The sequence below is a fragment of the Hibiscus syriacus genome, unplaced genomic scaffold, assembly GCF_006381635.1.
Source record: "Hibiscus syriacus cultivar Baekdansim isolate YM2019G1 unplaced genomic scaffold, ASM638163v2 tig00111013_pilon, whole genome shotgun sequence".
Taxonomy (NCBI): Eukaryota; Viridiplantae; Streptophyta; class Magnoliopsida; order Malvales; family Malvaceae; genus Hibiscus; species Hibiscus syriacus.
The window spans coordinates 513,913-567,079 of record NW_024062953.1 but is presented as its reverse complement, the minus strand read 5'-3'; the positions used below and the strand labels follow the sequence as shown (position 1 = coordinate 567,079).

Below are 53,167 nucleotides of genomic sequence, written 5' to 3'. Positions count from 1 at the left end.
ATGTGGTCCATAAATTTCATGTCGTTATCATAGAAAGCCCATAAAGATTTTTCTTTCACATTTTAAGCCTAATGAGATAAAAACTCAAAACCAAGCAGGGATGGACTGAGAAGGTGTGATTGTACCCATAAAAATTTTAAATCCACATATAATTTAAGTATTTTCTATTGATAATATAATTTATGTCGTTAAATTTTTTAAAATTATAATATAACTTCCTAATTTCATAATTCTAATATAAAATCATACGCTTGTGTTTGATCCCTAACCAAGTGGTCCAAGTCAAAGGTATTTTTTTTTCTTCATTTTGCTTTTAAAAGAGAAAATGATAAGAAAGTGGGGACCCAGTCGGACAAAAAATCCAATCATTTCACCATTATACAGCCTACGGTCAATGCATGAAACACTGAAGAAGAAGAAGAAAAGAAAATGGTATAATTTTTTTTAGTCTATTTATTATCGGACCAAATTGAGAGAAAGATAGTGAAACTATGCACGCTGTCGAAGTTTGTAAAATAAGTAATTCCGCTATAGCAGAGGAACTAAAACCATAATAAACCCAAAATAAAGGGAGGGTGGGTTCAATAGAATTCGCACGTGCAGTGACACCGTTGTCTGCCGACAGTCACTGTTCATTGATCAGCTTCTTCCTTCGTGGGACGTAAACGATTGAGACTGTCCATTGCCTATCTAACATCTAAAAAATGCGATCAAGAAGAGTGAAAGAAGAACCGCGCAGCTGTCTGTTTTTAATCATCCTTGCTACTTTCATATTATCGTTTTCCAGTATTACTATCTTCTCGCCAATACGCCATGCTTGTCGTAAGCCTTCAAGAATTCCCCATAGCTCAGTCTCGACCACGTAACATATTCCCAGAAATTTTGAGAAACCAACCACCCAGAAGAGATTTTTTAAAGTGATATTATATGATATTTTTCCTTTAACAAAATTAAATATTACTGAGAAAAGAATTAGAATGTTCTTTTAAATTACAATTATAATTATAATTAATACAATATGTATGATTATAATCAAAATCAATCGGTATAACAAAACAACAGAATTGCAACTACAACCAATCCAAACATCTTTATAACTACAATTAAAACAAAACGTTACAATGTTGACGAACAAATAAATTGACAATCAAGATATATCCGAACTCATATCAAAATAAATTTAAATAAAATTCATATATAATGAAATTTAAATTAAAATATATCTAGAATGGGAACTCACACACACCCATGATAAAACTCAATCTAGGACGTCAAATCCCATGTGTCATTGATAATTAGAACGTTTTTAAGTTTAGTAATTAATTTAAAATTAGAACGATGGTTTAAGGATGTTCAATAGAACCTCATGAATGCATAAAGGAGACTAATAAAATAATCGGACAAACAAATCGAGAGAAATATATAAGCCAAGTTAAAATAACAGCAATTTTGTAGGAGATAAATAGGTGAAATGTACAAATGGTCCCGTGATTATAACGGTTGTTTTGTTGAGTTTCCAATTATTAAAACTAACAAATTGTTTCTCAATTATAAGGTGATGTTTTGTTGAATCATTAAACTATTACCAGCTATAAAATGATCACTTGACTATTCATATGTTCTAAACTCGTCATTTTTTCTTTTAAAAAAATCGACAATCATTTGAGTTGGATATTAACATGTTGAATGAGATATGATAAAATTGTATCTCATAATCATTTGAATTGTATTTTGTGGATCGACTATTTATTTACATCACGTCGTCGAACCAGTGCTTGAAATATTATGTTATCGAGCCAGTGCTTAAAAGTAACGGCGGTGTCAGTAGACACTATTAAAATATAATTTTATTATATCTCAATCAGTAGATTAATGTCCAACTCAGATCCGTCAATTTTTTAATAAAAAAAAAAACAAATTTAAAACATATGAATAGTGAACTAACCATTTTATAACTTTTAATAGTTAATAAACTTAACAAAATTTCATCTTATAATCATAGGATATTTTATAACTTTTAATCATCGGTTACTAAAAAACAAAGATACTATTTATATACTTGATGGGTGATAAAAGAAATGATTATAGTGCAAGGAAAACGACAATCAAACAATGTTAGCATAATTAATATGTTGTTTAACCTTTAATCAAGTGGATTCGTAAGTTTTCATTGACTACTTTTGTCGTCTTTTCTTTGATTTATCTTTTGGTAAGTGCAAACACAACACCAACAGATGTTAAGGTTTTCTTGTCTAATCAGTTAATTATTATTTAATTAATTGATGAAACCACATACAATCGAATTTTTAAATATTAAGTATATTTTAATCATTATATAGCCAGACCAAGAGGGAAAATAGTAAACGCGAACGTGTAAAACAAAAGCAAAAAGGGAGCACTTTTCCCCCCTTTTAAATTGTAGCTTTCAACGATTTTAGATAATAAGCTTTGCTATATTCCATTTGCTATAATTTTTTTGTAATGTATGTAAAAGATAATCTTCTAGACATTATTAATGAGAACTATTTATTTTTCAAAAATAATCTTTTAAGTGCTTGACTTATAAAGGAGGATAGCAATTGCTGGACTATGAATTCTCGACACCCATGGCCTAAGAGCAAATCACAACACAACATTTTTGCAAAATCTAAAAATAATTAATTAAAGTAATAAGAAAAGTGTGCTTATGATTATGCTATATTTCATCATTAATTTTATGCCAAGAGTCAAGACTAGGCTTGGGTGTTTGTTAATTACTATGATTAGCATTAGTATCCAATTAAATATATATTTTAAAAAATATCATTTTCATCCTTTGGATCAAATTGAGCAAAAGGGATTAAGATAGTGGGGGTCAAAAGAAATGATAACAAGCTAATGCATATGCATGGATGGATGGGTTGCATTGCTTCATGGTTTAAATTACAATGTTATGATTACGGAGAAAGCTAATGGTTTTGCATAGAAAACTTGGGTCCCTTTTATACTTCTGGGTTAAAATATAACTTTACTAATACCTTAATTTTCAAATTATACTTATTAAGGGATTAAAGTTACAATTATACCATTTAGAGAGGACACGGCCCCTATCATTCTATCAACAACCATGGGTAACGTGCTAAAAATAGTCCTCATAAATTTTAATGACGTTACCTTTTAATTTTCCATATATATAACATCAATTTAATACGAATATATAATTTTCTTAAATAATCTATGTTTTAAATATATTTCACGTTAAATCTAAATGATTAGAATATTTTCATATATATAGTTAAGATTTTACAGTTTGATGTACTATCATATATCATCTTATAATTTATTGTTGACTATAGTAAGAAATGTTTTTACGTATGTGACTTTTCTATTTAAGATTTTTCACGTAAATTTGTTTGTTTTTAGTGTTTGCGATCATTTACTCGTTGTTATCCATAATATCACCTCATACTTTTAATTCAATAATTCAATTGATTTGATTAATTCGAATCTTAAATAATTCCTAACCTAGCTAGCTACCTAGCCTTAATCTAACTAGCCAATTGAAAGTGGTACCCATCCTAGTTTTGCTTATATGTTAATTAATGCACGTTTAGCCGGTTCATATAGCTAGGTTTCAAATGCATGCAAACTTATAAACAAGAGGGATAAAGTTCTTTATATACAAGAGGGATAAAGTTAATTAATGCACGTTTAGTCGGTTCATATAGCTACGTTTAACTTCTCTCGCTCTCTATATACGTCCATCCCTGAAAGTATATTTATTTCTCATTCGATTCTTATACTTCCAAGAAATGTGTAATGTTATACACACACACACGTGTGTGTCAAAATTTATCATTGCGCATTGTATTATTATGTGTAAGTTGTGAGTTTAGTTATCATTATCTGATTTGAATGTTTTTAGTTTTTGTACTTTTTAAATTACAAAATTCTAATTTTGATATAAATATTATTAGGGATAAATAATTAAACTACAAGGATTAAAAATGATCGAAATGAAGATCATAAATTAGACCTACAACTTATACATGCATACTCCAATAACTCATACTAAAATTTAAATTTAACAATTTTAATGGTTATTGTTAGATACCATATTACATATTTGGTGAAAATTCAGGGGTTAAATATGATATTAACCCTTATATTATATTGTAAATTCAAACCTTGCCAGCTTAATGCAAGAAATGAAAGACAATGATAGTAGCTGGATCTGATCATGTGTGCTTTGTTTTAACAAATTTGACACAATTTAAGAAACCCTAAACTATTTAAGCACAAATGTTCAATTGTTTATTTATTTATTTAATGAAGCAAGAACACAATAGACACTTCGAAATTGTGATTTCTCAATCCCAATTAACTCCATTTAGAAACCAAAGATCAACGATGTAATTAAAACTTCACGTGTGGGACCAATTACGAGAAAATTAATAAAAAAATCTACAAGAGAAACCGAATTTCTTAACAATTAATTTAAAAAATGTTATATTACTCTTATTTGATTCGAATTACTTTTAATATTTTATATGATGTTAAATTTTGTCAATAAAATACTATTATGTATGAAATATTACGTAGGAGAGTTGACGGAGTCTTACATATGAAATTTGTTTTTTGTTATACATTTAGAGAATATTTTCTTTCATGTTTTGTTGATGCTTTCCAAGAATCGAGTGCAGGTTGTATCAGCCATCGATCAATCTCATCTTTCAATCATAGATTTAGTTACACAGATACTTTGTTATCAATAGTTTGTTCAATAGTTAATTATTGCTTTAATATTCATTGGTGGAAGGTTTTTATCAATAGTCTGTTATGGTAAAATATAGTTAATTATTGCTTTAATTCGATAGACTCACTTGGTTTGATAGTATTATGAAAATGATTAAATTGATAAAAAAAAATTAAATATAAATAATTTTTTTTGAATTAGGATCAAATTGATATATTATATAAGTATATAAGTTTTGAGGATTGATTTTTTTTATTTTATCATACCGCGATAAACTTTTGTTTCAAATTTAACGGTGGAGTAACATATGCATAACAATATTTTAAACGATGGAGCAATATATTTGTAACGTAATATTTTTAAAATTTTATGTATTTAAATTTTTATATGTCTCAATTGATAGATTTGAGGTTTCTCGATTCCCAACCACATAAAAATTGCTGGAATTATTATTATTTTGCATTATATATTCATATGCTTATGGAAGGACATATGTGGTGACACCAAGAATGGGGTCCCATAATTTATAGTCTTTGCCTTTGCTCTCACATCGTCCAGCTATGCAATGGGTCATGGAGTTTGACTTCTCTGTCTATTTTATTTTTTTTTTAAAAATCTATTATAAAATTCACATTTATCAATGTTCATACAGGTATGGGGGTTCGAATCACAATCTCATTCTTTAAAAAATCGAATCAAAAAATTCTATAGAACTATGCATTTTATTTTGAATAATTATTTTAATAATAATTCTGTCTGCTAAACCATATATGTTTGTATGTAACTACACAGAGTAAGTTTCTTGACATATTTTGTATTGTGATTTTTTGAAAAGAAAATGTAATTTGTACCAAAAAAATCTTAAAATATTGAATAAATTAGTAAGAATCTGTCCCGAAAAGTGTTCAAAATAATGTGAGATTATTGAAAAATTTCAATTTTTATCAATTCAAAAATTAGAGAAAAAAAATCAAATGTTAGTTTACTGTGTGTGTATAGATTATATCTTATCAATATTTGTTAATTTTGAAGATTTTACTTGTAACATAAACTAATCATTTAAAAATTAAGTTTAAATCACTTATTTTTTTTATTAATATTTATGATAATTTCAGCTAAATACATGAAATTTATATTTTGATCATGCTAATTTAAATTATTTCATAAATACATATATATTCATATAGGCTTTGTGTGATTTTAAGTGTCTAGTTTTTCGTATTAATAAATATAGAAAAATGTTATTATTATTATGTTTTTTTATTAATAAATATAGAAAAATGTTATTATTATGTGTTTTAGTTTACGGTTGTGAATATAAACTTTTATTGTTTTTAATAAAACTAACGACTTCTATCTTGCAAAAAAATAATTATAAAAAAACCATAACATAATATTTTAAAAGATCAAATAAAAATTTATAACAAATTTCAAAATACCTATTGATAATTTTTCTAAATTTTGAAAGGATTGTGATCCTCTAATACCTGTTATGTTGCTCCTCTAAGAATTATTCACAACTTTGGAAGAAAATAATACTCCCTCTATCCCATTTTTATTGTCCACCGTTGATTTTTTACGTAGTTTTGGAGAGAGAAAATTGTGGAAGTGTTATAAAAAAAATAAAATGATAATTTTATCTTTAAAAAGTTAAACTTTATTTTATTGGGAAACTAAAAAAAGGGTAGAAAGGGAAATGTATTTAGTAAAAATAGTTAATTTTTTCAAATAGACAATTTAAGCAGGAAAATTTAGAAATACAAAAAAGACATTTTTACGAAACATAGGGAGTATATTTTATCTCGAATATGTATGTGAGTGGCCTAAGGCCGATGTCTTTGACATTAACATACATCACAAATGTATATATGTATGTATATTAATGAGTGTTCTAAAGTTAGTGTATTTGACATTTAACCTACACCACAAAATGATATGTATGTGCATAACATAAATACATTATATGAGGGCATGCGAGAGTAAACAATAGAGGGCAGTTGGCATGCATCTATCAAAGGAATAAGCTTCTCTAACGGAACATTTATTGTACTACTACCCTTTCTCTTTTCTTAAATTTATTTTTTTTTTTATAATAATCAATATCAACAATTTATTCCCCCAATTTACTTCTGCAAGGTGTTCGGTTTGCTTTTTTTTGTGTGTAGTATGTGCATTGGGAGAACATTTTTAAAACGATTAAACCCTTATCAAATATATTTATAAATAACGATATAAAATTGTAATATAAAATTATAAATATTGCAAAATTGTTATATGGATGAATACACATGATTAAGATTAATAATAATAAATAAAGAGATTTTTATGGGGAAAATTGAATTATCCTCAAATTTAAAAGAATCTCAACTATTAAAATCAATTAATCTAATAATCTAAAAATATATAATGAAAAATTAAAATTCAAACCGAGTTATCACTAATTTAGTGAATCGTTACAAAATAATTATTACAAAAATTTTACCCAGAAACAAAATTTGTGAAAGAGTTTTTATTGTTAACTTTGAATTTTAATGGTCCTATAGTAAAGGACCAAACCCAGTGGCAATAACACTTTCTTGTATTTGAAATGATATTTCATCCCCAAAGTACCCAAAGTTTTCTTCATAATACCAAGGAATACCGCTGGGATTAAAATGCCAGCCATCGAACCGGTCCACGTATACGAGCTCGTTCCCCGACTCCGACGATTCGTAGCTCGTCCCCAGACTTGGTAGCACTACTATCTCGCTAAGCTCGTCTGGCGTCGACATGTCATCCTCGTTCGACGACGATGAAGACGGTGAAGGTGAAGTGGCGTCGGTGTTACTGTCGCTGCCAGTATTACTCAAGAACTCCATTGCAGCAGCTTTAGCGGCGGCGGCTTGGATGTCACGTGGCGAGTTTGAAACCGGTCGGGGCAGCGAGTGGGCGAGTTCGGGGAAGTTGAGGATCCCCGAGTTGCCTTTGATGCTCAAAGCCGCCACATCATGGGCACGTGCCGCCATCTCTGGAGTGGCAAAAGTACCTAACCAGATTCGATTCTTCTTTCGGGGCTCCCGGATTTCGGATACCCATTTCCCCCACGCTCGCATTCGGACCCCGCGGTAAACCTGGTGCTTGCTACTATCCCTCGCACGCTTCTCCCTCTTCGGGTCGGGTCGCAGTTCAGTACCCAATCTTTTGTCGCTGCCGTAGGATGATGTTGAAGGTGAAGAAGACGACGAGTTGTTGCTAACCGTACACGACTCAGTTTCCGAGTTTGGTGAGTCACCCATTGATGCTGTATATGTAAAGCGAGCAACTTTCCGATGGGTCTTTGCCAACTTGTTATTTTTCTCAGCAAAACTAGAAGAGTGGCAGAGAGCTTTGATTATGTGAAGAAAGATGGGGTATTTAAGTGCTGACTGGAGTGATACACGCATACTTATAAACAACACCAACATGGCTTTGGTCCTTTTTTAAAGGTCACATTTCATAAAAGGTCCCTGTATCATGTATTTTTAGTTGATTCAGTCTTTTCACGATTACTTTTTATATAACCACCATTACATGATTCATTGACTGATTAATTTGAATAGGATATAGAAAGTTTCATCACAAGGACAATTCTCTCAATTTAATTTTCCCTTTTTATAATATCAAAATTCAAAGTCTAACATCATTCAAGAGATTTAATATTTCATCATGTTAGATAATTATTACTTAATCTCTAAACTTAACAATTCTTCTCAACTTTATCCCTAATTTATTTTGATTCTTGTCTTCAAACTTAATTAAAAATATTATTTCTTATCATTTTGATGATAAAACACTCTGAGAGTGTGATCCAAGTTCTAGACTACTGTGAACCAAGAAAATAGTAAAGGAGTTGAAAATACTTTAGAGATTAAATGTTATTTTATCTTTAAAAAGAATCAAATTATAATGGAATGACTAATACTAAAAAAACATATATAGGGACCTTTTATGTAATTTAACATTTTTAGACCCCTACCATCAGCAGCAAATATTAATGACGATGCTATCACGTTTACCTATATTAATATTTTTTACACAAAATACTAAAATTAATATTTTTTTTAAAATTAATGACTGTTAGTTAGGGAAGTACCTAGAAGCTTAGGGGGTGTCAAAGAGTACAAAGGAAGGGTCCTCCTATGGTGGGAAGTAGGGGTTTTGGTTCACAAAATTAAAAACAGCTGGCAGAGCCGCCGGCCTCAGGAAGCTGCGCCGCGGCCGTGGTTGCCACTTACCATATTGAATGGCTCATTTACTCATTCGTTCACCATTATCATGTTTCTTCTTGGTTTAGGGTTTTAGTCTGATTTTATAAGTTTGATTTAGATAAATCAAAATAAAAGTAATATAAAAATTGAATTGAATAGTAAATTAAGAATATTTAAATTTTAGTGATTAAAGTATAAATAAAAATAAAGTTTAATAACAACGTTTATAATTTATTTTAAATTATTTTACAATACTAAAACTACCTATAATGAACCTTGATTCCACTAACATATTCCAAATCCTAAATGAAGTTGAGGAATTCCCTCAGGTAACCGAAGACCTCCCGAAAAAACCTCGTGCATCTTCATTAGGAGTAGTTGTCATAATCAACGACCTCAAGTCAAAAAAGAAAACTAAATTAGACAAATCAAAGTTAAAAGTTTGTAATGCTAGTGGAAGTTCATTGATTACCCCTCCCAAATGATTATTGCTTTCTGGAATGTTAGAGGACTAAACTGTCCTCTAAAGCAAGACAACATTTTAAGAAGAGCTTCACTTAATAAAGTGGATGTTTTATGCTTGCTTGAAACTAGAGTGAAAGAGGATAAAAGCGCAACAATTCTTAATAGAAAATTTGTTGGTTGGACTGCTCACACTAACTACGATTATGCTTCCAATGGAAGAATTTGGATCTTTTGGAAAAAAGACATCATCTTCTCGGTAATCCAAACCTCTGATCAGTGTATCTCTATCCAGGGCCAGTACCAAAATGTTCCTTTCATCATCACTGATGTTTATGGAAGCAATGATGGCATTGCTAGAAGGCTCCTTTGGCATCAGTTTAAGGATCTTGAAACTAAAATTAGCAATCAACCCTGGATCCTCGGTGGAGATTTTAATATTACTCTCCACCCGAATGAAAGTTCCGATTGTGACATCCTGGGTCCTATTATTTCTTCAGATATGAGAGATTTCCAGGACGCTCTCTTTGATATGGAGCTCTCTGACCACCCTTTCTTTGGCCCTACTCACACTTGGAGCAACAAACAACATAATACATTCCTTGCTAGGTAGCTTGACCGTGTCTTGATCAATTCAAATTGGGCAAATTTATTTCAGACTTCGCATGTTGAGTTCCAAGCTCCAGGAATTTCAGACCATTGCTTTGCAAAAGTTTGGCTTAATAAGGTAACTGAAGTAAACATACCTAAGCCTTTTAAGTTTTTTAATTATTGGACCCATCACCCAAACTTTCTGGAAGAGGTTAAACAAACCTAGTCCAAACCAACCTACGGGAATCCAATGCAGTCTCTCTTCACTAAACTCAAAATGGTGAAAACTTGTCTAAAGGCTCTTAACAATTCTTCCTATAGTGACCTTCATGCCAGGGTTAAATATAAACGATTTGAACTTGAACTCTAGTAACTTAAGACTCTTTGTGGAGACGATGACATTGAAAAAGAGCTTCTCCTCCAGAATGAACTGAAAAATCTTGAGGAAGCTGAAACTCTTTTCTACAGGCAAAATCTAGAGTCCAATGGCTGAAGGAGGGTGATAAATGCACTAAATTCTTTTACTCCACTGTTACCCTTAAAAGCAAAAGAAACACAATTCGTACCCTCATTGATGAGAAAGGTAACAAGCTGGAAACCTTTGATCAAATTTCAACTGAGATCACTAACTTCTTCACTAGTTTACTTGGGAAAGTTGATCCAGCAGTAAAGGGCACGGATCCCAAACTGTTAAAGGACCTCTGTCAGTTTACTTTACCTCTTGAGAATACTGATGCCCTTGTTAAGGATGTCACTAAAGAGGAGATTAAAGAGGCTTTCTTTAGTCAAAGAAACGATAAATCTCCTGGTCCAGACGGTTTCTCTCCATTCTTTTTCAAAAAAACCTGGACTATTATTGAAAGCGACATTATTGCTGCTATTTCTCAATTCTTCAAAGATTCATACCTTCTGCTTGCTTTTAACGCTATTGTCCTTGCTTTGATTCCTAAGATCCCTAACCCTAGTAAAGTTAAGGACTTTAGACCAATCTCTTGCTGTTATGTTTTCTACAAAGCTATCTCTAAGATTCTGGTAAAAAGATTAACTTGTATCCTGCCTGAACTAGTAACTCTTAACCAAACAGCTTTTGTAAAAGGTAGAAGCATCACAGAAAATACATTACTTGCACAAGAGCTGGTAAGAGGTTACAATAGAAAGAATATATCTCCTAGATGCTCTTTGAAAATTGATCTCCACAAGGCTTTTGATTCCCTCAACTGGAGCTTCATCTCTACCATCTTGCAGGCTATAGGACTCCCTATGACTTTCATTTCTTGGATTGAAACTTGCTATACCACAGCAAGCTACTCAGTCTCCATTAACGGGAGCTTATCTGGATTCTTTAAGGGAGCTCGAGGCTTAAGGCAAGGAGATCCCCTCTCTCCCCTCCTCTTTGTTCTCTCCATGAATGTCCTCTTTTTCCTCCTAAATTTGGCTGCTGCCAAGGATATTTTCGGATACCACCCTAAGTGCAAAAGATTTAACTTGACCCACTTATCTTTCGCAGACGATTTACTCATCTTTTGTAAGGGTTCATATGACTCAGTCATCAGTGTCACTAGTGTCCTGGACACTTTTTATGAGATGTCAGGAGTCCAAATTAACGCCTATAAAAGTGAATTCTATGCAGCTGGAATGTCCTCGGGTACGATTGAGACTATCAAGCAAGCTACTGGCTTTAATCTTGGCTATTTGCCAGTGCGTTATCTAGGAATTCCGCTGCTCACAAGGAAAATCTCTGAAAAAGACTGTGCGATCCTCATCGATAATATCAAATCTAGATTGCACCATTGGTCTAGTAAACTGCTCCGCTACGCTGGGAGACTGGAGTTCATCCGAACTGTGCTAGCTTCAATTACCAATTTTTGGTGTAGACAACTCTTCCTGCCTAATTCAATCTTGAAAAAAATTGAGCATCTTTGTTCCCGCTTCTTTTGGAAAGGTTCTGACAAATCAGCAACAGGAGCACGTGTGAGTTGGAGTAAAATTTGCTCCTTGAAATCGAAAGGTGGTCTTGGGATCAAAGACATTAAGACCTGGAATAAAGCTTGCATGTTAGCCTTAATCAAACAAATTCTTGCTGGTGAAGGCTCACTTTGGGTAGTTTGGCTTCATAATTATGTTTTTAAGAACAAAGATTTTTGGTCTATTGAAGCTAAGCTTAACACAAGCTGGTGTCTCAGAAGACTTCTTAAATTGAGACCAGAGGTGCAAAATTTCCTTCATCCGGGTCCTATCAATGCAAGCTCGATATGGGACTCTATTCGGTCTAAAAATCAGAAGGTCCCTTGGCAAAAACTCGTTTGGTTTTCCCTGCACATTCCAAAACATAGTATGATAACCTAGATGGCTCTACTTGACAGACTACCCACCAAGGATCGTTTTCACCGAATCGGTCTTACTAATGACTGCTCTTGTCTTTTATGTAACTTTGATGTGGAAACTAGGGATCACCTTTTCTTATTATGCCCTACTGCTATTTTTCTATGGGAACGCATTTTCTCTTTTTCTAGTTTGCATTTTACATGATACCTTTGGGAAGAATTCTTGGAAATAGCGAGCTCAAACTGGAAAGGAAAATCATTGTTATCTACTGTAATGAGGATTGCTTTGAATGCATTGGTTTACTTGCTCTGGGAAGAAAGGAACAAAAGACTGTACCAAGGTCGAACTAGACCTGTAAATGAACTTCTAAAGAATATCAAATCTATTGTTTGTCTTCAACTTAATGGCAGGAAATACAATAGAGTAGATAATGCGAATCTTACCCTCTACAAACATTGGAGTATCGATTACCACTGATTTTTGTATTGTAAATGTTTTGTATTGAACCCTGATTGTATTTGTAGCTTTTGCTATTTGGATAATAAAATTTTGACTTATCCAAAAAAAAAAAAAACTACCTATAATCTAATCTAAATATATTTTAATATACTCTCTAAATAATAACAATCAAACTAAGAATCAATCCGTTTTGTTTTTAATCTTGAATTTCACTATACAATATAATATATAGAATCTGAAAGAACCTTAATGTTGGGTTATTCTAACGTTGTATTAATTATAAAATCGCTTTTGATTTTTTTTATTTTAAATTTATCACCTAATATTTACTGTCCAATGTGTATGCTGACAATAATGATATTATTCTTGTTCCTCACCAACCCTAAACTAATTGACTATTTTACCCTACATCTAGCTTTTCAACCTTTCTCTTCTTTCATTTTTTTTCCATAGATTTTTTAAGGCAAAATATGTGGAATAATGCGTTAAAAAATAAAATTTGTTCAAATAATACAGTCGAATGATTATTTGCCCATTTAGGACGAATGCTATAGCTTTCCATAAGTCGTCATGTCTTTCAAACGACCTGCGTTGGTCGTCATGTGCTCTGAACGACGATTATTTAAATTCCCCCAAGTAACAACGATTACATATATCGGTAATTATACTTTTAGCCGAAGACGCACTAGGCGACCTGTGGAGGTTGTTCGGAGCAGCCGACGACCTCGTGGATCACTATAGCAATCACCCCAAATTAGAAAATAATTCATAGACTGCTTTATTCCATGAATTTTTTTTCCGTTGCATTATTCCATCGATTTTGCCGGCAAAATCGTTACACTAAAATAAAATTTGTTTAATTTTATATGCTAAACAGTGATTAGTACAACATTTAATCAGATTGAAACTCAATCTCTTATAATATATTAATAACGTATCCCATAATTAATTCTTTTAACTCTATTTATTTTATTTGACGTTCTTAATCATGATGGTGAGCTCAGCCTCTCATACATATGACTTAATCATAAATTGATAATTTATCTATTTATCGTGTACTTAAACACTTATTGCGCATTATGGTTTTATAATGGGAGGAAACCAAGAGTTATTTATTTAATAAATTCTTTCTAATTTAGTCCATCCATATTTTTAGTTTTGGAAAGTAGCCCAATTTTAGTGTAAGATTCCCCACCATGGTCACATTCTTTAAAACTTAATAAATTCCAACTAGAGTGGAGAATCCTTGAAATGATAATACATTTGATAGATCATAGGTTATACAGAATTTCAAGAAAGTACTTCATATTGCTATTGTGATCATTTTTTAATCCTATATGTATCATTAAAACAAAATATATTTTTATGGTATTCTTCGACTTTCTATATATCTTATATTTGGATTAAGTATATTAGAGGTCACTCAATTATGTTAAAATAATCATTTTGGTCATTGGACTTTCGAGAGTTATAAAATGATCAATAAATTCATCGAACTGTTTCAAAATGCTCATTGTGATGTTATAATCAATCGTAAAAGTTTGATAAATGTAATGACTATTTTATAATATTTTGATAAAAAAATTAATGACCATTTTGTAACAATATGATAAATTTAATGATCATTATGTAACTTTTAAAAGTCCAATTACTAAAATGATCATTCGGGTATAGTTTAATGGCCTCTAATGTGCTTTACCCTTTACTCTTTCAAGATTGAAGATATGAATGGTTAATGGGTTTGAGATTTGTTTGGGCTTGTCTCTAGTGGCATCTCTCACTTTTACCTTTGCTTGGGCTCCCTAATGTTTGCTTTGTTTCCATGCATCTTCATTCATAAAACTCTCTATTCATTTTATCTAAGTTCAGTGTATGTAGATTTTTATATATAAGAATGACTATGGATCATGTCACACTATATTTGTATATAAGAATGATTATGGATAAAGTCACACTATATTTTTAACAAACACGAATCTGATCCGAGTATTAAATTGCTTCACTTATCACCCGACCTAACCCAGACTCCAATTGACTTGAGACTCAATCAAATTTTTGAGAGGTAAACTCGCACCCACATCCAATTCAACCCGATATATATATATATATATATATATATATAAATTAAAATATGAACCTAATTATAAATATAAAAAAATGAATTTTATTATAATTATTTATAAATATTTGAAGAATAATTATATAATTATCTTGAGTTTGGTTGAACTAACTATTTTTCACACTAAACTCAAATTCAACCTAATCTCATCGTTAAAGAAAACCCGACCTAACCCAATTTAAACCGAATTTTCAAAAAAATAAAAATAAAAACCAAACCATATAGGGTCAAAATTGAGATTTTAAAGTTTAAAAATATAATTACAAATTTTAAAATTAAATTACTTAACTAAATTTATAACTTATATATAAAGTCTACCTCATAAAATAAATAGTTTTTTATTTGTTACGGAAATCATCAATTTGTTCGTTTTTCTAATATACAAGGACATGTATGCTCATTTTTAAAGTATACGGACTAAAATGAACTCCATGATGTAATACAAGGACTTGTCTTGTAGTTTTACATTTGACTTATGAAGCATAAGATGAAATCAGTCTTTACACTGGATCAATCTTAGCATGGAATAATCCTTTCAGGCTTCCTTGTTTTCTTCTTGCTTCCTCTTCCCAAGCTCTACAAGTAGAGTCAAAAGGGCCTCACACATTTCGGTGGCATCGGGCTCATCGGGATTCTTCTTCTTTGAAGAGTACACCATCCAGGCATGGTCGAGCTTCTGCTCCGGTCTGACTACGACGGAACCTGGAACTTCGGCATCACGGCACGTCACTAGTCCATCACTCCTCTCCCCGTATCTCAACAGCAAGTGGAGAGCACATACAGCCATGGCAGCAGAAACTGGAATTACTATTGGCACCTGGTGTCCAAGTCCACTGACATTGTCCAACTCCGAACTCCCGAACTTCAGAAAGGGAAGCCGGGGAAGCTCCGCATGAGATATTTGTGTCAACGTAGCTAGAACACCAGGAGCCACCATTGCTTCCGAGCTGAACGAGATAAGAGGGATTCCCTCGGGTAGCTTGTGCTTCATAACAAATTTTTTTCTCTTTTCGTATGTGAGATCTTCCAGCGCTCGCATGTCACCCTGCATCATATATTTATATATATGTATACATATAAGACTATGCTTATACTTCTGAATACACTCGGGCGTTAATTCATCGGAGGAAAGGATTACCTTAATTGTCTTGCATATTAAAAGTTCCATGATCCTTCGAGTTTCTTTGTCAGCTATCTGGCCTTCACGGAGAGTATCAGAGGCTATGGGACTGCCACCGTACGGACTCTGGACCAGTGCCAGTCCAGCAACTTTGTTCTCTAACTCGGACCAATAAATGGACAATGCCGCGGCAGAATCAACTCCACCCTTGCTGTGCCTGAGCAGCATTACACGTTTACCAGACCCCCAGTAAAGCTCCTCGATGTATTGCTTCAGCTGCCACGCATTGTGCTCCACCGATGCCTTTGTAGGACAATAAAAGCTCAAGTCAAATCATGGTATTCGAAGATGCAATCCTGAATAATAGTTTTCTTATGCCCAAAACTAGATGATTTACGAGTAACTCTAGATTACCTCGCTGTGGATTTTCGCTATATGGCATACAAGACCCATTCTCGAAAAGAATCTCTTAGTGCCCACAAAATATAAGGGGCCATGATTGCTAAAAAGGCCTGACAATAATTAGAAATCTACATTATGTTGGAAGGAAGGCTATAGCGAATCCCAAATTGATAAACGAGGAAATAAGAAAGATACCGTGGTATTCTCGTACCTGGAACTAATAGATATACAAATGAATTGGGCAATGTGTGTTCTCCGTTCCTGGATGCAAAGATCTCGATTCAGCATAATCTCTTATTATTTAGGAAGACCGAGACAAAATTAAACTAATTTGGCACCTTATGGCTTCTAGCAGTTCCAGGAATCTAGTTGTACCATCCTCGAAAGGAGCCATTCCAGGAGTGAGTTGCAACCACCCAATATCGTCGGAAGAACCACGTAATGTTCTCTCCATCCGGGATACAATGCTGAAAATCATAAATGGTTACATTCATTATAAATAAGCAAACCTGCCAATAATATTAAAGATCCGAGACTTTGCAGCTGGAGTCAGATTTGAAAAGGGAATGACAAAAGAACATAGAAACATTTGAACAAAAAAATTGACATTCACCATGAATATGATTCTCATTTCGGAATCTTATTCAGAAGTTTTATGAAGTTAAAGAAACCAACTTGTTTTACCTAGAGACTTGTGCTTGCGTGCGTTTCAGATAGTAGAAAGTGCATCTCCACGGGGCCATTACTAGATGCCAAGTAAGCCGTAAAGCAAAGAATGGGAACATCAACCTACAACCAGATAGAAGCAACTACATGTAGGGTAAATGAAAAAGAAAACGGAATACGAATGCATTACTATGAACATTATCATTGCAGCTATATTAGCAGATCTTTAAGCATACAGTCAGGGTACCTTCTGTATATTTTATCTAAATTGCTATTAAACTAATCGGAAATGGCATATTCCATCGCAAAGTTTGAACGAGTCATAGAAGAATCGATCATTTTGTTCATACATTCATTTCCATATTATGCAAGTAAAAGACAAGTGAAAATGTCATCCATTGGCGAGGAAAATAAGAGGAAGTCCAGAATATGTGATGTATTATTCACAACATCGTGACGGACCTGATAACAAGTTTTGCATTAGTTCGGGTTATTTCGGGTTACTTGTTCAAATCATTTTCGGATTCGGATCAGAATCGACAGAGTTTAAATGATGCAATGGAACAGAACATTATATCGTAATTAAGACATGATCCACTTATGTTTTTTTCCTCCTATTTTTAGGAAACTGTCTGAAATGGTTTCAATCAATACTTACAGATAATTGGTTTTCAGTTTCAGCAAATCCCCCATTGATGTGCAAATCTGCCATTCAAACCTTCCAGCACTGCCTGTTCCATAGAAAGAAAAAAAAGGAAATTTAAGACAATCCAATGACACATTCAACTACAAACACTTTGCATTTTCTCAGTAACCAAACAGGAGGGATAGGAAAATAAAACAGATAAAGCAACATGAAATCTCCAAAAAAAAACCGAATAGATTAATTCAAAGTTCAAATCACAAAAGGCTCAAAGAGTAGCTTAGCTCTGCAAAAACCCAGAATTTGTTTTTTAAAACCGAGAGCTTTGAAAGCCCAGATTTATAAAAGGAAAGAAAATAAGATGGAAAATGCACATACCCAGTTGCCAAGAAAGCTATGTGTTGAAGCAAAGAGAACTGCAAAAATTCACTGAGAAATTCTTTTTCATTCTTCTTTTTAAAAAGAAGTGAATGTATGGCTTCGTCAGCCGAATGAAGATAATATCGTTATCTAAATTTGATTCCAGTTTTGATCTTTTGAAAGTGATTACTTTGAATGAAGGCCAAAAAAAAGAAGAAGAAGAAAAAAGTATTATTACAACTGCTAAATAGACATGTCAAATTACAAACTCTTAGATTTTGGTGTAATTTTGATTTTAGTCACTTTATTATTTTGATGTTTAAGATTCAATCTTAAAAACATATACGTGTCAACGGAATCCATCGAAACTCCTATCACTCACCATTTCAGTCACTCTATAGAACTATGATTCTAGGAGCAAGAGGGTCATTTGTCTCTTGTCACCCCTAATCAAAGAGTATTTTTCTTCTAATTTTGGATGCTCCAAATCCCTCCTCTTAATATCATTACATTTAATTTTATCTCTCAAATAATCATGATAATTATATATTTTTTCCAACATTATATATAAATTTTATTTAAATAAAAACAAGTGAATAGTTAGAATCCGTCACAATTATTATATCTCTATATGAATATTAATAAATATCAAACTTAAATAAATATTTAGTCCATATACCTTGATATCCACATCAAATATCAACATTAACTACGAGAATTTAACTATGTGCTACAATACAAGAAAGCACCACCACAATATCAATTCGTGAAATACACGAGAGTTTAGATCTCAATTTCTGCAAACACTTTTACTTATACAGTTGTCCGATACGACGGTATTGTCAATTTAGATAATAACATAATTAACGTTATAGATATAGAGACCTAATTATGTAAAATTAAAGTAATAAGATTTAATCTTAAATTCAGTCTAGTAGAATGACTAAAATCAGAATTAAACCTTAGGTAAAAAAAACTTATTACATTTAACCGACATACTGTAAAAGCCGGCATGTAAGGGTAATTGGAACTACCCGTGTGGGAGATTTGTGATTAGGTAAGTGGATATGGATTGACTCTGTTTGGTTAGAGACACGTGACGTGATGGAAACAGACCCTTTGGTAAGCATGGCGGACAAATGCCATCAAGCTTTCACTCCATGAAATGATCCACTTCAATCTCATTTCAAAAAAACAAAAGTTCAGCTTTTAATCGAAGTCATTTGACTGTAACAAAGTTTTATTTAATTTAAAATTTAAATCAAATCTTAACATAAAAATTTAATCCAACTTAATCAAAATATAAATTTTTTTATTTTTATTTTTAAATTAAAGACCTAATTAATATATATATATATATATATATATATATAAAGAGATGGTATAATAGTTATCCTTAAGTATATAAAGTTAAGTATACTATTTTTTTTTGAATTAGATCGAATACTTTTTATCTTAAACTCAAATTCATTCTAAAACCAAAATTCAAAGAGAAAAAAGAAAACCCAACCCTTATAGCATTGGATTAAATTGAAATCTATCGAGCTTGAGTCAAATTATCATCCTTATAACGCAATGACTATTTTATAACAATTTGATAAATTTAATGATTATTTTACGATTTCTAAAAGTTGAATAGCCAAAAGGATTATTTGAGTATAATTAAGTGACCCATAATGTACTTTACCCTTCATTTAATAGACAAAGAGCCGTAAGTAGACACTCTTCACTCTTCTGTTTTTCCAAGTGGTCCGCAGTTTTCAGTTAAATTCCATGCAAGAAAACTGAACCCTGTTTTGCCTGGTTGGTGAAATGGCCCAAATCAATATGAAACAGTCAGAAACGAAGTAATTCCAAATGATCCGAGCTCGAGTGTCATTCCGAAACAATTCTAATGGAAATATCATTGGTTCATATGTACATATCTAAGAAAAAACATAGCATACATGAATAATCACATTTTTACTCGGTTTCGTCGTTTTCGATGGCCATTGATGTTACTACTATCTGAGTTTTATCTGGTGGACTCTGTTATACCAAATCGAATGAAGCGTCATGTGGAAGAGATCGTACCTCTCGGGCTTAGCATGCCAGAGGAAATGTCGTTGAACCTTCCGAACACCGAGTTGCAAAGCAAGATACCTCTCTTGCCCTATTGACATCAGTATGTCTTTCAGGTTCGGAATGTCTTTCTCCGCGAGTATTAACGAGAACGCTCCCCAATCCAGAACTTCGAAAAATGGGGGCACGAAATTGTCGGAGATAATAATGGGAACACACTCGTAAAAGATGGATTCGACGACTCGTGGACTGTTGACCTCGTAGCCTTTGGGGCAGATACAGTACTTGCTGCTCTTCATGTACTGGATATAAGTCATTTTACTTGCAACACCAGGAGGCATTGGACCGAGGATCTTCATATCGGGGTCTTTGTCTTCCCAGTGTTTCAATAAGATCGGACGCAGATAACCATGATTGCTTCCGGCATAGAAGGCAAGAATATGCCTCTGAGAAGGCGGTTTTCCTCCGAGATCCCTAAGAGGATTTCTTGCGGACCGGACATATGTTTCTGGAAGAGAAACATCCCTCCCGATTTTGAAACCTGCAGTGACATCCGCATTGCAGAGTTCTTTGATGCAATGCTCCATATGGTGCCTTGTTTCGTATGGAGCCTATAAAATTTCAGTTATCATATTTCAATCACAACAACATGTTCCATGGAAGTTATAGGATAAAACCAAGAAACTAGAACGATGCTTGAAATGAAGAACATACCCAATCGTGGCAAGCAACGAGGAAATGATCTGCTCCACCAGTTCGGTTAAAGTACGGATACTTTGCTGCAATAGTTTCTGTGTAATCCTTCATAAACTGGCGTAGGTTAGTCCGGTTATGAGAATTTCGTACATAAAGGGTGTACTCCAGCATTCGGGAACTGAAAGGCATATAAAACAGATGCGCCCTTCGAGGGTCTTTCACAACGAAACGCTTATTCCCTTGCATCAATTTCATAAACCATCCCTCCGAGGCATATAATCCCTTGAGTATAGGCAGATGAAAGATGGGTTTTTTCCCATCTTTATAGATGAAAACTCTGAGTGTGCGCTCCATAAGTTCATAACTCCTGCAATGTGCAAAAGCGTCATTCGATATCTAAACATTTTTTTTTTGATAAGATTTGAAGGCCTCATTAGAAACCTCCTTCATGATTAATGGAGCTTGTATAGAAGCTCCTTAATCTGCAGAAGGAGAAAAAGAGTGCCTTATATTTCATTAGAAAATAATCATTACAACCATGGAAAATAAATCCAAATAACCCTTACAACAATAAGCAAACCCCAACCTAACAGGAACCAAAAATATCAAAACATTTTTCTCAAAGTCCACCAAGCATTACATAAATAAACAAATACGGAACTGGGGAGAGAAGAGAATCAGGTCCACAGTCTAAACAAAATAGTGAATTCAAAGTCCCAAGATTGACACCTTTTGCTTTAGCTATTTATCTGTTCGGTCTTCAAGCTTTCTATAAATGCAGAAGGCTTTTTAAGACAGCTTGTGAGCCAAAATCTTTGATCTTACCTCGAAAACATAAATAAAAGACACCGGTGGTTTTATTCATCCGAGATGGATATTAGATATTACTCCAATGTACTATCTTTCATTACAGACAAAATGAAAATTATAGGCTGATATATCAATAATAGATGCTGAAATTCCAAGCAATGTCGTAATGGAAAAGAATCAGTTTAGTGCACATCTAGAAATAGTAGTCATCATCCAGAGCTACGCTTAAAGTAGACTTACCTTTTAAAGGATGAAACATTCCTAAAAAGAGGATCGTAAAGATCTTGATCGTTCACTATGATGGGAGCATTTCCGATCTGCAATCTTGCGACAAAGATTTCTTGGTCACGTACAGATGAACGACGAGGTCTCTGCAATCACACAACAGTTTTCTTTTCTATTGTTTACATTCAATATATAAAGCAGCAAGCATAATATTTAACCATTCATGAAAATATAGATTACCGCCGCACGAGATGACCTACGGTGTCGTAGTAATATGCGTTCCATCTCATCTACTGAACTCACCGATTTTGGTGGCATTTCACATCTCATCTTTTTCTTCCCTGGTTTACCAATCACCGATTTTGATGTCTGGTTCGCCATTGAAGACACTATAGGTGAGGCCAATGCAGGAGACCGTGAAGACGTACTTACAATCCCAAGTTCTTTAGCCACCTCACTCATCTTATCCTCAAGTTTTCCGGTCGACACTTCCTGACCGTGTTTCACAACCTGCTCTATCTCAAAACCATTTCCAGCTCCAGTTGTCAACTCCGTTCTCGATGTAGAATTTACATAATCATCTTGATCCCGAATGACATCCTCCAACACAGCAATCTCATTTAGATCTTCACCATTCTCAGATTCATCATCATCATCATCGTTATCGACACCAACTCTATCCGTACCCTCTGATACAAAACCATTCTCAATTTCCCAGCGATCCTCCATTATATGGCCACCATTCCCAACACCACCACGGACATTCAAATTCAAACTATCACCACCCTTCAGCACCACATTACTAAACATAACATCCCTGGTACCCATAGCAGATGCGTTTATGGTAAGAGGATTTCGTACCACCGCCGGTTTTGCAGTAGATTTTACTCTAATTATAGCATTCTCATAACCCTCTACCGAATCCTCATGACCAGGCAACAAAGACCTAAGAGCATTCCCATATGGAAGCAAAAAGGACTGAAACAACAAATGGGTGATAGCAACGAATGCAACTAAAAAAACCCATCTTTTATATTCACTACGAAATATATTTCTAAATCCATTAACGAACTCCATAACCAAAATGAGCATCAGCAAACCAAAACCCAGATGTGTTTTGCACAATAGATTTGATTTAGCATAGTTGAAAGCATAAGCATTGATTGATTAACTACAAAAAAAATACACGAAATTTAGGACAAAAAAACAGCAAACCTCTAGATCCTCGGAGTTTTGTCGGTGGGAAAAACTGTGCGCGGTTTGAGTGAGGGAAGAGCGAGAAGGAAACGGAAATGAATTATTCACGAATAATTTGATTACTTTATAATTTTATCTTTTACTTTTTTTTATTTCTTCAATTATTCTATCGTTTTAAATCAATTTTACTAAATTTGAACAATATATTAGTCAACCACAGTAAGATACATATGTGATTTTAATTTTTCAGACATTTAGTCCTTTAACAACTACACTTTACATATTATTTATTTTCATGATTTTTTAACTTATTTATAATCTCATAAATATTTTATCCTTAGAAAAACATTTATTTTAAAAAATAACATAATACATATATTATGTACTTTTAATTTTAATTTAATTTATTAAATAACATTACAAATTTAAAGATGTAATGTATCTATATTTTTTCCGTCATTACATCTTTCAAATAAAAGAAGCGACTTTCGAATTTGTCGTCAATAGATTTTTGAAGTTCAAGGTATTTTTTGATAAAATAAATGATGGATACACATTCATATTAAAATGAGTGAATTAAAAATTTTATGATTCCTCAATTGTCGATGACGATGGTTAGTAGTGGTCAACAACAAAAAAATAAATGATGATCGATGAAGATAGTAAAATGTGATCGACAACTGAGATTTTGATAATATTCAAGGGTTAAATTAATATTTTATCTAAAGTACAAAGATCAAATTAATTTTTTTTTAAAATACAGGGTCAAATTATTATTTTATCTAAAATTTAAGAGTCAATTTAAACTTTTAACATTTTTACTAGTATATAATGTCATCAAAATAACGATAATTAGCACCTAACCGAGACCAAAATAAGACAGATCACAAATAAAAGGAACCAAAACATAACTTTTTTAAAATATATGTCTAAAAAAGGAAAATAAAAAATAAAATGGACCACTAGTATAGTTTACGCAAATAAAACCTACAAAGCACTGCAGCATTTTCAGCTGCTTAAGCTGCTCCTCTTTTCAAAACCCGATTGTCTCTAAAACCCTTTCACTAAAGCGTAAGAATCAAGTCATAGAAAGCGCCGTTGCACTGCTTCTTCTTCTTCTTCTTCTTCATCACTTGCTTTTCTTCCTCAAGAAGTTATGGCGGAAATCAACGAAAAGAAGCGCAATAACCGAAAGCAGAAGCGAAAACAACAAGACGGTGAGGCTGATAAAGAAGGAAGAAACGGGAACAATAGAGAAGCGACGAAACGCAGCGTTGAAACCCAAGCAAAGAGTAACCCCTACAAGAAAATCAAAAAAGTTTTCCCTTACGGGAATTACCGGCACTATTATGGTTACAGAGTAATAAAAAAACCCTTTTTTATTTACTTGTTTTGTTTTATATTTGATGAAAAAAATGGGTTTTATTTATTTTTTATATGCATGATCAGATTGGACGGGATGCTGAAAGAGAAGAAGATCCTCGCATTAGGGTGTTAAAGAAAGAGTGGTTTGAAGGGAAGGATTGCTTGGATATCGGTTGTAACAGTGGCATTATTACAATCCAAATTGGTACCTTTTTTTTACTAAATTGGTTTTATGTGTTATGAAGTGTTGAGTGATCTCCCCGTTGTGCGGTCGGCACTGCTGTTGAATGCTCGGGATTTTGTCTCTCTACACACTATCCCGAGACAGTGTGCCAAGACCCGATTGAAGGATGGTGTGATGGCGGGACTTGATTGCAGGATCGAATAACTGTGGTGCTTCAGGGAATCAGGGGCACTAAGGTTCTCCGGTTCTACATTTAAGTCTCCGCCATCACACTACCCTCGGCATTTGTTAAGTCACAGCACTGCATGATCTTTGAATTGCGCCCTCCCATGACCGGGAGATAAAATCCCGGACATTCAACGACAGTGCCTCCCAGAATATAACATGAAGAACCATTCTTTTGGATTTTCTGCTTGTGTTTTTACTCTTTATTTCTGCTGGAGATAATGTTAGGCCATTAGGGTGCTATTAGAGTTCGGTGTTGATAATGTGAAGCTCTTGTCCTCTTTGAGTGTTGTTGCGCTGAAGAAGGATGCACTCAAGGTTTTCTGTCTTTGAGTATAGTAGTGGTCATGGCCCATGGGTGCAAGATTTATACCAATCTAGTCTTTTAGTGGCCATTGGTTTGTCTGTTCAAGCATCAAGAGATGTCTGGGGCTCTCTTCAAAGTGAAGGGACAAAACTTTGAGTGTGCATTGTTCTTCAGTGGTCGCTCTTCAATGCAATGACGTCCAAAATATACATTACCCTAGCATTTTTATGCACGATGCTTTAACAGGTGCAAGGATTATGCTGTTTTGTGTCCCTTCTAGCTTAAGATTTTGACAAAAAAATGTGATGATGATTCAGAGGTATTTGGGTTGTATTTGTTAACATTGGTATTTTTTTTTCTTTTCATATTTATGCAGCAAAGAAGTACAATTGCGGGAGCATCCTTGGAATCGACATCGATTCTGGTAAGATCCTAACAGCAGCCTTGATATTGTGAGAACATAGATATTCGGACTTATGTTTATTGTAGTTTTTCTCTTTTATTGGATAAGCCTTAGTTCTGCTATGTTGCTTCCAGTGTTGAAGTACCTGCTGTTAAGCCTGAAACCGAGGGAAGATTAAAGCAAATTTCATTTTTTCCATTCTTAGGTCTAGTACAAGAAGCAATTTGGCACCTTAGAAAATTTGTGAAAACAGAATCTGCTGAGAAGAAAAATACAAATGGTTCCAATGTAAAGGTTGTACAAGATGTAAACGGGTCAGAGGAGTGTGCTACTAAATCTTCAAATGAAGGCTCAAGCAATAACCCAAATCATAATTCTTCCGGTGAAAGAAATCTATCAGATATAGTCTCTTTTCGAGAAGAAAATTTTGTGTGGAGTCAACTGCCTGATAAGCAGTATGATACAGTTCTTTGGTAAGGCTTCTCTTGTTATATATATGGTTCCGGTTAATCCGTGAAGTGTGGTCCTTTTTACTGATACATTATTCTGTTTCAAATGGGTACTTTTGCAACACAGTTTGAGTGTGACGAAGTGGATTCACCTGAACTGGGGTGATGATGGCTTGATTACAGCATTCTCAAAGATTTGGAGACTTCTACGTCCGGTAATTTCATTTAAGCCAAATTCTTTTCATTAATGAGTATCGATTTTCTTTTCACCCGTAGAAGAATTCATGTAATATTAGTCATCTGAAGTGCATGTGGTATGAACTCGAGCAGGGTGGAGTCTTCGTCTTGGAACCTCAACCTTGGAATTCATATGAAAAGAACCGCAAAGTCTCTGAGGTATAGTTCTATTCCTTTTTAGTAAATGCAAACAATTATTGGGTGAATCTCAGTACTTACGGCACTTCCTACCATATATTGCAGACAACAGCAAGCAATTATCATGACATCAAGTACAGACCGGATTCCTTTCGGGAAATTCTTCTAGACAAGGTATATATTTTGTCATTTATGATGCCTGAGGTTACAGATCAGATGGTTCGGTCAATTATTGATCCGAGAATTGTGTATCTGGTTCGCAGATAGGATTCAGAAAAGTTGAGGATTTAACTTCAGAGTTGTCGGGCACCAAAGCCGGTTTTGATAGACCAATCCTTGCGTACTACAAATGACTGGTTCCATAAGACCGAATTTGGCTCGGATAGTCCGGTTTTTGCAAGCTACAAATGATCACAGAAGAGAGGGTATTAAAAGACTTTCTCAGGGGACGTGACTTGTGGTATGTCACCAAACATGGGGGGCAATGGTGGTGTTGCTGCTCCCACGGAAGTTCTACAATCTTTTTGTAAGATATTTTGTATCCACCAAAACTTTCAACTTGGTTTTCAGTGAAATGTGTTACATTATCTTTAAATTTTTGTTAGCGAGATGTGTTAACCTAAATCCGATATAATTATTAATTCAAATGTAACAAAAAAAAAAAACTATCTGAAAGTATCTAGTCAGAATTTAATATGGTTTCAGTAGTAAAAGAGAATATTATTTTCTTTAAAAGATTCGGATTCGAACAGTTGTATCTATGAGGTGTGTACGTTGTTAATAGACTAATAAAATTTTTAAGTAAATTATCTAGGCAATAAGAAAATTTTCGAATCAAAATTTGAAAATCATCGATCGACTTTGCAGTAATTCGGATTTTAATGATTCAAATGTGAAATTATTTTGATTTGATATTGGGATGTGAAGTATAAAAGCATTCAATAACAAAGTGTTGACGAGGAACTGATTTTGCTCTAACTTTGATATATTGATAAATAAAATAACCAAATTGTACGTTTTGAAAGTGTTGTCGTCAAATTGTAGACTTATTCATAATTAGGTAACCTTTGATAGAATTTATCTTTTTCAAATAGATCTATAACTCCACAATTGGGATAAAAGACTCATCTGTATTTTAACTTTAATATTTTTTTATAAATAAAGATACGGTGATTTATTAGCTTTCGTTTATGAATTTGATAAATATAATTAGATTTATAGTATATTAACAAGAGATATCATTATAGTCTTATTGACATTAGATTTTAGTTTTGATTGACTTAAGTTTCGAGTTTAGACAATCTTATAAGGGAAGGTAAATACATTCAATTCATCAATGTTTTTCAAATAATTATTCACGACTTATATGATTTTATTTATAGTAAATTTTAATACAAATGAATTTTAAAACAATATTTATATTTATTTTCTTAAAAATGAATTTTAAACAATATGTTTAGTATTGATGTGTATCTTTATTTGTCTTTGGGCTTCCAACTTTTGAAAATATCATTTTGACTTTAATTCCAAGAATGTAATACTCCTAAACCATTACTCTCCTCTTAAAAAAAGCACATTTACTAATCCAGAAGGACATTTAATAAGATTTGCAACCTTCATAGACAGCTTCCCTCTTACTACATTATACACACAATATATATTTGACCGTTATCTTAATCACAATAAAAATAAGAAAATCAAAACGAACAATTTTGATCATAATTAAGAACATGGAAGCATCGAAGTCAATGGCAAAAGAAAATATTGTTCTTCCTAAAATTCATGGATTCGTGCAATTGCATCTACAAGCTGTGCATTATCAAAAGATTAGGAAAATTTTACTAACAACCAGTTAGTCTAGTGAGATGAGATACTAGATTCCTTAAGCAATATCTCAAAGGTTCAAATCCTGACTTTTGCAAATGGAACAAACTGGGTTGAGAAGATTGCCCTTGTCTTTGTAATACTCGATCTGAATTAACCGGTCAATAGATCGAATATCAGTGGTTAATTTAAAAAAAATAGATTAAGAAAAATTTTAATCAGGTGCTACCTTATAATCACTTTCAGATTATTAAAAAAAATATGGAAACGTCAACACTGAATACTAAACAGAAAATCTACACGCAAAGGAGCTTCAGTTGTAGGGGCAACGAACATAATGGTTTTTTATCATCCAACTTTAAGATTTCCCACAACTCCATTACTGGAATTCCTGTCCTAGTTTAAAACTTCACAACCATGTACACATAATATGCTCTCCAAGTCCAAGCATAGCCACATCGAGCTCCTCGGTTCTTCACAATCCAAGTTCAAATAGTTATCTCAAACAGCTTCTATTGCAATGCACCGGTGTTGGACAAGCTTGATAGATATAGATTATCGGCACACTGGCTTGTCCGACATTTCGATCTATCTCAGATAATATGTTGATTGAAATAAACTAATCTCCCACGGCGGATCCAATAATATTCTTGAAGATGGACACACATATATTAACTATATAAAATTATTGTTTGAGGGTAGGCACAAATAAAATTCATTGTATGCACGATCAATAAATAAATAACTAACCGAAATAAATTTAAATTTCAGGGTGGGAAACACTACTTGCATCCGGCACTGCTAACCCCTTCCGCCAGAATCAAATCACAATCGAAGGTAAAAACTTGATATTTTTGCAGAATCGACTGACTCGAGGCAAGATATCAAACCATATATAGTTTCTCTTCAAGCAGCCCTTATCTAGATTTTCCATGTTAACTTGTAGCATCTAGGGATATATATTGTAGGCAGAAATGCATCCTGCGAATTAGAAGCAAGAAATTGAACTGAGAAAACAACTGGAGCATGAAGAAAACGTGAAACAAGATATTCCATGACATAGATGAGTCCCTTTGAGGGAACGGATAGAATTGAAACTCATGTGAAGAAAAAGAGTGCTTACTGTTGTGCCTATCAAATGTCAAAATGAAATCGAAATACCTAATGGGTAGAACGTAGTGCCTCACACAAGATTCACATTTATTAAAATTCATAGATATAAAATATGCTATTTGGGTCATTATGACACATAACTGCACACTAGAATCTCTCTAGTAGAAAAGCATGACATGACATGAAAGCACCAAAATTAATCGACTCCGTAGATGCATAACTAGAATATCCCTTGTTCAGAATCATAGCTAAAGAGTAATATTGTGAATATTTGGTCTGTAATGCCAGTATACCGAGCATTAATTGCATTCAGTTAAAGTCCAACTCAATAGAAAATTACCATTTTCATCATTTGGCGGATGAAGTGCGTTGCAATGACGAAATCCAACTACTGGAAGGACCGATTTTATTTCCATGCCCAAGCCCAGAATTGGCAGCTTCATTGGGCAATGTTGACTTCAGCCCATTTCTTTTCGAGGTGCCAGTAGGTGCAAATGAAGATGAGGGTGTATGAGGGTAAAAAATCTGCCAAACCAAACATGAAAATCAATAACGCAAATGAAGCTAGAATGCATTCCAAGATCTAAAAGCACAAGAATGATTCCTAATTAAGATAAATAAACAATAAAGAACTGTATCCATAAATGTCTACACAAACAAAAATAGTCGGCATAAATTTTCCTTCTTATTTTGAAATATGATCACAAACTTACATTTTTACCAACATTACTATCAGAAATCAAGTTCTTTCCTGTTGCTTGTTTAAGTTGCATGTGTCCACCTGGACCCGAAACATTGCTTGATTTAATGCCTGTAATATCAGCCAAGTAAGTCGGATTGAAACCTCCTGGCAGTTAAGCAAACACAAATCCTATTTATTTCCTAGTAAAACCAACATCAATAATAGCAGCATTTGAAATTTCTCTACAACAAAGATATTTGATGATTTTACATATCAACCCTATCTCGACTTTTATGCAAATTAGGTCTCTCCTTTTAGCTTATCACATGTCATCTAAAATCCTTTATCTAACAGATAAATCCCTAAATATACGATCCAGTCATTTGAGCAAAAAATGCATCACCAGGAGCCAACCTTGATGATTGTTCACATCCACTGGTATTGGATGAAAGCTGCTACCTCCAGGAGCTGGCTGTAATTTGGGGAAATATTATCTTATCAGAAAGAACAAATCTCCCATTAAAGGATACAAATGCCAAATCACTAAGGCAGGTCCAAAATATATATACAACACTAAATGCAACCAAGAACAAATTTTGTTGTAAGTTTCAAAGAAAATAAGCAAGATACTAACAGATGATCGGAGCTGAGATCTACTTTTCTGCGCTTGCTGATACTTGATGATAGTCCAGTCAAATATGTAATCAAACTCATAACCTTTAACAAAATAGAACCAAAAATTAGTTAAACCAGGAATTTCAAAGGAAATCACCTCAGATCGCAATCACTTTCTTCAGTAACGTTGATTAAGTCTCATGCTTTGAAACAATGAGTCCTTCCATAACATAGAAGACATAAAAGAGTATAGCACAAGCTAATTATGATGGCCAAGTGAGACAGGCATTGAACAATTCAACCAAGGAAATGGTCATTGTAGAAGCTACAGAACTCAAAAACCTCTTCTTAAAGAATTGAAAGTTAAATTGCATACAACAATACCTTCACGAGCAAACAAATCACGGAAAAGACGCTTCAAGAATCCATAATCAGGTCGTTGATCAAATGTCAACGAATGGCAATAATGGAAGTATGATGCAAATTCCACAGGATGAGACTTACATAGAACCTTGATCAACAAAAGTCAAAGGAAACAATAGTCATGTTAATCAAATCATTCTTGAACCACAACATAGAACTGAAAGATATATAAAACATAGTCATACCTCAATAGGAGTGGACACCTTCTTCTCACATATTTTATCATATTTCTGCTTCTTTGTGGCAGCTTTCAAACCTTGCCATGGAAGACTATATCATACACATTTTGATCAGCTTAATACACAGAAACAAATACCAAAATATTGCCTTAAAAGCACCGGAAAAAGGTTGTTTACCTTCCTCTGAGGAAATATAGAAGTACATAGCCAAGTGACTCCAAATCATCACGTCGACTTTGTTCTATGAAAAAAGCATTAGGCAAAATATCCAAGTAAATGAATGTGTGTTTAGTTCAACTTGATGAATGGAAATTACATAAAAAGATGGAAGTCCTTACCTATTCCAAGATGAGTATTGCAACTGGCATAACGTGCAGTCCCTGTTAAATTCTTGTTCTCTCTGTAAGAAGCAAATTTAATTATGTCGGTAACAGCAATTCAAGACTGACATATCACACAACTGTCATAAAACTGGTTTACATCTAGCAAGCCAAAGAAACACAGGAGCAAGTCACAAATAACAAACTAAACCCAAAACTACCTGTACGGAATATGGCGATTAGTTGTTGAGTCTCGATATCTTTTTGCAAGCCCAAAATCAATTATATAAACCTGATTTGCTTTCCTACCGAGTCCCATGAGGAAGTTATCAGGCTTTATATCTCTATGAAGAAATCCCTTGGAATGAGCATATTCAATTCTTGTAATCTAAAAGGATTCAACCATCAGAATACAAAATAAAGTAATAATTCATAGCCAAAAATAAACCGAACAAAAACACAAACTTAAATGAAATTTAACTCACCATTTGATCAGCCAACATTAAGACAGTTTTCAATGAAAACTTCCTGCCACAGTACACAAAAAGATCTTCCAAACTCGGCCCAAGTAAATCGAGAACAAGTGCATTATCTTCACCATCGACACCTGACCATTTTATGCTTGGAATTCCACCTATGGATTAATCAAGATCATAAAAAAAACGATTCTGTTCCACAGCTGTAAAATCAAAGTAAATTCAATAATTGGATTAAGTTGAACTAGTACAACACTTACTTCCTCCTTGTAGAATATTGTACAGCTTTGCTTCGTAAAGCAGTTGCGGATGCTTTGTTCTATTGTTCTCCTATAACCGCCAAAATCAAATTAGTAACCATAATCCTTTTCACTTCTAGAAACAAGTGATTTTTCAATTTTAGCCGTCATTTCTACCGCAAGAAGCTTAAACGATAATCAGATCACGAATCTAACGATCATTGAAGGAAACTTACGATCTTAACAGCGACAATCTCAAACGTATCGATATGCGTAGCTGTTGAAACAAAAATCATAATGCTAATAAATCAGTTTAAAACATATACATACGCAAATAATAAAAAAAAAAGTAGAAATCGAGCAGAGACGAACCGAGAAAAATTTCACCGAAGGATCCACTGCCGATCTTTCGACCGAGCTTGAATTTGCCACCAACGATCCGTTCCATGCTTCAATAGGATCAATGGATTCGATCAATCAGATCATCAAAGCTAGAGAAAGAGATTCAAATGAATTTTTTATAAGTACTTGTTTTTTTCCTCAGATTTTATCTCCTTTTTTTTTTATTCTTTTAAGAAACTGAAACCACAAACAGGTGGAGACTCTCGACAACAGACGACAGAAACGAACAGCGTGTGCTCTGAGAGGAAATAAAATAAATAAATAAAACTAAAAGAGGATAAACATAAATTTAAAATGGATAGAGGGGTAGTTTGGGGTTTTACGGTATGTTAAGAAAGCTCGTTGACTGAAGCTAATGGATTCGCGCGAAATTAAAAAAGTGGGTAGGTAGAAGTTTAAAGGGTAAATATACATCTTGGTACCTAAATTTGTATTTGATGTTCAATTTGATACCTAACTTTTTTCCAGTCCAATTAAGTATCTCAATTTGGATTTTTTATTCAAATTGGTACTTATACCTAGCTTCTTGATCCATATAGTCAGTTACTGTAAGTACAAATTTGGATAAAAAAAGTTGTTCAAATATTAATTTGATCCAAGTAGTGGCGGATGCACATATAACTTGCCCGCCCTAGAATTGAAATTTTATTTTGTTAGTTATCTATTATAGCGATGTTCCCATTTTGAAATATCAAATTTTACTGATTGTATCCATCATATAATCTGAAATTTCTTATATCTTCTATAAATTTTGTATTGTTAATAAATATATACTCACTCTAAAAAAATATTTATACATCTGCGATCCAAAAAGCTAAGTTCAATATCTAATTAGACAAAAAAAAAGTTAGATACTAAATTGAATTTTAAATTTTAATTCAAGTATATAAATGAACAAAAATAATAAAAAATCTTAAATATCAGTTTAAATCTATTTTTTAAGAATTACTTATATAAGGTTTTATGTTTTCTTAGTTTGTCCTTTATTACCAATAAATATATAAATAAGAACCTAATCTTTCAAAACGATCAAATGAAAACCTAACGTTTTCAAATCTGCTTAAATAACCGTCGGAATGTTGTGGACATTATTGGTTAATGTCCGCAGTGTTTGTAATCTTGTTGAGGGAGAGGTTGGTAGGGGTCTTTTTTTTAATTAATTGGTAGGGGTCTTGGTTCTTAATTAATGGGACGTTTGTATTTTTAGTCCGTTTAAAATTTTAATAATTTAATTTAGTCCGTTCAAAATATTTTAAATTCCATCTCTACCCATTAAAAGAAACTCTCGATTTTGGCCTAATTTAATTTCTATCAAGGATTTTATATATTGAATTATTAAGAAGACTGACCAAACACATGGTGCAAGTTCAAACAAAAACACCAACCCGGGGTCGTTGTCTCAATTACTATATTAAACGGTCCAAAATGGCAGGCAATTCGCATTCATTGAATTAATGATGATTTCTCTAATTTTGTCTGTTTGAAACTTCTCTAATTAATTAATGTTCTAATGTATATGTTGCAGGAGTATATATTTTCGGACTCGAGTACCACATATATAAAGATGTGAACGTTTAATATTAAATGATTGAGAATTTTTAAACATATATTTTTTGTATTTATATCATATCAATCAAAATAATATATATATATATATATATATATATATATATATATATATATATTGTAGGTACTAAAATCAGTTAAATCAAAAATCCAATGATCAAATTTGTCTGGCCCACTAAATTAACATAGACACCAAAATGTTTACGTAACCCAAACAACATGTTTACCTAACCCGTTAACCTGACTAAACGAGATTTTTAGGGTTCGAATTGGTGAAGATCCGGTTGGTGGGAGGTTGAGGATATCGGATTTTGTAGGATAAGGAGATGATGTTTCAATCGGGAAGTTCTACAGTACGTCACTCTTAATATACGGTTAAAAAAATCATTATCAATTTTATTATTATTTAAATAATAAAACCAATAAAAAATTACATAAAATATTATTATTTCTATTGATTTTGTTATTATTTGGTGCTTTATCGAGCTTGATAATATATCTGGTAAAACGTTACCTAAAACATTATTTTTCTACTAGATATATTACCAAACCTGGTAAAGCGCCCAATAATAACAAAACCGGTAGAAATAATAATGTTTCCAATAATTTTTACCGGTTTTGTTATTTAAATAATAACAAAACCGATAATACTTTTTTTTAACCGTATATTAAGATTATTGCACGTGATCATTTTTCGTTTAAATTCAAGTAGAATTCTAGGGTTTGAATTGATTGGTGATTGGATTTTGGGATAAGAGTACTGGGGTTATGTCAGTTAGGGTGTGTTTGGTTGGGGGAATGTGAGATTCTCATAGGAATGAAATTCACATTCTCCTGTTTGGTTGGCCGGGAATGTCATTCTCGGTAATCTTACATTACCAATAGTTGATTTTTTTGGGTATATTATCGGGAATGTCATTATCTCTCTTTCCTTAGGTATTGTTGGATTACGGGCGTTTTGGACTAAAATGCCCTTAAAAAATTCTTTCAAAAATATCTTTATTCTGTCATTGAATAATAAAAATTCTACGAAGGTTAAATTACAAATTTATCCTTAAACTATTTTAGATTTACAAAAAAAATCTATAATTAAAATTTTATATGAAGTTCAGGGGTTAAAATAAAATTTTACCCTTTCATTAAACCTTTTTATATTTTCAATTTTGTAAAAAAATTATATAAATTTTATGAATTTAAATTTTTTAAAGAAAATATATAAATATTTTTTAAACTTGTTAAAAAACAAATATATAATAAGGACAATTTGGTCAAATATACATTCCAATAATATTTTATTCCTTTAACCAAACACGATAATCTTATATTCCTGCTAAACCAACTAAACACAAAAATACAACATCTCCAATAATCCTATTTCCTGGTAATCTTTTATTCCCACTGGTAATCTTACATTCCGTGAACCAAACACACTTAGGGTTCACTAGAGTTTATGTGGGATGGAGATCCTGTCAAGTAGGAAAGCATACAGGTTGAGTAGATTGATTCCGAGTTGCATTTTGGTATCAAGTTAGGTTGACTTGGGGTTAAAAACGGGCATCACATTAGGTTGGGTTGATTTTGAGTTTGAAGTTTTGTTTGAATAGTCGAATATGCTTAAGATAATTTAAGATTAATTTGAGTTTTATTTTTTGCCCTGATGAATAAACAAAGACAATATTAGTGTTTACACTCAAAACAGTTTAACTGCTAGTTTTATTTTAGTCACTTATATTAAAAATTTTGAAGATAAATAAACCGTGAAAAGATAATGTTGTAAAGATTAAATATTTTTTTTAAATCTTCAACTCTAAGTTAATGAAATGTGAAAAACTAAGATAATGAAAGTAGATATTTGAAACATCGAACCATTATAAACGAATCATATTTATTTTTATATCAATACCCAATGATTTAGCTAAAAGAACTTAAAACACCAATTCATTCCCTCTTTATAATTTTCAAATCAACAAAATCAACACTCAATCGAGTAGATGATAGATTTGTTAAATAAAAATAACATGTAAAAGAAGCCATATATGGTCATAGCTGAGGAGTAGGCAAATTTGCAGGGCGTGCACATGCCTTCCCAGACTATTTCCTTGGCTAGGGACTCGATGGATACTCGTAAAGGATGTACAGACGTGTACGGTAGATGAATTAGGTCAATATAGAACTAAAGGAGAATCCAATGGCTATAAACCTTGTTATATATATATATATATATTTAGGGTTGATTTATTTTAAACATTAATGTGGTTTATGGTAGTGATAAGGCCAAACAAATAGTGCAATGATTTGATCATACTTTTTGACTCTGCAATGAAAGGGTACATATCCCTATTACTTCCTATTCCTGAAAGATGCACAAAGGACCCTGTACCTTACTCTTTTGGGAAAATATCACTTTGCATTTTCTCATTTTCCCATTTTCCCATTTAAGAAGTATTGTCCATAGGGTTATTGTATGGGTGATTTATGATTTTCATCGCTCAACTTTGATTATATTTATATTTCGATCAAAAATTTTATTTAATTTGATCACTTAATTGTTGAATTGTTTCATCTTTTCATAATCCGAGCGTTAAATCAGAAACACCATAGTGGTGTGGCATGTTTTCAATTGACGTGGAAGTCGCCTCATTTATTGTCCTTCAATTTCACCGTCTTCCCAACTTTAAAATTCTTATAGTTTCATCCACATCTCATGTCACAGTCGACACTATCGTTCTTTGACATCTTATCCGGTTATTCCAAACATCGATGAACTCACCTCATCGTCCATGTCACTCTATCAATTTAGATTTTTTTAATTCTCTTTAAAATTAGCAAAACGTAAACCCAAAAAATAAACAAAGACATCGATCTACAATTTTCGTCGTGTAATCATCGTAAAATCAATATATATTTCTCATCTATTCCTCTTCATAAATTTAAAAGAAAACTTTTAGAGAGATTTTTTTAAGAATATAATCAAAGTTGATTGATGAGATTTATAATTTATCTTATTATAATTAATAAATCTCTTATTAATCTCTCTTTGAATGATGAAAAACAAAATATGGGCTATTGACCTTTGTTTGTTTTATTTAAACTCAAATCCATGCCAAAATCAGAAGATATATATACGGGCTTACTCATGGAGAGTAGTCATTTTTACAAAAGAAATTACAGTCTGGAATACATAAAGAGGTTGTGAATGTTGAAATTTAAACGAATTAATTATCTTAATAGGTGTTTGGTAGAAATTAACTATTTAATCATGATTAATCAACTATTTAACAGCAGTTCAATAAAGTCACCAATTTTTATTTTTATTTATTTGAAAAGGCTTTTATATTGTATAATTGGCAACGCATACAAAACAGGAAGAGAGCATGGGCCTATTTAAAAAACCTCTTTATCCTTGGATAGAGGAAAAAGAGTGCACCGTGATCAAGTCATTACAACTACAGTCATGAGACAGCAACAAACACTCTACAAAGCAGACCTCAGTGACTACAAGATACCTTTGCCCAACTTCAAATTAAACACAAAACAAACACTCTATAAAGTCACTAATTAACTATTTAACAATAGGACTAATTGGATTTAATCATGACTTGGATCTTCATTTCCCTAGAAAACTAATGAACAAAAAGATCAAACCACACAAGATGCATTTTCAAATGAAAACCTGAGCATAGGAAATCATAAGATGCAATACATGCATTTATAAGTGGTACAAATATTACTGATTTTACAGTGATAATCTGAGCTCCAAAGCCAGCTCTTTTGTTTCACTTGATTCAGAATTCTGACTACTGGATCCCAATGGGCTCCTGTGTTTCTTGCTCTTTTGGGGTTGTGAATCCTGCAAAATATATAGGAAAAAGAAGCAACAATAACTATTTCAAGTAGATATATACAAATTACAAGAGGATATGTATGTGTGTGTGTGTGTGTATAGGACCTCAACATTTAGAAGCTGTCTGGTCATGTTGTGTTGTGCATAAAGCTGGCTGTCCAAGATGCTACTGCTGGGGTTCCAACTGTGTTACAAATGAACTGGAAACATCACTTAGAAGCCAAAATAAAATGCATCTATGACTAGAAAACAAGCATCTATGCGCCTTGCTGTTGTACTATGTTGAGAATCACCATAATTGATGTTTGCTCTTTGATCATATTCACCTAGCCCCATCTGTATAATATTAGGTAAAAACCATAAGCAATCAATCAATTAGTCATATTGATATGTATGAGAAGCGGTGAAGATTAAGTTCCTGGGGCAAAACAGGCATCTAGGGTTAGTACACCAAGAAGTAAAGCACAACTTATGCTGTGATCATGGTGATGATAAAAAAAACATACATACATGTATATATAATGGGTGACACATAGAAAATCATGTCAAAGATGCACTCAATTGGCAAGAACAGGTCCACCCACCATTATGCTGGGGTGGAAACCATAAGAAGCAGAGGAAGTTGATGAGGATGATGAATATGAGCATGAAGAAGATGCCACCATAGATGAATAATAAGCTGCAGTTTGCTGCACTCTCATATCTTCCTGTACGTACCAAAGAAGAAAATATTTCTATTTTAACTTCAAAGAATTCTTCCCTGTTCCCACAAACTATCTGAATTTGATATCTCTAACCTTCCCATGAAACAACCAAAAGAAACCCAGAATTAGTTTGCTCATACCTGATTGAAAAGTGAAGGATGATAACCACAACCCAGTTGTTCATGCAATCTAAGCATCTCCAATTAATTGAGCAACACCAAGCCCTCTCTGGGGTGCCCTAGGCTTGACTGAGTTACTCTTCTTGCCTTTCCTTGAAGACACTCGTCCCCTTTCATTTCCAATGTTTGGTTCACCAGAGTAACTGCTACCCATTTGAAACTAATACATTTGTCAAACTAAGAGAGGAAAACAAAAGAGATTTATGGTTTTTAGCTTTGCAAAGCTCTAAGCTTTTTCACTTGCGGCACAATCAGAAGAGAATCAGAATCATATACAGGGGTGTAAATGAACGGAGATTGAACGAACAAGGTATGTTTATTTTAATTTATTTTTTTTTAAGAAGTTTGTTTTTGTTTATTTATTGTTTGTGAATATATTTATTTAATGTTTACGCACGTGTTCGTTTTGTGTTCATCAATATTTTATTTATTGTTTGTTTATTGTTTGTTTATATATTTAACTTTGAATTTTGTCCTTTCATTTTCAAGTTAAAGAAAAATAATAAAATTATAACACTAGTGCTTAAACTCTTTAAAATTTATAATTTAAATTTTAACTTTTATAATGTGTTCAATTAGTCTATACCTTCAGCAATATTTAAAATGTAAAAAAAAAGAACCGGGTAAACGAGCTCATAAATGAACTTGTTCGTGAACATAAATTAACCGAACACACATTTGTTCGTGTTCGTTCGTTTATCAAATGAACATAAAAAAATTTGTTCATACTCGTTTATTTAGCTTAACAAACGAACATAAACGAACGTTATGAGAACGATTCACGAACAGTTCAATGAACATTTTTTAAAATTATTTTTCAATCCTGATGTGACATTATCTTATGATGACACACTAACATCACCATTAATTTTTTAAAAACGAGTGATCAAAACATAACCAAAATGTAATGCTAGGTATGATTTAAAATAAATAATGTTTGAATGATAAAAACAAAAAATAAATAATAAGTGGGTGACTAGAAAATAGTTTATCCTATTTTTTGGCCTAAATAGTCCACTTTACAGCTCTTTTTATAAACTGCCTTTGACAATAAAAAATCTTACTCTTACGCGCGGTTTTAATGCGTTGAATACTACGTTAGCTTCAAAATTGGTCTAGTATATTGAAATTTTAATTTGGCATAAATCTGATCCCTACTTTTATAATGTTACTGGTAGATCTAAATTGATAACGTTTTTAGTTACCATTGTTAGAGAGTTTCTATTTTTAAAACAATCTAAAACATTCGGATGACATACAAATTTACTATTGGTTAAGTTGATCAACAAAATATTATTGGTCTAGAGGTAACCTCTCCTGTGGATTTCAAGCACGTTTGTACCTGATTTATTGTTTTGATCCCTATGTGCGGAAGCCCTTCCCCCATCATCTCTTATAATGGCAACAACTAATTGTACTATCAATTTAGACACGTTAATAATATTATAAAGATAAAGCCATTGAATGATACTAAATTAAAATAAAGGAGGTTACATCTCAAATTTAAACATATGGGGAGGACTAAAATCACAATTAGACCCTTAAACGTCACCCTTAAAACGGACATTTAATTATTGAAAATTTTGTTTTGCAGCTTAACAGGAATTCCCTTCTCTTTACGAGAGATTAAACAGAAGAATTGGGATTACATCCAAACTTGTGTCGATCTTTCAAAATATTGTTTAAATTTTTTTAACATCTAAATTATCTTATTTATGAATCGATTAATTTAGAATAAATCTATGTATAGATCATATTCTAAAGGATAAGTATATAAACACAATATTAAAGAAATTATTTCAGATTTGATATAATTTTCTTGATTAGTTAGTATGCGATAAGTATACTTCCATCTTAATTATTGGTATAATTTAATTTGTAGTATTATTTATTATGAAAAGACCTAACTATAAATTGAGATCTTCCCCGTCTCGTTTGTATTATCCATTCCTTGAAAATACAGAACATTTGTTCTAGAAGTTGTCTTATTTTCTCTTAATCTTGCTACCGCATGAATCACTAAACGAAACTCAATGCTCAATTTATTTTTTTCCATTCGCAAATATCGACATCGCCTCAACTCTTAAATTGATTTGGTTTAAAAATTTCTTTTAATAAATGAGCCTTCAATGTTAAATATAAATCTGTCAAAATTGCTCAAAAGAATTTTTGTGAAAATCTAATTATTGTTAAACACATGATATGGTTTAATAGAATGAAGTAGGTAGAATTAATATTTTTTAACAACACGGTATAAACAGAATTCACAGCTCAAATTTCATTTTAACAATTCAACGTATCAACGGCAATTCAATTTGACATATTTCCTTATTTTGTTTCAAAAATGCTGGAGAAAATTAAAGAAGTTAGTTTCCCTTCAAGCCCAACAAATTATCAAGGGGCAACACAATATACTTATTTTCCCTTCCGTATACATATATAAAGTTTGAGGGGAAAGGATACGTAAGGTAAAAGGGCACATTCATTCAGAGGCAGCTTCCAGTAGCTCCTCCCACCTTGTCAGTTTCTCCCGGGGTTTATTTCTCAAATTCCCTAATCTCTTCTCTTCATTGTCTATTCTTTCCCAACCACCGAATGGTACAACTCTGACATTTCTGTCCTCCAACATCCGGAGGAGCCCGTCTCTTCCAAGTTTCGGAGGGCTGCTTGTTGATGCTAAGACACCTTGTTCGAGATCTTCTGATACACTTTCAACCTACCATAACAATTGTGCACTTAGCAACGGCTACTAATACTTTAAAATCAAACAAAGTTTCCCATTGTTATATTTGTTTAGGTAAAGAGGGCGTGAGGTAACTTACAGTTTCCTCGGCACAGTAAAGATTTGTACCAATAATGCCGGTCGGTCCTCTCTTCAGCCACCCGCAGACATACAAGCCATTCTCAATTGATGTAGGATCTCCAGAATTATCACTTAGAACTCGACCTTTAACATTTGGAACCACACCTGTAGAAATATAGCATGATAAGCTTTTTCTTTTCACATTTGTTAAGAAAGGTAAGCCATATAGCTAGCTGACAACAAAACAATGTAGGAAATAATAAAAGTTAAGCAATACCTTTGCTTTACCTTTCTGATTATCAAACGGCAAACCATCCACCGGCACTGATTTATAGCCAATACTCTTTAGCACAATCCTGCAAGAAGAACATGTAACTTCACAGTTCCATAAAAATGTTATATTAACTTCTCTCAGGATGTTCCAACTCATTGTTAAACATCATTGAGAAAGCGGGTCAATCACTATAAAGAAAAGGGGGGGGGCAACATCAATGTTGTAGATGGAAATTGTATGTTTTAAAAATCACTGCTTGATATCCAGAGATGAGAGAGAACAGAAAAAGAAAGAAATTACCCACAAGAAAGATTTTCAAATTGTCCAGTACCTATGGCAATCTGTTTTCCAGAGCCAACACCTACAAAATGAAGTCATGATCAAGTTACCAAACTATGTATTAGATTTATTTCACAACTTTAAAAAGATCCATGTAGATGGTCTCTAAATACAGTGCTGTCCACAAATTTGCATATGAGAGATAGAGAACACATACATTGGATAATTTTCAGAGACCAGAAGAGAGCGAGATACCTTTTAGAGCTGTCTTCTCAAGGTTCACCCCGGAAACATATCCATTTTTGTCATATGATTCTAGAAATCTATCAGGTTGACGGAAGAAAACAAAATGAAGTTCACGTTGACCTGTACTAGGTTGGGAAGGTCCAGTAGTTGCTGCCTTAGAGAGCAACTCATAAATTCTCCGATGAATACGGCTGTTTTTCATTTCTTCCTTCATAAAAAAAGGAATAGCATATAGATGAAGAAAATATGAAAAGCTGAAGCAAATGAAAGGACAGGTGGAACCTCTTCGACAAATTATTTAAGTGACAAAAATGATCTAACAATGTCCCCTTGCTGATACCCAACTGTTATAACAAGAACTCTCAACTTCAAACCTTGGAAGAGAGGTAGGAAACAATACCTCTTATTGCTTAGTCCAAGGACTAGTCCCAAACCCCTTCCTATCCACAACCCCCACCCCTAAAAAAATATCCTAAAATAGAAAATATTGGACCACCATTGTGGACACTAGTTTCGAAATCCAGCAAGCATTTGATGGTAAAATGTACCTCATCAGCTGGGGTTATCTTCAAATCTGCTTCTTTTATGTGAATATACAAATCTTTAATACCTGCCAAAATGATTAAATCTTTAAGAATTTCATGTCCAACTTCAAAACAAAGTTCAGGTTAACAAATACACACGAAATGGCCAACACCATCAATTCAAAAATGGAATTATCAGTCTGCCGATGGAAATTCTACTGTGAGCGAAACTTTAGTTCAGCCTTAGCAGCATCTCATATTTCTAGCCAAACAGAGTATTCTAGACATCCTGCTCAAGAAACAAAAGCATCCAAATAGGCCCAGTCTCAAAGGAATTACCAAGAACTTCCCGAAGCTCTTTTGCAGTACAAGCTGCTTGGACTGGTCCACGTCTTCCAACCAGATATACTTTCCTGCAACAAAATTGACTTAAAGATCTGACAGAACGCTAAAAGATTTATGCAATTAATTTTAAGGAAAGAGGTGAGAAACCTTATAGAGCTTTGTTCCAATGCAGTCAAAGCATGGCTGGCAATATCAGTGGTTGCCAATTCAGATGTTGGATGTAGGAGGATACGAGCAACATCAAGAGCTACATTACCCTGAAAAGTTAATAATCGTAATTACATATATATATACATCAGGGATCAAATCCATACATAGAAGTGCAGAATGGAAAAGCATTGATAATAATGGATTTGCATTGCATGATTAAAAGTAAGACTAACTGGCATCACTGCAAAGTACAAATTAACAAACTAGACATTTCTACAGGCTCAAACATAGAAGGTTGCATAAATCTAACACAGGGAATACATCCTCAACAGATACAAAGGCATGTAGAGAAGCCCTGAAAAACAGTCAGTCGAGCACTATTTGATGATCAGTATAGAACTCGGAACCAACTAATACCTCACAAATACTTTTCATGTTCTTTGGTTCCCTATAGTTAGGACTCTATCCAACTGCAGCCATATACCTACTCAACTACTCCCAATTCTGTAACTTAATTGATTATAAGAAATTAGTTAAGAAATCTTCATAATAATCTATAAAAAGACAAAGTACCTGACCAAGGATAACCGCTGTATCTGGGCTCTTCAAGTCAGGGTCCAAGTTTCTTCCATCCGGATGCCCATTATACCACCAAACAAACTCTCTAGCTGAATGTACTCCTTTTAGATACTATATAAAAAAGATTGATTTATATATAAAATTATGAAAAACAGCCGCCATTTCCCAAATTCAAAATCATTAAAAAAAATCAAAGTGTATCAAGAAAATTTTAATTTCCATTCACGTACTTCGCCAGGAATACCTAGAACTCTGTCACTTTCCGCACCATAAGCAAGCACAACCTGTTGGATTAAATCCACTATTCATTAACTCTGTTTCAGCCGGCAAAAAAAACATAACAACATATTCAGTATGCTAGGGCCTTACAACATGGTAAAGCTCCCGAAGCTCCAACAGAGAAATGGAAGATCCAAGAGGAATATTCCCCAAAAACGAACACCGTCCACTTTGTGCAACCCGAGAGAACTGATTAATCACATTCTGTAGCAAGAGTTACACCAATACTATACCAAGCTTAACTAAGAACAATATTCTAAAATAAATAAATGAATAAATTGAACAGACCTTAGTTTCGGGATGATCAGGCGCGACTCCAGATCGTACCAATCCATACGGCGTAGGCAATCGATCAATAATGTCAACTTGCGATCCTTGATGCGTCTTCAACATCTGGTGAGTTAATTCAAGTTAGAAAAAACTGGAGAACTAAAACCAGATAATCTTAATCGAAATGAGTTTGATTTAACATAAGAAATTAAGAACCTTTTCGGCAGTGTAGAAGCCGGCGGGACCGCTTCCAACGATGCAGACACGTAATGGATGAGAAGCAACAGTTGAAAAGCTTCGCCATAGAACTCGTTTTGCTCCAAATGCTGCCATTTTTTTTATTTTGTCAATCTTTCTTCGAAAAAAAAAAAATAGATATAGGAAACGAAAGTGGAAGGTTTGAGAGAGAGAGAGAGAGAGAACAAATGCTAGGGCTCCGAGTTTAATTTATGGTAAATTACACCCATGACTATTTAATTATTAATAGATTTTATTTTGACCAATGATCTATTACTTTATCAAACAAATTATTTAACTATTTAAAATGCCAATTAACTCACTAATATTGTGGAGTTGACATGATAGTTAATAAAATTGTTATAATAATATATTTGATTTTTATTACTTATACATCATATCAATTTGATCTTAAATTTAATTTAATTCAAAAAAATGATCATTCGTTTAAAAAAATCCTCTATCAAATGTTAACAAATGTGAACGACATATGAATTGATTGACATCATTTAAATAACTAAATGATCTTATTGATAAAATTAAAATATCAATGATCAAAATATAATTCACCAATAGTTAAGTGGTCATGAGATAGATTTTAGAAATTTTAAAATTATTTTAGAACTTTAACAATTTTCTTTAAAAAAATCTTTTAAAATATTTAAATTCCACATGATTTAAATAACTAAAAAAATGTTAAAATTTAAAGGTTAAAATTGATCGATTGATTTGTTTTCTTAGTTTAATGACTTAATTGATTTTATTCCTTAATTTGAGTGTTTAATTAAATTAACAAATAAGAACTCAATTTATTTATTTTTCAAATATTTGAGAACGTCAAGCCTAAATTTTAATAACCAATTTATAACCATTAAAAGTAGGGATGGGCATGGGTCGGGTTTTTGGTCCACCCGACCCGAGAAGAAGGGGACCTCTACCCGTGACCCAACTTATAGTTTAAAAAACCCAACCCGAAATAATAATAAAAATTATTTTTATTCAATAAAAACAATGACTAAATTGAAAAAAAAATAATATATGAAGGGGTATTATTGTAATTATTCCTAAATATATAGGGTAAAATTACATATATTTTTTCCGGGTCGGGTCGATTCGGATTTTTTTCACCCTAAACCCGAACCCGACCCGACCCGAACACCACATAAAAAAATCCGATCCGACTCGAACCCGAAATTTTTTTAGAAAAATCCGACCCGATCAAGTCAGGTCGGGTCGAAACCCGTCGAGTTCGGGTTAGATGCCCATCCCTAATTAAAAGGTCATTGATCAAATATATTATTTTTTACAAAGTTCACTGAACTCCAGTGTATTTTACCCTTATTTATCACGTTTCGTGAATTGGGAAAATAATTCGTTGGGCTCCATGTTCCGTTGTTTAAATGCGTTGTATATTTGTTTAGGCCCGACTTCAGTGTATCAATGGGTTTCTGCCCAGCTGTTTATTTTCTCATTTTTAGTGGGCCAATTTCTTTTTCAGAATGCTAAATCTAAATCACAAAACTCTAAATAATTCTATTAAAAAAATAATTAATAGATTCAATGACTTAAATTTAAACAAATTTTAACCCTAAATGATCAAGGAACAATTAATTGATTCAATCTAAAATTAACTTAAATTTACCAACGTACTTAAATGATATTTTAAAAGTAATAAAGTGTATTAGAAATTATTGAATTACGTTAAAATAATCATTTTAGTCATTGAATTTTTCAAAATTATAAAATGGTCATTAGATTTATCGGATTTTTAAAAAATACCATTAAATTTTATATAAAAAATTACACACAACAGTATTACAATGACCATTTTATAACAGTTTGATTTTAATAAATATTTTATATTTTTTTAAAAAAATTAATGACCAGAATGATCATTTAAGGTTGCTTTAACTTATTTTTGAAAAAGTTACAAATCATTGTTCGAGAGTTGGAGATGAAGCAATTAAATTTTGGATTTAGCTTAACTGAGATTGTGAAAGCTGAATTAATTTGAACCATTAAATCGATCAAAATCTTACCTAATCCGACTCATATTGATCTCTAATAACAATCATACCAACCGAACTAGGATTCAATCCGTTCGAGAGGGGGGGGGGGAGAAAGGTACAATCTTCTCTTTACATTTGAGAAAAGGGGGCATGGTGGGCCTAAGTGGTAGCCCACCCCACTAAGCAGAGCAGTACAGTCCAAAAAACTTTAAGTCACTTTCAGTTGTAAGAGCCCAAACAAATAAAAATAAATACTATCAAGACCCTAAACTTGGGGCCCACAAACCGACCTTCTGACTTTTTGAAAAAATTAAAACCGAAAGGTCAATCTCAAGTTTCAATTCTTCATATGTATAATTCAATCAACATGATGTATCTAACTTTAATATTCTAATCTAAAACTATGTTAAATTATTATTCGCACCCACGTAGTTCTATTAGATGTTAACTGAGTCTTAACCTCGCTTGTGCATGTTGATGAATGTGTTTATTATATTGTCGAGTAGAATTTTAATAACCGGGCATTATATTTTTTAGACGAAAATATCATCGAACGTTGGAGATTTTATTTTCCTATCCTTTCTAGAGAACATCTTAAAAAGGAAAAGACACAATAAAAAAAACAAAATGCATATACTAGGAATTGGACTTATACAATATTTTCAAACTGCAATGCTTTACGGACATTGAATTAGAGGTTATCGCCATTATTAAACTCTTAATCATGTTGTTGTACAATGTCTCGACATCTGAAAGTAAGTCACAATAATCATTCTATGTCATACAAGATTTTCGTACCCTTCTCTTTCTTCTCTAGGCTCTCCCCAAGATTAGTTTTGAAAGTAAGGAGATGGAATCTTGAACATTCAACGACAATATTATTGTAAAAATATGATAACTAATTATAGAGAGTTTCGATCAATCGCGTGATCAGAAAGCATAATAACTAATTATTTTAAGTATTTTCTATTGAAAATTTATTTTCGTCGCCTTGAAATTTTATAAGTTCATTATTTTTAAAAATTTTAAAATTCTTTACTCTAATATAAAATCATATATTCATCCATGTATATGTTAGGTTAGTTATTTGACCTAATAAATTGGGTTTTCACGTGTATATATTTTTTAAAAAAAAAATTGTAAAACCAGTAATACTTTTTTTTACTAAAAAATCCAGTAATACTTAAATTGTTATTGATGGCCACATTATTCAACATTAGTCTAGTCTGAATATAAAGAATGTATTAAAGACTATGACTTCACTCTAAAATCAAAAGATCAAAGAGTGTTGAGACACTGGTACTTTACTCTTTGAAACCTTTGAGTTTATCATGAATGTATTAATAGACCTATGTAACAAATATATATAAAAATAAATCAATACAAACATACAACATTATAATTAAATTAAGAATTATTATTTCAAGCTCACACATACACTATGTGGATTCAAACATAAAATTCAATAATTCAAGAATATCAACCTTTTAATTTGAAAGAAAGGGAAAACCTAACCGACATATAATATATGCCTCAAAGTCAATAGACAAAATTATGGTACAATGAAATAAGGTAAGGCTTAACATCATGGTACAAATTTCCTAACATAATTATGTCATAGTGGAAAGCTAGATTTGGGTGTTTGACTAAATCCCAATTGTATTTTTATGCCAATTTAGTAGACAACCTCATCAAAATGGACCATGACAAGTGTTTTTCCCTCATTTTATTTATTAGCTGCACATGAATATACACTTTTCATTCTAAGTTTATTAGGTCAAAACTTTAACCTAAGTTGACATGCTTCACTTATAAGTTAGGGGGGGGGGGGAACTCCTTGGTTGATGCTTGTCAATAGACTTCTTTTTTTCCCCATGATTGTCAAGATATTTTTAGAGTGTGGGGAAAGGACTTTTAAAGAAAGGGTTTTTTTCATAAAGAAAAGATAAGGGGAGGATTTTTCATGATTGAATTTAAGATCTAATAAGAATTAAGACTAAAAGAATATTCCTTAAAGTTAATCAATAAATTAAATATCAATAATTAAATAAATTAAAAACAAATTTTTAATTTTTTTATATTTTTTTAACAAAATATTAGCGTACGATTCATCGTCGATATATAAAATAATATAGGTATAAAGATGAATTTAACTTTTAATGTTTATACTTTTATTCAAACTTATCCTTGTTCTTTTTTGAGCTAAAATTGAATTCTTTTTTGTTGTCATTCTGATTTCTAAGGTTTTGCCTTGATTAATTTAGACGGACTCGAATCGCACACCTAACTATGGTGGACGAGTCTCCTAAAATTGATTTTTACCATTAAGAAAAATTCAAATTACCCTTTTTAAGGAAAATATTGGAAAGACGTTAATACATGTGGCACACCATGCCATAGTCTATATGTGTTTCATGATGACAATAAATTATTAGTCTTACATATTATGTCAATAAATAATTTGAAATTATAAATAAAAATGTAAAAAATACATAAAATATACATGAACTATTAGGTATGATTATATTTAACAATTTAGTTATTATTTATGTTGAAAATTAACAATTCAACTTTTATTTCTTTGAAGGATAAGGGTTAGATTTAACTAAAAATTTATACAAAGATTTTAAGTGTTAAGGAGCAAAATTATTTTTATACCAATTATATGTATGATAATGTGAAAGATTTACATGGCTGATGTAGAGGTGTGGGAGCATGTGGGCCAGCGGCATCACAGGCAATGATTCGTCGGGTAGCGCCTTGGAGTGGAGCAGGGCCATAAAGTTCGGTTAATATTAATGGGCTGTCAGTCACGTGATCTGCCATGTGAGGTAAATTTCCTTTTGTGCGTGCGGTGCTTTGCTTGGAGCTACATGCTTAAACTGGTGTGATTGTCCACCGTCCGATGTAAGGACACTATTTTGACCTGTCCCCACGCCCTCCGATAAATCATCATCAAACGTTTTAAATCACAATATGGTCTACTGATGGGAACCGGAATTGGTACCGTATTTAGAAATATCTTAATAACTTGTATCAAGTTATGGAGGAAATTTTAGAATACAATTTGTTGACGTGAAGTTAAAAAAGTAATAAACATCGGTTGTAATTAAAAATTTTATCAAGAGTATTACATTTTAGATTGAATATAGTAATTTTTTAAATTATATATATTACAATATAATTTTACAATTGTAATCGAAAATATTATAAATTTATATAATTTTTTTTAATATGATAATATTTTAGATTAAAAATGTTTTAAACTATCCTTAAATTAGGCCACTGCATCACAAAACTATCCAAATCATGATATAAGAGAATCAAAACTTACAACGATGTAATAAAAAATTTATCTAATTCCGAGAAATTTGTTAATATGAATTATATTAGTATGATTGAATATATATACAAAAAAAAATTAACTATAACGAGATATTATGATTCTCGTTGATCCAATAAAATTTTAATAGATATTTGATTTATATAAGAATTGAAGTTATTAAAATATAGGACTTAATTGAATGAATATAGATAGATAATTATTATAGTAATTATCTGTAAATATATAAAATTCAATTGTTCTATTATCCTCAAGTTGGATATGTTTTTATTCTAAACTTATCATATACCCCGATATCTTGAAAAGAAAATAAACTTTATAAGGTTATACACTTATACTAGGTCGGGTTGGTCAAAATCCGATGAGTTCAGGCCAAATGTCAATCCTTAGTTGTTAGGGCTTCTTCCCTCAAACAATGGTAAAATTGTTGTTTAGTCCTTGAGTTTCTTTACATCATACTTTAATGTTTCTAGCAATATGTCCTTTTGTCTTAGTTCGTTATTCTATCCCTTTTTTGGTTGAGCCTTTAAAAGAAGACATATTTTTTTATGCTTTAAAAGAAAAAGGACATCAAGGCGAGGGTTTTAGGGTAGAAAACCAAGCCGTATTGGGATCACAAAGAAAGAATTAACCTTTAATTAATCCCTAATTAATTTATTAGTTAACATTAGAAGCATGTGGTGACTGGTAAGGATTCCGATGAACAAAAAGGAACACAACCTTTGATGGGGTAATATTCGAGTTCTAAGTAAACGACATAGCAAGAGAGATATGGGGTTTGGAACACAATAATTGTCGGTTCCCATGCTAATTACTAATTTATTAATTTGTTGATTTCGATAGTTAGATAGATTAATTATAATAATAATAGTAGTAGTAGTAGTAGATTATATAAGCATAAAGAAATTATAAGCTGCAGCGAGTCATGCCAATTCAATGGTGTTGGATTTAAGAATAAATAAATTATATAATAAAAATTATAATTACTCCTTAAGTATTTAAGAATAATTGTAATAATATCTCATTAAATTATTATCTTATATAATAAAAATGAGATATATATATATATATATATTTGTGTGAAGTCAAGTACGAGTTTTATCCTATAAATTAAATTACATTTTGGCTTGGATGAAACCTCCTTAAATTCGAGTAAAATTAGATGATAGATAAACAAAATGCAATACTCGAATTTAGAACTATACTCATCCTTATTGCAATGGGTAGAATAATTATAATATTTATAAAATATGAGATATAATATAATTATACAGTGCAAAACTTTTTAAATTTTATATAAATTTAGAATTTTTGGATGAGTGAAAATAGATGATTGAGATTAATAGTAGTAAATTAGAAGATATTCATTGAAAAAATAAAGAGTTACTCTCAGCCTTCTACAGTGGCGGAACATGGTGATAGAGTTTGAGTTACCAACTTAAAACTTTAAAGAATTTAGAAGTTTAAATTAAAATTTTCAAAATTTTTGAACAGTTCGATTTATATTTTTTTTCAAAAATTTTGGGGTCTAACTAAAATTTTTAAAATTTTGAAAGGCTTAATAAGAATTTTTAAATATTATGGGAAGAGTTTAATTAAGGTCGTTCAAAAATTTTAGAACTTAATATGAAATCTTAAAAATTTTGTGGGGGCAAAATTAATTTTTTTTAAATTTTAAGGGTGTAAAATTAACTTTTTAATTTTTTTTGCGGCTATGTCATTGGGTTTATGTATTTACTCATCAAACGATTATAATTTTACATAAAACTAAAAAAAGTTACATTTATAATGAATCCTAACTCTTGAACTATATATATAAAAGGAAAATAAAGAGAATATATGGTAATGGGGAATACAAAAGAGAGGTGTTTGGTTCCATTCTTTTGTTGTTTGGTTGGGAAGAATGGCGTCCCGACAAAGATTTTGGAAGTACGGGCAAAGACAGAAGCAAGTTCCATTTTTATTTTTTAATTTATTAAAATAAATTCCCCAAAAATAACGTGTTTATGTAGCTCGGGATTTTTTAAGGGGTTTCTTGCTTGTTTGCTTCCAACGTTGGAATGCGGTTCGAGAGAATGTTTGTCATTGGGAATAATCCCTTATATTAATCCGAGAGAATATTTTGTATTTTTTATTAAATTTTAAATTTTAAAATTTTGTAGTTTTGGTTTAATTGTTATATTTTTAAAATGAAAAAATAACCTCAGTGATCGAAAATGTCTTGTAATATATGATTTTGACCAATTTTTTTTGGATTTACCAAAATGACCAACAAAATCGCGATGCAATCTCTAATTCGCAACGCGATCTCTATTATCGCAAATCAGTTTCCAGATTCGCAACGCGAACTTCGACTATCGCATTGCGATCTTCCAAATTCGCGTTGCGATTTACTTATTCGCATTGCAATAGTCCAAGTTCACTTTGCGATAGTCGGAGTTCGCGTTGCGATAGTCTAAGTTCACGTTGCGATAGTCGAAGTTCGCGTTGTCAAAAATCGCAACGACTGGTGGTATTGCATTTGTTTCTTAAGAGTTTTCTCTAAAAATATAGTATTCGCGCGGTCATGTCGAAGACACGAATTACTATTACCATTACCATGACCACGAGACGAGACGGCGGCGGCGGCGCGAGAGTCCCCCTTGTTCTCTATCACTCAACAAGGAAGTAGGAAAGCCAAGCCTTAAATATCATTCCCAATAGTGTTTCCAAGATAGTCTAAGTTCACGTTGCGATAGTCGAAGTTCGCGTTGTCAAAATCGCAACGACTGGTGGTATTGCATTTGTTCTTAAGAGTTTTCTCTAAAAATATAGTATTCGCGCGGTCATGTCGAAGACACGAATTACTATTACCATTA

The 53,167-nt window shown here is 32.4% G+C and overlaps 6 protein-coding genes across 9 annotated transcripts; 1 reads left to right on the top strand and 5 right to left on the bottom strand.

Moving 5' to 3' along the window:
• Positions 1 to 7,229: 7,229 nt before the first annotated feature.
• On the bottom strand, positions 7,230 to 8,114 carry LOC120149941 (ethylene-responsive transcription factor TINY-like). The gene has a single exon (XM_039162651.1). The coding sequence runs from the start codon at positions 8,008 to 8,010 to the stop codon at positions 7,273 to 7,275; it is 738 nt and encodes a 245-aa protein (XP_039018582.1). The 5' UTR covers positions 8,011 to 8,114; the 3' UTR covers positions 7,230 to 7,272.
• Positions 8,115 to 15,449: 7,335 nt separating this feature from the next.
• LOC120150108 lies at positions 15,450 to 18,275 on the bottom strand. 3 transcript variants are annotated; one of them, XM_039162826.1, is made up of 8 exons: positions 18,127 to 18,275; positions 17,764 to 17,836; positions 17,124 to 17,248; positions 16,778 to 16,906; positions 16,651 to 16,700; positions 16,452 to 16,549; positions 16,056 to 16,340; positions 15,450 to 15,962 (listed from the first exon to the last, which is right to left on the bottom strand). In XM_039162826.1, the coding sequence occupies exons 2-8, from the start codon at positions 17,815 to 17,817 to the stop codon at positions 15,453 to 15,455; spliced, it is 1,251 nt and encodes a 416-aa protein (XP_039018757.1). In that variant the 5' UTR covers positions 17,818 to 17,836; positions 18,127 to 18,275; the 3' UTR covers positions 15,450 to 15,452. The 3 variants fall into 3 exon arrangements, with proteins under 3 accessions (XP_039018757.1, XP_039018758.1, XP_039018759.1); XM_039162827.1 differs by having other exon boundaries at positions 17,124 to 17,228; XM_039162828.1 differs by having other exon boundaries at positions 17,124 to 17,228; positions 17,764 to 17,832; positions 18,127 to 18,264.
• A 1,742-nt stretch (positions 18,276 to 20,017) lies between these two features.
• LOC120150107 lies at positions 20,018 to 32,912 on the bottom strand. The gene is made up of 16 exons (XM_039162825.1): positions 32,649 to 32,912; positions 32,513 to 32,553; positions 32,298 to 32,367; positions 32,047 to 32,195; positions 31,783 to 31,949; positions 31,580 to 31,641; positions 31,419 to 31,482; positions 31,248 to 31,332; positions 31,024 to 31,150; positions 30,659 to 30,741; positions 30,439 to 30,496; positions 30,064 to 30,153; positions 22,141 to 22,574; positions 21,916 to 22,046; positions 20,884 to 21,232; positions 20,018 to 20,780 (listed from the first exon to the last, which is right to left on the bottom strand). The coding sequence occupies exons 1-16, from the start codon at positions 32,722 to 32,724 to the stop codon at positions 20,112 to 20,114; spliced, it is 2,655 nt and encodes an 884-aa protein (XP_039018756.1). The 5' UTR covers positions 32,725 to 32,912; the 3' UTR covers positions 20,018 to 20,111.
• Positions 24,141 to 26,886, top strand: LOC120150109 (probable RNA methyltransferase At5g51130). The gene is made up of 8 exons (XM_039162829.1): positions 24,141 to 24,457; positions 24,547 to 24,667; positions 25,555 to 25,602; positions 25,787 to 26,054; positions 26,158 to 26,245; positions 26,361 to 26,426; positions 26,511 to 26,579; positions 26,669 to 26,886. The coding sequence occupies exons 1-8, from the start codon at positions 24,254 to 24,256 to the stop codon at positions 26,756 to 26,758; spliced, it is 954 nt and encodes a 317-aa protein (XP_039018760.1). The 5' UTR covers positions 24,141 to 24,253; the 3' UTR covers positions 26,759 to 26,886.
• A 5,048-nt stretch (positions 32,913 to 37,960) lies between the features above and the next one.
• Positions 37,961 to 39,201, bottom strand: LOC120149896 (protein SPEAR1-like). The gene is given in 6 exon segments (XM_039162602.1): positions 37,961 to 38,094; positions 38,194 to 38,272; positions 38,354 to 38,424; positions 38,673 to 38,795; positions 38,933 to 38,998; positions 39,000 to 39,201. Coding segments are annotated over 6 exon segments (579 nt in total). The 5' UTR covers positions 39,126 to 39,201; the 3' UTR covers positions 37,961 to 37,980.
• Positions 39,202 to 41,231: 2,030 nt separating this feature from the next.
• On the bottom strand, positions 41,232 to 45,086 carry LOC120149893 (NADPH:adrenodoxin oxidoreductase, mitochondrial). Of its 2 annotated transcripts, XM_039162597.1 has the most exons (13): positions 44,937 to 45,086; positions 44,739 to 44,843; positions 44,541 to 44,654; positions 44,402 to 44,455; positions 44,166 to 44,282; positions 43,590 to 43,699; positions 43,437 to 43,510; positions 43,122 to 43,183; positions 42,583 to 42,781; positions 42,349 to 42,409; positions 42,063 to 42,130; positions 41,794 to 41,939; positions 41,232 to 41,687 (listed from the first exon to the last, which is right to left on the bottom strand). In XM_039162597.1, the coding sequence occupies exons 1-13, from the start codon at positions 45,051 to 45,053 to the stop codon at positions 41,454 to 41,456; spliced, it is 1,461 nt and encodes a 486-aa protein (XP_039018528.1). In that variant the 5' UTR covers positions 45,054 to 45,086; the 3' UTR covers positions 41,232 to 41,453. The 2 variants fall into 2 exon arrangements, with proteins under 2 accessions (XP_039018528.1, XP_039018529.1); XM_039162598.1 differs by lacking the exons at positions 44,402 to 44,455; positions 44,541 to 44,654.
• Between the last annotated feature and the right edge of the window lie 8,081 nt (positions 45,087 to 53,167).

Coding starts and splice junctions, on each gene's coding strand:
- LOC120149941 (XM_039162651.1), bottom strand. CDS start 8,010: ATGGGTGACTCACCAAACTCGGAAACTGAGTCGTGTACGGTTAGCAAC.
- LOC120150108 (XM_039162826.1), bottom strand. CDS start 17,817: ATGGCAGATTTGCACATCAATGGGGGATTTGCTGAAACTGAAAACCAA. Junction 17,249..17,763: donor AAACTGAAAACCAATTATCT/GTAAGTATTGAT, acceptor CCCTACATGTAG/TTGCTTCTATCTGGTTGTAG. Junction 16,907..17,123: donor ACGCAAGCACAAGTCTCTAG/GTAAAACAAGTT, acceptor TATGATTTTCAG/CATTGTATCCCGGATGGAGA.
- LOC120150109 (XM_039162829.1), top strand. CDS start 24,254: ATGGCGGAAATCAACGAAAAGAAGCGCAATAACCGAAAGCAGAAGCGA. Junction 24,458..24,546: donor GGCACTATTATGGTTACAGA/GTAATAAAAAAA, acceptor ATGCATGATCAG/ATTGGACGGGATGCTGAAAG. Junction 25,603..25,786: donor TGGAATCGACATCGATTCTG/GTAAGATCCTAA, acceptor TTCCATTCTTAG/GTCTAGTACAAGAAGCAATT.
- LOC120150107 (XM_039162825.1), bottom strand. CDS start 32,724: ATGGAACGGATCGTTGGTGGCAAATTCAAGCTCGGTCGAAAGATCGGC. Junction 32,554..32,648: donor CTTCGGTGAAATTTTTCTCG/GTTCGTCTCTGC, acceptor TTGTTTCAACAG/CTACGCATATCGATACGTTT. Junction 30,497..30,658: donor GATCTCAGCTCCGATCATCT/GTTAGTATCTTG, acceptor CCCAAATTACAG/CCAGCTCCTGGAGGTAGCAG.
- LOC120149893 (XM_039162597.1), bottom strand. CDS start 45,053: ATGGCAGCATTTGGAGCAAAACGAGTTCTATGGCGAAGCTTTTCAACT. Junction 43,184..43,436: donor AGAGCTTCGGGAAGTTCTTG/GTAATTCCTTTG, acceptor TCATTTTGGCAG/GTATTAAAGATTTGTATATT. Junction 42,410..42,582: donor TGAGAAGACAGCTCTAAAAG/GTATCTCGCTCT, acceptor TTCATTTTGTAG/GTGTTGGCTCTGGAAAACAG.